General features: G+C 44.7%; 5 protein-coding genes and 1 long non-coding RNA gene across 15 annotated transcripts; 4 read left to right on the top strand and 2 right to left on the bottom strand.

The window, feature by feature from the left end:
- Nucleotides 1–2,363: 2,363 nt before the first annotated feature.
- On the bottom strand, nt 2,364–12,854 carry LOC123102365 (histone deacetylase 15). Of its 4 annotated transcripts, XM_044523694.1 has the most exons (18): nt 12,662–12,836; nt 11,812–11,856; nt 10,463–10,990; nt 10,253–10,346; nt 8,906–8,964; nt 8,313–8,388; nt 7,882–7,946; nt 7,703–7,758; nt 7,384–7,507; nt 7,124–7,249; nt 6,919–6,969; nt 6,677–6,745; nt 5,565–5,673; nt 5,104–5,183; nt 4,435–4,517; nt 3,643–3,688; nt 3,018–3,186; nt 2,364–2,812 (listed from the first exon to the last, which is right to left on the bottom strand). In XM_044523694.1, exons 3-18 carry the CDS (start codon nt 10,955–10,957, stop codon nt 2,670–2,672), a joined length of 1,845 nt encoding a protein of 614 aa, XP_044379629.1. In that variant the 5' UTR covers nt 10,958–10,990; nt 11,812–11,856; nt 12,662–12,836; the 3' UTR covers nt 2,364–2,669. The 4 variants fall into 4 exon arrangements, with proteins under 4 accessions (XP_044379629.1, XP_044379628.1, XP_044379630.1 ...); XM_044523693.1 differs by lacking the exon at nt 11,812–11,856 and having other exon boundaries at nt 12,662–12,854; XM_044523695.1 differs by lacking the exons at nt 10,463–10,990; nt 11,812–11,856; nt 12,662–12,836 and adding an exon at nt 9,099–9,159.
- Nucleotides 12,855–17,634: 4,780 nt separating this feature from the next.
- On the top strand, nt 17,635–18,999 carry LOC123106615 (probable carboxylesterase 13). Its single transcript, XM_044528716.1, has one exon. The coding sequence runs from the start codon at nt 17,751–17,753 to the stop codon at nt 18,804–18,806; it is 1,056 nt and encodes a 351-aa protein (XP_044384651.1). The 5' UTR covers nt 17,635–17,750; the 3' UTR covers nt 18,807–18,999.
- Nucleotides 19,000–37,327: 18,328 nt separating this feature from the next.
- On the top strand, nt 37,328–39,728 carry LOC123102363 (B3 domain-containing protein Os12g0592300). 2 transcript variants are annotated; one of them, XM_044523691.1, is made up of 5 exons: nt 37,328–37,475; nt 37,625–37,761; nt 37,965–38,385; nt 38,654–38,892; nt 39,252–39,728. In XM_044523691.1, the coding sequence occupies exons 2-5, from the start codon at nt 37,630–37,632 to the stop codon at nt 39,525–39,527; spliced, it is 1,068 nt and encodes a 355-aa protein (XP_044379626.1). In that variant the 5' UTR covers nt 37,328–37,475; nt 37,625–37,629; the 3' UTR covers nt 39,528–39,728. The 2 variants fall into 2 exon arrangements, with proteins under 2 accessions (XP_044379626.1, XP_044379627.1); XM_044523692.1 differs by having other exon boundaries at nt 37,360–37,493; nt 37,622–37,761.
- A 1,477-nt stretch (nt 39,729–41,205) lies between these two features.
- LOC123102362 (B3 domain-containing protein Os12g0592300) lies at nt 41,206–43,456 on the top strand. Of its 3 annotated transcripts, none has more exons than XM_044523689.1 (5): nt 41,206–41,356; nt 41,475–41,611; nt 41,794–42,214; nt 42,387–42,628; nt 43,023–43,456. In XM_044523689.1, the coding sequence occupies exons 2-5, from the start codon at nt 41,483–41,485 to the stop codon at nt 43,296–43,298; spliced, it is 1,068 nt and encodes a 355-aa protein (XP_044379624.1). In that variant the 5' UTR covers nt 41,206–41,356; nt 41,475–41,482; the 3' UTR covers nt 43,299–43,456. The 3 variants fall into 3 exon arrangements, with proteins under 3 accessions (XP_044379624.1, XP_044379625.1, XP_044379623.1); XM_044523690.1 differs by having other exon boundaries at nt 41,222–41,379; XM_044523688.1 differs by lacking the exon at nt 41,206–41,356 and having other exon boundaries at nt 41,447–41,611.
- Nucleotides 43,457–44,560: 1,104 nt separating this feature from the next.
- On the bottom strand, nt 44,561–46,845 carry LOC123102361 (uncharacterized). 4 transcript variants are annotated; one of them, XR_006448927.1, is made up of 4 exons: nt 46,543–46,845; nt 46,332–46,438; nt 45,413–45,884; nt 44,561–44,946 (listed from the first exon to the last, which is right to left on the bottom strand). XR_006448927.1 is itself a non-coding variant. In XM_044523686.1 (4 exons), exons 1-3 carry the CDS (start codon nt 46,710–46,712, stop codon nt 45,865–45,867), a joined length of 297 nt encoding a protein of 98 aa, XP_044379621.1. In that variant the 5' UTR covers nt 46,713–46,845; the 3' UTR covers nt 44,561–44,946; nt 45,818–45,864. The 4 variants fall into 4 exon arrangements, 3 of the variants coding, with proteins under 3 accessions (XP_044379621.1, XP_044379620.1, XP_044379622.1); XM_044523686.1 differs by having other exon boundaries at nt 45,818–45,884; XM_044523685.1 differs by having other exon boundaries at nt 45,413–45,464.
- Nucleotides 46,846–47,146: 301 nt separating this feature from the next.
- Nucleotides 47,147–48,451, top strand: LOC123106614 (uncharacterized). The gene is made up of 2 exons (XR_006451416.1): nt 47,147–47,542; nt 48,233–48,451. It is a non-coding gene; the product is annotated as an uncharacterized lncRNA (long non-coding RNA).
- Nucleotides 48,452–70,662: the final 22,211 nt, after the last annotated feature.

Genomic DNA, 70,662 nt, shown 5'->3' with positions numbered 1-70,662 from the left:
TATATTACGGAACGAGTAAAGAGACTTGTCAGTAACGAGATTGAACTAGGTATTGAGATACCGACGATCGAATCTCGGGAAAGTAACATACCGATGACAAAGGGAACAACGTATGTTGTTATGCGGTTTGACCGATAAAGATCTTCGTAGAATATGTAGGAGCCAATATGAGCATCCAGGTTCCGCTATTGGTTATTGACCGGAGACGTGTCTCGGTCATGTCTACATAGTTCTCGAACCCGTAGGGTCCGCACGCTTAAAGTTAGATGACGGTTATATTATGAGTTTATATGTTTTGATGTACCGAAGGTAGTTCGGAGTCCCGGATGTGATCACGGACATGACGAGGAGTCTCGAAATGGTCGAGACATAAAGATCGATATATTGGACGACTATGTTTGGACACCGGAAAGGTTTCACATTTATCGGAGTAGCTGGGGTTACCGGACCCCCCCCCCCCGCCCGGGAATAATGGGCCTTGTTGAGCCTTAGTGGAGAGAGAGAGAGAGGGGCCGGCCAGGACAAGAGGCGCGCCCCCTCCCCTTGAGTCCAAATAGGACAAGGAAAGGGGGGGCGCCCCCCTTGCCTTTCCCCTCTCCCACTCCTTCCCCCTCCTTCTTGGATTAGGAGAGGGAGGGGCAAACCTACTTGGAGTAGGTTTCCCCCTCCTAGGGCGCGCCACCCCCTTGGCCGGCCCTCTCCTCCTCCCCCCTTTATATACGGAGGAGGGGGCACCCCATAGACACAACAATTGATCTCTTGATCTCTTAGCCGTCTCGGTGCCCCCCTCCACTATAATCCACGTCGATCATATCGTAGCGGTACTTAGGCGAAGCCCTGCGTTGGTAGAACATCATCATCGTCACCACGCCGTTGCGCTGACGAAACTCTCCCTCAACACTCGGCTGGATCGGAGTTCGAGGGATGTCATCGAGTTGAACGTGTGCAGAACTCGGAGGTGCCGTGCGTTCGGTATTTGATCGGTCGGATCGTGAAGACGTACGACTACATCAACCGCGTTGTGCTAACACTTTCGCTTTCAGTCTACGAGGATACGTGGACACACTCTCCCCTCTTGTTGCTATGCATCACCATGATCTCGCGTGTGCGTACGGAATTTTTTAAAATTACTACGTTCCCCAACAAATACATATTCAGGAATTCAGAGACTATTCATATAAAGATTAGAGATCGACAGCGCACGCAGCCTCATGTAGGGACGGAGCTGGCATGTAGGCATTGGGGTCAATTGACCCTAATGAAATTACTAAATCCTTCATTAACTTGGTACTAATCACTGTTGATTTATAGAAGATGACCCCATTGCCATGGATATGACCCCATCAAGCTTTTTTTCTAGCTTCGTCCCGACGCCCATGTGATTCAGGTTGCGTGCGCGTCGCGTTCCCGCTAGTGACGTGGCTACAAAAAGGTGTGAGCTGAGTAGCTGTTTGGTTCAGAAAAGGAAACGTAAACGTAAACGCAATCAGGTGGCACTATTGGTGTAAACGGTATCGACAAAAAACGAGAACTGTTTTGTTGCTCAAATGTGTCGGTAATCAATACAGGGACCTGGTAAGTTGTGCTTCACATAGAGGTCATGTCAAGGTAGCTGAGGGTCCGATCATGTTGCTGGCTGCGGGAGGCGGCTTGCTGGTATTGGTGGTGGTCACCAGAGGGGGGGGCTCGGGGACGGTGGCGACGGGACAGGTCGATCTGATGATGGGCAATGTAGCGTCGGCGACCGGGTTGTCCAGTCCGGGCTGCTGACACTTACGAGGGGCTCGATGAGTTTCCTGCGAAGGAGCGTCCAAGGTCGATGTGAGAGCAGAGAGAGATGGCTGTATCGTATGATTACGCCGGAGATTGAGCGGAATCAGTTTTGACTAGGATCGGATCAGATTACGGCGTTGTATAATTACAGAGCAATCTTAAACAAACACGATTCAACGCTATCTATTACCGTTGTTATCAAGTGCCATTATTACAAAAGGGGTATGTCTAGGACACATCACATCTAACCTGATGTCAACTATGTTTGTGGTCTATTTTTTTTGTCCCAGTTTTTTTTTTTTTGGTTTCTTGTTGTGTATTTGTGAGAGCTTAGATGTGACATCCTTAGAAAACATCTAGATGTGAATTAGGCAAACTGTTACAAAAGCATGAACCAAACGCAATGTTTGTAGATTCTAAACAAGCAACTCATGTGCATCCTCTCTCGTGTATGCTCTGCACTAGGCACCACTGCTCTTGTTCCTAAAGTCTGAAATGGTGCATCCTATTCCAATCAGGCTACCTCGCCAATGTCAGAGATCCAGATTGCTAGATGCTAGCATTTGCTATGAACCCAAAACTCAAGCTGCTACAGGATCATCATACCATGGACGGCTGATGGCAAATTTCATGCATTGCTACAACACCAAAAACATGTCTACACAACAGGATTGCTGCCTGTGAAACTCTGTCGGCAATCAACAATGACAACGGCCACAGTTCAGTTGTTCAGTCAAAAAATCGGCTCGGTGTACGCAAGCTAAGGTAATCTTCTTTCCGAACACCAAACAGCCAGCTACACTATCCATGTCAACTATACTGACCAGAAAGTCAGTTAGGCGGCTTCAGCATCACTAACTTAAACAACCTAGGGTTTTGTTTCATCAGCCAGAGCTTCATTTTCCTTTCGCACTGCTCTTTCTTGGACGGCGGCCCTCAAACAGTACTTCGTACAAAAGCCTCTTGCTTCCCCATTTCCACCACACGGGCCCTGGTCCTCCGGTGAGCATCCTTCTCTTCAGCTTGTTTTCAGCGTTAACTAGACAAAAGCAAGGTGGTCTATTAATCCTCAGATAGCTTCTATGCCATGTAATAAACTAATCTGGTAGTTGAAATCACAAACATCTGGTTATCAAGACCAAAACAACATGCCCCACGATTCTAGAAGACTGGCTAGAAATCAATACTAGACTAGTGTTGGGAGAGTAAAAATGTAAATTCATTGTTGGTTGTATTGTCCTTACCATATTTGGAAGAAGTCGGCCCCTGCTGCGCTTGAAGTGATGCAAAGATTGGAACTAAAACTGGCCAATATTTTTGCTGGATGTCCAGAACTTGTAAGACAGTCTGCATGCCCTCCTTTGATGGTGCTGCTGCATCTGTGCCATAACTTGGACCGTCCCCGAGTAGGACCTAAATACGTCAAAGTATCATCAGGTTACACTAACAGTGTAATCAATCTCTCTCAGCTGTAATGGTTCTAGCAGTTGTTTGTATTTTTTTATGCATGCACTCCACAACAAAATGAAGGATGGCAATACGAAAACGATGGGAGTATCTACGACCATAATCTTTGTAGCAAGTATTCACATAGTTCATCATACAAATCCCATTTCTTTCTCTGCATTCTACTCAGGCTCTTCAACTATTGATGTCTATGTATACATAAAGATTTTGTTTGTTGATGAACTACGACGATAATGGATGATGCTGAAGCAGCTGACTCCAATCAAACATGTTTCTGTTATTTATACATCCCAATCCCACCTTACAAAAAATATTACCTCTGTTCGGAAATACTAATTGAACTAAAACCACGTCAAGTATTTCCGAACGGAGGGAGTAGTTTTTATTGCGAAGAATACATACCTTGACAACTTCAGTTGCAGACGAGGATATAGACCGAAGATTGTATCTGTACATTAATGACGGGACAAAGAAAACAATGGATAAGTGTTGATGTGTGCTTCAATAACAAATAATAGCAGATTTTACTTATTTGATAAAAATGAATATATATATAGCTTGCCACAGAACTAGTTAAGTGTCCCTAAACTTTTAACGGTTCAAAAGTTATCAAAAAATATGAAATAAATATGGGAGCATCTCTCTAATGTAATAAGATGATCCAACGGAGGGATTGTCAAAATATGCATATATATATAAAAGAACACTGGCTCAAAAGTTCAAATATAAGCATCATGGTATGCATCTTAGTTTCCACAACAGACAGGGAATCATCTCTTGTTATGTCAAAAGTTCAAATACAAGCATCATGGTATGTATCTAAGTTTCCACAACAGACAGGCAATCATCTCTTGTGATGTTATATTAGTGTCCACAACAGCACAAAATTATAAGAACATTGGCTGCACAAATTATAAGAACATTTGGATCCATTGCAGATCCAGGAAAAGAAGTACATCTGACCGCACTAGAATTAGATGAACATATATACACATTCTGGTGATGTTAGAAATTTCGCATGTCATATACAAAGCGTGAATGCGACAAAAAACAATGAGCACGATGAAGACACAGGGTTTGGTGTCCAGCTTACAGTGTACAAGTTACATATCACAAATCCTGCTTAAATTTCAAATTCTAGGTCCTGTCTTCTTTTGTTATCTCCGTGAGTTCAGATAAGAATAGGGTACCTACCCTCCCTCAAGTATAACCAACAACTTTCCTTCTGAGCAAGCAGTTAACATGGACGTCATCTGAGAGTATCCGGCAGGAGTGACCTAAAAATAATCAAGTTCAATAATCATTACCATGGATTTACATGATTTAGCCTGCATTGGCATATCAACCAGAAAAATGAAGCACCTAAAACTTTGCGGGACCCAAGTAGCACACAAGTATGAAATGGATAATACCAAAGTTTGATTGAATGTTAAAGCTGATATCTCAATCAACTTTATCATTTTCTAATTTGAGCAAGCACTAGTACTAACTACCAGATATGATAAAACAAACTGAATAAATCTCACATCCATGCCAGTTAACTCTTCCTTAAATAAGCAACAACGGTATATAAGCCTAAGATTTATTGATGAAGTTTGGTGGATCGATGTGCTCCCAAAATAAGTACAAAAATGACCAATGTGGTTAAAAGTCTAGCTTCTCCAAGTGAGGAAACCAAAGCAACACACAATTTTCCTACATAATGTGAATATAGTAGGTCAAGCCTATGCTCTAAGAGAAGTCTTCTGCATAAGTCTAAAGTCTTAGCCCAGAATCATCTCAGTTGTCTAATAGAAGACACACAAAATAGGGAATGGCATGTATGTTTTAGAATTCAATAACTAAAATTAGGAGAAATCTTACATCACAACAACCCAGAGGATCACCCCTTGCTGCATCAAATCCTGCAGATATAATGGTGATGTCTGGGGCAAATTCTGTAGCTGCACTCGCACAGGAAAAACACCAATTGAGAATGTGCAGTGCAGACTTAAACATCAATAAAAAACAATGGGGTAATATCAGTATATCACATAAAGAGGTGCCCATGGAAAATATGAAATGAAATTTAGTGTTGCATCCTTAAAAAAAGGTGTTGTAGACAGACTTTTTTTTCAAACAAAAAAAGCACCATGACATATTTTACAAACAAGTCTTTATTCCATCTTGGTGAATACACATCTTACCAATCATTTCTATTAAGGATCTAGAATGTCATGTTAAGACAAAGAAATTACTAGCTAAAAAATGAGAATGTCATGGGATGTGAAATGTCTACTATTAGAAACCCAAGCAGACTAAATATTTACTCTTTTAATCATTACCTATTGGAAGCACCACGTGCTGAAAAGCAAAGATGTAGTCATTGTCTCCAACACCACCACAGCTCCAAGGTATATTTACCGAGAATCCTTTACCATCCAAAACTCCCACCTGCAATGATATCGTGCAAGAAATGAGATACAACTTTTCACAGCTTGGATCAAACTTTATTGCAAAGGAACTATGTCATTGTCAATTGAAACTTGGTTACAGTGGATGGTTGGGTCCAATTGGATGCAGTACAGTTGAACAGTATCAAAAATTTACTATAACATATGCTAGATATGTATTGTCCTAAATAGTAGGCTAATGTATGAAATAGTATACAGACTCAGGTCCTAATAACCTGTTGTCCAAAGCTCTTGGGTTCATTGAATCTTGTCAGGCCATCTCATACAAACAGAGATGAAAAGTTGGATTCCACTGGTAATTAGTTTTCAAGACCCATGTGGTGCTGATGTAAAAGGCGGGGGGGGGGGGGGGGGGGGGGGGGGGAGATCTCACATTAGGTGAGATCGTGAGATCAACCCCAAAAATTCATATTTAGACATTTCGTAAAAATCTGAAATTATTTGATAACATCCATGTGGGGTATGTCTACAACTTCAGGAAAAAATCAGCTGAAAACTCAATGTGCATTTAGAGATTCAAAAAATACAAATTCAAATGTGAATAGTGACAGCTTTGGGTGAATAGTACTTTGACACTATTCAGATCCGATTTTATCTATTTTGTTTCTTTTAATATAGTGGTCGGACCCTGCGCAAGCGGGAGCTACATGCACCGGGCTGCCCTTTTTGTTTCTTTTAATATAAGTTGAATTGGGGGTTGAAACTTTTTGAGGTTGTACATCAAACGTTGATGTGTCTACAAAAAATTTGAGAATGTTTGGACATGTATTTTTTTTCCAAAAAAATCGATCACATTGATCTCACCTAATGTGAGATCTCACACAAGTCCCCCCTGAAAAAGGCTGTCTATGGCATGTACCAAGGGATATGATGAGTTACATGTGCATCCTTCCTTATACATATTTTCAGCTCAGGCATTAGTTTCATTCAGTTGTTCTTTTGGTGAATTATGCCAAAACTACAAACACTTTAAAGATAGCCACCTCGTCTGCTGCTCCAGTTCCAGGGTAGAAGCTTCCATCCTCATGGCGATGTAATGATATGTATAAAACCTGAAGAATAAAAAGTTATCCATATAAGAATTGCAAATTTGGAAACTGGTAAGCTCATAGTAGTAGCAACACATGCAAACGGAAATACAGTAATTAAAATCAATAACAGATGCACTCAAAAAGGAAGAACATAGAGCAATTAAAAATGTAACTAAATAAAGATGAGAACTCACTGATTTGTTCCCTTCAAATATCTCCTGTGTGCCATTGCCATGGTGCACATCCTGCAATAACAGTTAGCAATGCTACTGATGAGAATGGTAAACGTACTTTTGTATCTATTTACAATAAAATAGATATACTACAAGAAAAAGAATAGGTGCACGCCAACAAAATTTAATGGTGCATATTTAAATGCAAAGTTGTGACTAGCATTACCCAGTCAACTATCAAGACTTTCTTAGCGCCTGCTTTTTGTGCAGCTAATGCAGCCACTGCTGCATTGTTGTGAAGACAAAAGCCCATGGCTTGCTTTACCCCAGCATGATGCCCAGGAGGTCTCACCTGTTCTCAGGTAGACAAGAACACAAGGTCAGCATCATGTACAACAAAAATGCAAAGCGGATTGATAAATAATAACCAAGTGCATTATAATGAATGAGATGAAAAACTGAATACATGAGATCATCAGACAGTACCAGCGCAAAGCCATTCCGGACACGGCCAGACACTATCAAACTAGCAAGATCAGCGCATAGGCCTGCTGCAAGTTTGGCAGCACATGCCGAGTGTCCATTCGCGTAAGTATCCGAAGTGAAGTAACTACAGATTGATCCCCAGAATTATGTTATAACAATGAAAACCTTTCCAAAAATGCTAGGACATAAAAATGACAATAAATGTTGATGCCAATACATGCTGAACATGTATCCATTATAATCAAAACAAAAGGTAAAATACTAAACTAAAGACCATACTCACAATGACAGTTCTAATCACAAACTAAACAAGTAATACCTGTAAAGCATGTTCTTTGTCTGCTCTACGCTTTCGACGTGATCTGAAGTATGGACCTAAATTACCAGAGTTTAAACATATGAGGACTATCAAGAAGACTCTGAAATGAACAATGCATACAGGGGTAACACATGGCAGCAAAACTAATGGATCTTTCAAACCACTTGTTGGACTCTTACCATTACGAGTTCCTCCTTAGTGATTTCTCGAGGAGGTACCAAGGCACACTTTGAGGGAAATATTCCTGAAATTGGAAATAATAGTAATTGTTTACTTGATAAGCAGTAGAATAGAAAGGTTGGTTCATCAACCAAGTTTAATTAATATGACTGGCAGGATAATCATGTTATTTGTTATCCTGCTGCAGTACAACATCAACAATCAATAATTATGTTGTGCTTAGAATTATATGATTGATATCTTTAGTTTATATTCAATAATATGCTGAGAACAGTTCAACAGAGCATCATCAAATCATAAAGATCTTGATTGAATATTTGCATAAGAATAATCACAGAACTTGTAGGCAAGAGTTTCTCTGCAGCTTTTTTCTGAAATACACAAAGCTGAAACACTGTAGTAAATAATTACACTAATCTCTAGTGTGCACCTGCAGCAGCCAGACTGGCAGCAATTGCACGAAGACGGTTGGGTCTTTCTGGATGTGGATTTGGTTTAATTTCCATCTGTTAGGATATAGAAATATGAGATGTCAGTTATAAAAAAAATACAGACAGTACATTCTGACAGAAAATAGGAGGCCAAAAAGACAAGACCTCACAGAGACTATCTTCTGAACTGCAGCTAGTTTTGTGAAATAATTACAAGTACATATGTTTTAAGAAAATAAATCGTCATTTGGTCAAAGTGCGCGGAAATACAGTAACTGACATCCCATCTTGAAATATTTCCATACTATTTTAGCCTCGCTTCGAATGAAAATGAAACAAGTTGTATAATTGCAAAATTAATAATTATAAGTTTCTGTCGTCTTTCTTTAACATGCTGCAGAAGAAGCATCTCACAGACACAAGAAGCAATCAAATGAAAAGTTTCACTGACACCACAATTAGGAGCACTTAAAGATTTATGACAATCATCCATGCTATTCACAGCAATAAAGAGTGGTCACCCTTGACGTGGGAACACTATATCATGCAGTATGCTAGCTCAAATTACATAAATCACAAGTTCATAGCTTGCCTCACTGTGGAGCAACATTCTTTCATCAAAACCAATCGCTGTAGATACCAGTACCGATGCTGCATAAACAGTGTGACCAAAAGAAGACGTTAATACACAGGCGCATGAAAAGTTGATGCAGTGGCATACAGTCAGTTGCTCTAAACTACTGTGCTAAGCTTGAATACACTCTGTCAAGGTATAAGCATCACACCTTTCCAACTCCTTCTCTATCATCATTCCAATGTTTCTGAATCTCCTCCAAGATAGTTTTACTACATTGAAGAGGAGGCTTCAGACTCTGAGGTAAATTTTTACAGCATGGGGAGGAGGATTCAGCTGGCCAGTCAACCACATATTGGGAAAGACAGGATAGGGATAAGGAGTATGTTCTGTTTGCATTGAACCAAACAGCTGTTCTTTAGTGTAAGCGGGTCATTAATCGGATCCATGAATCAAAGGATACTAACTTGAAAAGCCGTTGTGACAGAGGACTATTATTAGTATGTTGCTAATTTAATCAGTATAACATTGGATGTCACCGTATGTCCACAAAAAGAACTAAATCATAAAATGTGTCTTACTGTTATTTGCTTTGTATACTCAGAGGAGTATAGTTGTGTCTAGGGATGCTACTTCATAGTTGTCATTGGTCTTGGTAAATCAGGTTTAGTAGGGACCTTTTGCTTTGTTAGATTTTGCTTTCTTGGTCTGATTATGTATTAAGGTGTCAAAACTCAAAAGTCTTCCATGGTAGATTTTTTAAAGCTATTCCGGTAAGACTTAGCTAGCCTTATAATTCTAAGTATGAGGAAGGTGAATTTCCTAGGCAATGAAAATAAGCCTAGGGTATGCTTGGATTGCACCTGAATCTACCTGGGCCGGGATTGGATAGCTGGCAAGTTTTGGCATGGCCACTCCCAATCTATTTTCTTGCCGATGTTGGCCACTACATGGGGAACTATAGCCTCAGCCAATATTTGGGCTAGCCAAAAAAATTATAAGGTAGGCTTGGGCTCAAACCAAGACACCCCTTGTCCATCCTAGTTCTTATTTTTGTATCTTCTGGAGTGTTTTCAGCTGCATTAAAATGTTCCAAATGGCATTATTAATCAATGATGTTTCTATTAAATAAGTTAATAATGATCCGGACAGGGAGATTTTGGAAGTCGATTGTAGACTTTGGTGTGGGAAGCAGATCGTCCATGATCTAGTAGCAAAGACAGTTACAAATTCTATTAAGATGCCATTGGTGTACTCAGGTAAGTTTGTGAAAGGGAATACTGAATTGAGTAATATTCATAACAGATATTTGATACTTGATGATAGGAAGTAACGGAAAAACATAGCTACTAGTGGAAACGGCACCTGTGTCAGCAGATACCAAAGCTGCCCGCGCAATGTGAGTTTTGAAAACATCATATCCAGCAGCTACTTCAGATCCCTTAAGCTCATGGCAATTCTATTGTATGAGAGAAGAACCAACAAAGAACATGTCAAACATGTGACCGGATATACTCGGATAAAGTTTGTAATGAGCTATATGGCCCGACTAATCACAGAACAAAAGGATCTTACCAGGCAATGTTTAACCTCATCCAAGTTTGGCATTGTACAGTTCAAGCAAAACCATCTGTTTTCAGCCAGGCGAGCAGAAGGTTCCCAGTCAATATCATCATCCTCTTCATCGTTAAAGAAAAACAGATCATCCAGGGTATCTCCAGCTTGTTCTCTATCAGACTCTTGCTGCAGATCATTGCAAGGCATGCAACTTTCATTCTTGGCATGCAGACAACCATGCTGAGCACAAACTGCGCTGTCAATATGTCCTGGCCTTGCTGGCGAACCTTTGGGCCCATCTACTAATAAAGCATTAGCATGATCACAACTAAAATTGCATGTTCCACTTTCTTTCAGGGAAACGCCATTCGCTCTAGGATAAGATGGTTTTCCAACACCATCGCAGCTTTGACATTTGCCATGAAAAGCTTGGTCAGAAACTCCACAGTTCTCACGACCATGGGAAGGGACCTCACCCTTTTTGCTGTTAAGCGGTCTCATGTTGGATGTCATCAGTAGGCACCCAATGTGACCTCAAGTCTGTAACTGCAAGTACAACAAAGACAAGCAGACAAATAAGTATAGCTCAGAACTCCAGGAATTTTTATCTACTCACTTTCAAGTATTACAGGCTGACAATAAAACAAACAGACCTAAGAGCATCCTACCTTAACTATGACTCATAATGAACATCACCAACAGAGAACTGTTTACACATCAAAAATTATGAGCTGCCAATTCAACATCACCACAAAAATGCACCGACAGCCCACGACATACTTCTCAAAGCGCATAATAGCATCTACTAACATCACACAGAATCTCCTTAAAACCCTTGCAGAACCTCACATCTCTGGCATGTGGCATCTATCTACACCATTAACATGGGGGTTCAATTAAACCCAACAAAAAATGGAAAAACAAGCTGCTAACGTATTTCGCCAAGTAGCAACAAATCCACAAGGCTGAATGGATTGAAGTACCCATCCCAGAAACAAACGTTTGGATTAGATTGTTCACAAAAATAGAAAGACCAGGAGAAAATTCTGTGAACAATCCAAGCAAGTCAGGGTTCGTCGCTGACAAAAGAGATCAATACACACCAGTCCACTAGGGTGGACAACACCTCAACCTGCAAGATGTGTGCTTCGGTGAAAGGTGGACTACGAATATTCTCCATAGAGTATTTGATGACCACATGGCAAGGGCTTGGGCAAAAGTAAGTTTCAATGTTTGACCTTGGGATGAGCTAAGAACTTCAGCGGCCCTAGGGACCGACCAAGTACATATTTACTTCACATTAAATATTTACAATGTTTGGTGGTTGCCCTTATTATGTTTTTGTTAACATCATCTAGCCACTAAACCTGTTGCAGCCGGCACAATGTCTGGTCACGAGTCACGGCACCAAGCTGGCAGTTCCAACAAAAGAAGAAGATAGTGAGACCCCAATCATTACAGGATGTAATGTAGCAACAGCAAACAGATACATACGGGCATCCTACGTGAACCATGCACCGCCATGACGCAAGGCAATGAGCGCGAACCAGGGAAACGCATCAATCAAATGTACTAACTGCCAATTCACAGCCGCCACGCGGCGCAGCGACAAGCCTGCCGCCGTACAGCCGCAAAACATACTTGTAAAAAGGATAGGGTGGTTAGCTGGTTACTTGTCATGAAATAAATCGTGCATAATCGCATCTACGGAGATTGCCGCGCAACCTTAAGACCCTTCCAAAACCTTGCCTCCCTCACGCCCTCAAGTGACAATCCCCAATCCACACAAACCCCTTCCGAAACCTCGCATCTCGGTCCGGTTCTCACAAGTGTTCGACATTATCTTAAAAATAATCTCCGTCTACGCAGCTTCCTCAACAACCAAATCCAGAGCCCAACACCGAACACCCACCCAAGCACCCAGCACCCACCCCCATCCTTCCCCCCATCCCATCCCCCAACCTCCGGCCCCAGAGGAAAAGGCGGCCTCGCATCTAGGAAGTAAAGACCGGCGAGACTACCAGGCACACGAATCGGCCATACCCGAAACCAAGGAAAACCCTAATCCCCCGCGCACAGCAAAACTCGAAACTACCACGGGGTGCTAGTTCTCGGGCGAAATCCGCGAAACCGCATCGGGGGTGGAAGAAGTCCGCACGAAACCGGCGGAGGAACATGCTGGAGAGGGAGAAGGGAGGGATTAGCGGGCGGGCGAACCTGGGGACGAGCCGCCGGCCGTCGCTCCCGCTCCGGGGTGGGTGCTGCTCACGCGGGACTTGGGGTTTTGGGGATGGATGGCTCCCCTCCTCTGCTCTCCTTGTGCTCGTGCTGCCAGTCGGGTCGAACCAACTGCTGCTGACTTGCTGCTGTCTGCGTTCAACCCCAGCCTTCTGGGTCCACCGGTCATGCTTCTGGTTAGGTGCTTTGTGACCAAAAACGGGACAGGGACAGTCGCAAACTCGTGTGGCTGACAGGGAAAATGCAGGAGCTAGAGCTACGCGCACCAGTCGTCTTCTGTCGGCTCCCTGAACGGAATTCGGATCAATTTAAGTACCGGCCTGCAAATCCGTTCACGAAAAGGGAACAATCCATAAACATGAATACGGGAGCACGCTCATCCAACATTATTCGCATACATCCAAAAATAAAAAAGGTCGCATCTAGCGGGCGCACGGCCGCCCGGGATGCTTAGCCAGCGGCCCGTCATTTTAGGTAATTTTTTGTCTCTTTTTTTAATTAAAATAGACATCTAGTAGTCATTTTTCCTGCTATGTATTAAATGCTAGCATATGCATCTTCTCCTGTGCATGCATATGCATGTGCATGTGTTTGTTTGCATTTATTTTATGATTTTAAAATTTTAAAAAGGCATAACTTTCAATTCGTGTGTCGAAATTCAAATCTGTTTTCACCGTTGAAGCCTTCACGATGTGCTTTTCAAAAGTAGATCCCACATGGGAATGTTTCGATGAACTAATCTTCCTGCCAACTAAACATCAATATATGTGCAACTAGACTACATGCTGCGCCAACTGAGCATATGTGTATGCCAATAGTTCTTATACCAACTAAACAATAATGTGTGTGCAATTAGACTACATTGCCGCGCCAACTGAGCATATGTGTGTGTCAATAATCCTGCCAACTAAACATTAATGTGTGTGCGACTAGACTACATTGCCACGTCAATTGCGCATATGTCTGTGCAACTAATGTCCTGCCAACTAAACATCAATATATGTGCAACTAGACTAAATTACAAGCCAACTGAGTATATGTGTGTGCAATTAGTCCTTCTACCAACTAAATATCAATGTGTGTGCAACTACACTACATTAAAAGTAGGGACAAGGCTTGTAATCCACTACTATATAGTTGGTCGGGGTAGTAGACTAGTTGCACATCAAGTTGTTATGGTTGGTAGGTTGCAATCTCATATGAAGTTAGATCATTTAGCTCCAAAGTTGGTTTAAAAAAAATTGCACCATGTAGTACTAAAGTTGCACAATGCAGTACTTCAATTGCACCATATAGCACCAAAGTTGGCATCAAAAAAATTTCATCAAAACATACCCATACGGGATCTAGTTTTGAAGATCCCGTCGCGATGAATCCAACGGTGAAAACGGATCTGAATTCCGACGTGTGGTTTAAAAGATATGACTTTTTAAAAATTTAAGAGGCCAAAATAAATGTGCGTGAATCTGTTTCCCAGACCAGTCTGTACACATTTAATGCTAACAATAATATCCACTAGCTGACAAAAAAGACACACATATGAGCCGGCCGCCCGTTCCTACGAAATAGTGCGCGTGCACTTTGAAAATTTTAGGAATAAAAAAACATTATTTGCATACATTTTAAATCAGTTTTAAACAAACTGGGCGAATTACATATAAACCGAATGCAGACTAAGGCATAGCCTAGTGGTGGGAAGGGGCTGATGCCTTCCCACCCACCCAGGTTCAAGGCTTGGTACTTGCAATTTGGGTTTGTTGCACCAATTATGCTGTAGGGGGTTCCCTTACAGTCTTTCTATCAAAAAAACACATAAACCGAATGAGTTTTGGGCGGGAGAATAGCCTCCCTCTGCTTCTGTGAAGCACGGGTCAGGGTTGGTTTTTTGGCGAGGGGAGATGAACACCAGCTATGTAACCTGACGATCTGGTGGCGGTGGCCTTCGTGGGATCCAAGCGGCAGCAGTCTTCCCATGATCTACTTTTCCTCGCTGTCAGCGGTGGCTGCGGACATGCCGGCCTTTGCCGACATGGCGTCTTCCCCCGCCTGCCTGACGCGTTGCCGCCATTGCTCGCGATGGGTTTGCCAAAGACGGCGTTATCCAATCTGGACAGGCGAGGAAGGTGTGGCGATGGCAATGGTGGCGGCGTCGGATCCGGAGGGTTTGCCAGCAAGCCAACCTTTACCGGGCTGGCTCGCCCGGCAACCCAGGCAACTGCAATGCCAGATAACTCATATTTTGCCGGAGGCCATGACATGGGTTGTGCAAGGAGGAGATGGAGAGAACGGAAGTGAGTTGTGGTTCTTGCCTGGCATCTGGACACGTTTATATGGCGGGCGGATGCGAGGAGCTAGCCGGAGAGGTGTTTAATGCTCCCTGACGCATGAACAGGTTCATGTGTGTGGCGCTCGTGGAGTCAAATAGGTCCTCAGTACATGCGCCAGTTTAATGGAGGTAGGCAGGCAGACAGATGTCGTTTCAATGCGAAGAGAAGGCGTGCGCAGCAGGTGGCGCTCTTGGTCGGCGAGCCACTTCAATGTCGGCTCCAGTGAGCGGTCACGTCCACTCTAGGTCGTCATGAATGCGGGCTGCTGGCTTCGGGCAGGAATGCGCGCAGGTGCGGGAAAGAGGTTTTTGGTGGGCCAGGTCACTCAGACGCAGGTGTGGCAGTGGTTCATACACACGCAAAGCCCTCCTCCCTCGAAAATAAATTTATGTATGATTTATGAGGAAAAGTGTCGTCTGGGCCGCCGAACGGACAGACGCGGAACCGCGTTGGATGGTAAAACATGTCTAGACCAAGCGGTCCGAATAGTTGCGGATGGTTTGAGGGTCAGTGTTGGAGATACCCTAAGAGCTATATCATCAAAAAGTGATTGGAGTAAAATTTACATCATCAAAATGTCCAACTCCAACGGATAATGTAAAATAGAGCAACACAAATTTATTCTTCACAATTACATATCCGTTGAACAAAACTTGACATATAATGTTCCTGGAGGCCCGGTGGATCCCAATTCTAGCCAGTGGAAGGGTTCCGTTTTTAGGTAAAAATATAGTTTTGATAGAATTTATGTCCTACTTAAAAAGGCGAGGCGGCGACGACTTACTAGGGATGGGATAATATTCTTCCTGTCTAGCCTTTGTCTCGGTAGTGCTTCTAATGTCGTTGAAGAGCATGTGAAGGTTTGTCTCTGACGATCTCGCAAGATTTGGTCGGCTTTTGTCTTTTTTCTCTGTGGGAAACCATCTAATCTATTCATTTTCAATTATGATAATAAGCCGAACACCGAAAAAAATAAAAATTACATCCAGATTCATAGACCACATATGCGACCACACAAGCACTGAGGCGAGCCAAAGGCGCACCGCCATCATCGTCCCTACCTCACCGGAGTCGGACAAAACTTGTTGTAATAGACAGTCAGGAAGTCATTGTGCTGAGACCCCATAGAACTAGCGCACTAGAACAGCACACGAACATAGAGGAACGACGACCAGATCCACCAAAGGCAGATGCTTCGGAGACACACCTCCACTTGCCCATAAATGATGCTAGATGCACTACCGGGACGGGGGCTAGATGGAGGAACCTTATTTCATCTTCAGGGAGCCGTTGCCGCCTCGCTTTGCTAAGCAAGACACAAACCCTAGCAGAACTCAAAGAAACATATAAAGTCGGAGTTATCCCACCGGCAAAGACCGGGATCCATCGCGTCTCCATGGTCCTAAGGATAGAGGAGACGAGGCGGACCGGCGGCAATGCCTATGGGAGGTAGAAGAAACCTAGTCTTTTCTAGGAGGAGGCAAGAGGCTTGATGGATCCGTTTGGATCTGTTTTTCGTTCGTCAATGTTCGTGTGTCTGCAGTTGGATCCTTCCAATCTACGCTCCTCTACATAGACGACAGTTGCTGTTGTGATGCATTGGTCCTTGGGGGCTTAGCACGGTAACTTAAGAATTGTTTACTACAACATTTGTTGCCCAACTCTGATGATGGGCGCAATGACGACATCACATTTTGGGTCCGCTTCAGTGTTTGTAATCATCGTTAGTCTACAGACTAGGATATTATTTTTATATCTAGTGTTCTTTCGCATTAATTTTAGTGATGATGGATAGATCGACGAAGTTTTTTAAACAAAAAGGATACCCCCTCCATCCATATATATACGGCTTAATGCGTTTTTCGAGATTGCTTTTGGCTATTGACAGAATTAATAATATATGTGATGCATAACGTGAAAACTATATCATTAGAAGCTTCTTTCACGTACAAATTTAATGGTGTGCTTTGTGCATGATGCATGTCATATATTAATTCTAATATATGGTCAAAGTTAACCTCAAAAAATGCATTAGGCCTATATAGATGGATAGAGGGAGTAACACGTTGTAAAATGTTGACGTCATCGCACAGGTCACTGTTTAAGGCAGGTTTTTTTTTCAAACACAATCTAGACGCAAGCGCTCATATACACACACGTATACACTCATCACTATAAACGCACACCCTATCCCTATGAGCATCTTCGAAAGACTGAACCGACATATCATCTTGAAATTTACGAAGTCACTGTAGGCATCGCGTCGTCGACGGAAACGTCTCCTCCCACTGAATATGCATCGTCAGAAATCCTGAAACAAATCCAGATAAATACGAACATCGGGACTTGAACCCTGATTTTTTTTAAGAAAAGGAGAATGATCTCCGGCCTCTGCATCAGGACTTGAACCCTGATATGCTAGAGATACCACGTTCCGTCTAACCATCTAAGCACAAACTGACTCGCCTGTTTAAGACAGGTTGAGGGTGCAAAGGGAAATGATTGTCTACGTTAATCTGAATTGTTTATGTTAATTCGTGTGGAAATGGCCGGGCTGGAGTACTTTTTTTGGCATCGATTCCAATTGTTCAGCGTGCGGCCAATTTGAGCATATACGATTACGCGGACTGCCCGACCATGGCTCCTGTTTCCACCTCGATTCCAAAGTGGATAGAATTGTTAATTCAATCCACGAAATGGTCGCCGATGCCCACCAGTGATACGATTTTGCTCCGGGAGCCATGCCCGAGGCGTGCTGCAACACTGCAATCGTGCACACACTTCGCTTCCGCTCGTCGGAAACTCGACCGCGCGCGACCGCGGCCATGGATCCGGACACCGAGGTCGACTTCGACTTCTCGCCGTTCCTCATCCGCTACAAGAGCGGCCGCGTCCACCGTCTCATGGGCGCGTCCAGAGTCGACGCCGGCACGGACGCCGCCACGGGCGTCACCTGCAAGGACGTCGTCATCGACGCCGACGCCGGCCTGGCCGCGCGGCTCTACCTGCCCAAGGACGTCCCGCGGTCCGAGAAGCTCCCCGTCCTCGTCTACTTCCACGGGGGCGCCTTCGCCGTCCACTCGGCCTTCTCCGGCACGCACCACCGCTTCCTCAACGCCCTCGTGGCTGCGGCCGGCGTCGTGGCCGTGTCCGTCGACTACCGCCTCGCGCCCGAGCACCCGCTCCCGGCCGCCTACGACGACGCGTGGGCGGCGCTCCGCTGGGCCCTGGCGAGCTGCGCGCCGGCCGCCGGGCGGGAGCCGTGGCTGGCCGAGCACGGCGACGCTGCGCGCGTCTTCGTCGCGGGCGACAGCGCCGGCGCCAACATCGCGCACCACATGGCGACAAGGGCCGGCGGCGGAGAGAACGGGCTGCCGGCGGGCGCGCGGATCGAAGGGCTGGTGCTCCTGCACCCGTACTTCCGCGGCAAGGATCTGGTGCCGTCGGAGGGCGCGGACCCCAGGTTCCTGCAGAGGGTGGAGAGGTCGTGGGGCTTCGTGTGCGCGGGGAGGTACGGGGCCGACCACCCGTTCATCAACCCGCTGGCGATGCCGGCGGAGGAGTGGGCGGCGCTCGGCTGCCGGCGAGCACTTGTCACCGTGGCGGAGCTGGACACGATGCGGGACAGGGGCCGGAGGTACGTGGAGGCGCTGAGGGGGAGCGCGTGGACAGGGGAGGAGGCGGTGCTGTACCAGACCGGCGGCGAGGGGCACGTCTACTTCCTGGAGAAGTCCGGCTGGGGCGACAAGGCGGAGAGGGAGATGGACGCCGTCGTCTCGTTCATCAAGCGGAGCTAGGAAACGAAACGATCGATGTTGGGTTCATCTGTGATCTGTCACCGCCGATGGTGGAATTAACGCATGATTTGTTGGACCTTTTGCTCAGATTGTTCCCGGGTTTTCCAAATCATTGTTCCTTTCTGCTCTTGTGCTTGAGCTAGGAGCCACTGCTTCTGTTGTTGGCTTCAATGATTACTTCCTTTTTATTTCAGGCTCAGCAATTTCTTTTTAACACATATACACTCGTCTCTATAAATACACACACGCATACCTTATCTATAAAAGCATATCCGACAGACCAGGTCGGTATATCATCTTAAGATTGATGAAGTCGTCACAGGCGTTTTTCGTAAGTCGACGAAAACGTCTCCTCGCACTCAACACACATCAACACACATTGCTTGAAGGTCTGAAATACATCTAAAAAAATACGACCCCCAATGTCAAGGTTAGAACTTGAATCCTAATGAATTGGTTTCACGATTCCGGTTCTACCACAAAAAATCTGACCATCTAAGCTATGCTCAATTTGCTTCCGAGCTTAGTTGTTGATGGGTGGAGATGGCTAAGGGCAAATCTTTGTAAACTTGGCTGCTGCATATTTCTTTAATCTTTCTTTCTTGATGATAACGACATGGCCCCATGCGATTTTATGTTAGAATTGTGTCGAATGCACTGTATAAAATACTTCCTCCACTTCATAATATAGTGGGTCTACACTTTTTGAGATTCAACATTGATTATAAATTAGACCAATAATATATAAATTATTTTATTGAAAATTTATACCTTTGAAAACTTCTTTCGAATACGAATTCAAGGTATCCGTCGCGCTCCCGCCGCAGTCATCCATGTTGATTAAAATTATGATTAAAGTTAAATCTCGAAAAGCATGAACGTGCTACATTATGAAATGGAGGGAGTATGTTATAATTGGAGTTGCATTCGTAGAGCGTGTAGACAGGATACGAAGTCGTGCTCGGATAAATAGTGATTGACACACGATTAAAATATGTCAATGTCGTCTGACACATGCGCACAAGGAATCCGATGATATGTGTCAACACCACGGCAATTCCTTTAACACCACTATTCCCAAGTGTCATTTTGCTCTCTACCCAGGTGAAAATCCATCCAGGTAGACGATAAATTTCAAAAAATAGTATAATGAATTATGATAGTTTTAGACAAACATTCTTGCAGTAATGAATTATGATAGTTTTAGGGGGGACACTAGGCGTCGGCTGGCGGATCTTTTAAAAAGATCCGCTGCCTTCGCATCCATTTGGTCAGGGCAATCCAGTGGCGCGGTTCCTTCCTCAGCGTTGCAACAGACCTCTTGTTGCAGAAAGATTTGCAACAGAGGTGTTGTTGCAGAGTTTTTTTTGTCTGAACTCTTTTTGAAATATGAGTGCCGTTGCGGAAGAAATTTGCAACACAGATGATGTTGTAGAACTTTCTTTTTCTTAAATTTTTGCCAACATGGGTATTGTTGTGAAAAGACTTCTGCAACACAAATGATGTTGCAGAATTTTTTTCGTCTTAACCTTTTTGCAACATGAGTGTTGTTTCGGAAGGACTTCTGCAACGTGGGTGTTGTTGCGGAAGGACTTTTGCGTCTAATGGTGAAGGTCCTGGCCGGTTGTGTGTCGGCTGCTCAAGCTCGTATCTGACGGTTGCGCATGCGACGGAAGCTCGTATCTGACGGTTGCGCATGCGAGACGTGGATCTGACGAATTGAGTGGCCGAGCATTATCCTCTACCATTGCAACAAATGTCGTGTTGCGGTAATTTTCTGCAACACGGGTCATGTTGCGGAAAATTTTGCAAAATATAGGTAAAGTTGTAGATTTTTTTTGTAACAGAGGCATTGTTAAAAAAATTGCAACGGAGTTCATGTTGCAATTTTTGTTTTTGCAATGGAGGTCATGTTGCTCCGTGTGAACACTTCTAGCGTGGCGTGAAATCACGATGAAACGATCGAACGGTGCAGCGCCCGGCGGATGCGCAAGCTATAATCAGCCGGCTGATTAACAACGTTTCCCTAGTTTTAGACGATGGAATTAACGCATGATTTGTTGGACCTTTTGCTCAGATTGTTCCCGGGTTTTCCAAATTATTGTTCCTTTCTGCTCTTGTGCTTGAGCTAGGAGCAAGTGCTTCTGTTGTTGGCTTCAATGACTACTTTTTTTTTTCTTTTTATTCCATGCTCAGCTATATTTTTTAACACATATACACCTTATCTCTATGAGTATATCCTAGAGACCAAGTCGGTATATCATTTTGAGATTGACGAAGTCGTCACAAACGTCTTTGTAAGTCGACGAGAACGTCTTTTCCCACTGAACGCGCATTGCCAGAAGGTCTGAGATAAATCCAAGAAAATACGATCACTAATGTTAAGGCTAGGACTTGACCCTAATGAGTTGGTTTCACCACAAAGAAAATCTGACCATCTGAACTACGCTCGATTTGCTTCCGAGCTCAGCTGTTGACTGGTGGAGATTGCTAAGTGCAAGTCTTTGTAAACTTGGATGCTACATATTTTATAATCTTTCTTCTCGATGATAACAACATGGCCCCGTGCATACTTTATGTTAGAATTGTGTCGTATTTTGATGTTAGAATTGTGTCGAATGCACTATACAAGCTATGTTATAATTGGATTTGTATTCGTAGAACGTGTAGATAGGGTAAAGAGTCGTGTTCGGATAAATAGTGATTGACACACGATTAAAATATGTCAACATCGTCCAAAAGAAAAAAAACATATGTTAACATAATAACACATGCGTGCAGAGAAGCCGATGACACGTGCCATCACCTAAATAGCCAGTTTGTGGTATTGTAGCGGTGTCATTAGAGAGGAGCGCCCAAAAAAGGTTAGGTATGACAGCAATCCCTTTGACACCATTATTTCCAAGTGTCATTCTGCTCTCAACCCAGGTGAAAATCCACCCAGATAGACGGTAAATTAAAAAAATAGTATAATGAATTATGATACTTTTAGACAAACATTCTTGCGTGTTCTCTCTATGTATAAATTTTCGTGAAAAGATTGCATTTGTGATGCTTTGGGTAAAGAATAAGCACCCCAAAATTATTGAAAGATGAGCTTTTTCGGAGTATTGGTTATATTTTTTCCCTGATCACATCGAATACTTTTTCTTCATAAAATCCTGCACGGAAGTGAAACATTCAAACACGTGTCCTGTAAAAAAAGAGTTTAGTATTTTCTTTTGGGTTTTAACTATTATTTTGGATTTTACTGTTAAGACGAGAGCATGTGCTCCGGGAGCAAAAACTCCATGCCGGACATAGAGTTTCCGAGTTTTTACTCCAAGCTCAAATGCACCCTCGTGAATGTGAAAAATATGGAACTCTACAATATTTGTTGTTGTATTGATGTGGTCCCATGTGTATATTTAGAGTACAAACTAGAAAATGCTTAAGGTACAAGGCAAGATATTATGTGTTTAAATTAATTCTATCTCTATCTCCTTATTTCTTTCTTCATCATGTTTATACTTCTAACATTTTCCCCAGTCGTAGCGGGAGTGAAGCGGACGATTGCGACTGAATTTGAAGTCTTGTGCTTTTGTCGTCTTCTTCCCTATGCCATCATCACTGCGCCTCTAATGGCTGGTAGGTCAGCACCCAGGGCGGTGACCGCGGCCCCTTCTGACAGTTGTAGGTGTGGCCATGCATATCTATGTCGAGGTAGCCAATCATGTAGTAGCAGTGGTCGGTGATGTAGTCGTCGTGGATGATGACGCCACACAAAACCAGATGCGTAAGAAAGATGTGTTATGTTGTAGATGACGGAGTTGCAGTCGTGGACGATGCACTTTTGCAAATGTCAGAGGTTGTCGTCGGCGATGAGTCCACTGATTTTGCCAGGACTGGAGGAAACCCATCAAGCACACATCTGTTTTGTTAGGACCATGTGTCCGTATAGGGTCGTAATTGTAGTGACGACATGTCAATGCAGTCGTCTCATCATAGATGACGCGGTCACCGCCCAAGGTGCTAACCTATTAGCCATTAGAAATGCAGTGAGGATGGCATACCGGAGAGAAGAGGACAAGCGCAAGCCTTCAAATACAGCTACAATCGGCCGCTTGGAGAAACATTAGAAGTATATTATGATGAGCTAGAGATATAAGAGCAATTTCAATGGGGCGACCCAAACGGACGGCGATTTCATCCTTTTTTGTCCGTTTGGGTCGGCCGGCCGCCCGGCGTTCGCCCTGTTTTAGATATGAGTCAGCAGTGCGCCCAACGCGCCGACCCATATGTGCCGGCGTAACCGGCTGGCCGCATTATTTCAAAAAATTGCTCATTTTTGCATTGATGAATCTACATTTAAACATATAGTCAAATAGCGTATAGTCAAACATATAGTCAAATAACATAGTTTGAACCGAATGAAATAGCATAGCTTTATAAGCCGAATAAAAATAAAAATGTCTCACATAGTTTTGCAAGCCGAATAAAAGAAGATACATCTATTGGTTGCCAACATGAGCCCACATATGCTTAACCTGTTGGGGAACGTAGCAGAAATTCAAAATTTTCTACGCATCACCAAGATCAATCTATGGAGTAATCTAGCAACGAGGGAAGGAGAGTGCATCTACATACCCTTGTAGATCGCTAAGCAGAAGCGTTCAAGTAAACGGGGTTGATGGAGTCATACTCGTCGTGATTCAAATCACCGATGATCCTAGTGCCGAACGGACGGCACCTCCGCGTTCAACACACGTACAGCCCGGTGACGTCTCCTACGCCTTGATCCAGCAAGGGGAGAAGGAAAGGTTGGGGAAGACTCCATCCAGCAGCAGCACGACGGCGTGGTGGTGGTGGAGGAGCGCGGGACTCCAGGAGGGCTTCGCCAAGCACTATGAGAGACGAGGAGGAAGAGGGATAGGGCTGCGCCAACAGGGAGATTGAATCGTGTGTTGGGCTGCCCCTTTGCTCAAGTATATATAGGGGGAGGGGAGGGGCTGCGCCCCCACCTAGGGTTCCCTCCCTAGGGGTGGCGGCAGCCCCCAGATCCCATCTGGGAGGCGGCCAAGGGGGAGAGAGAGGGGGGCGCACCTAGGGTGGGCCTTAGGGCCCATCTGCGCCTAGGGTTTGCCCCCTCTCCCCTTGAGGACGCCTTGGGCCTTGGTGGGAGGCGCCCCAGCCCACCTAGGGGCTGGTCCCTTCCCACTATTGGCCCATGTAAGCCTCCGGGGCTGGTGGCCCCACCTGGTGGACCCCCGGACCCCTCCGGTGGTCCCGGTACACTACCGGTGATGCCCGGAACACTTCCGGTGGCCAAAACCATATTTTCTATATATTAATCTTTACCTCCGGACCATTCCGAAACTCCTCGTGACGTCCGGGATCTCATCCGGAACTCCGAACAACATTCGGTAACCGTGTACATACTTTCCCTATAACCCTAGCGTCATTGAACCTTAAGTGTGTAGACCCTACGGGTTCGGGAGTCATGCAGACATGGCCGAGACAACTCTCCGGTCAATAACCAACAGCGGGATCTGGATACCCATGTTGGCTCCCACATGTTCCACGATGATCTCATCGGATGAACCACAATGTCAAGGACTTAATCAATCCCGTATTCAATTCCCTTTGTCTAGCGGTATTATACTTGCCCAAGATTCGATCGTCGGTATCCCGATACCTTGTTCAATCTCGTTACCGGCAAGTCTCTTTACTCGTTCTGTAACACATCATCCCGTGATCAACTCCTTGATCACATTGTGCACATTATGATGTCCTACCGAGTGGGCCCAGAGGTACCTCTCCGTTTACACGGAGTGACAAATCCCAGTCTCGATTCGTGCCAACCCAACAGACACTTTCGGAGATACATGTAGTGAATCTTTATAGCCACCCAGTTACGTTGTGACGTTTGACACACCCAAAGCACTCCTACGGTATCCGGGAGTTGCACAATCTCATGGTCTAAGGAAATGATACTTGACATTAGAAAAGCTTTAGCATACGAACTACACGATCTTTGTGCTAGGCTTAGGATTGGGTCTTGTCCATCACATCATTCTCCTAACGATGTGATCCCGTTATCAACGACATCCAATGTCCATGGTCAGGAAACCGTAACCGTCTATTGATTAACGAGCTAGTCAACTAGAGGCTTACTAGGGACACGGTGTTGTCTATGTATCCAGACATGTATCTGAGTTTCCTATCAATACAATTCTAGCATGGATAATAAACGATTATCATGAACAAGGAAATATAATAATAACCAATTTATTATTGCCTCTAGGGCATATTTCCAACAGTCTCCCACTTGCACTAGAGTCAATAATCTAGTTCACATCGCCATGTGATTAACACTCACAGGTCACATCGCCATGTGATCAACATCCAAGAGTCTAATAGACTCAATGATCTAGTTCACATCACTATGTGATAAACACTCAAAGAGTTCTGGGTTTGATCATGTTATGCTTGTGAGAGAGGTTGTAGTCAACGGGTCTTGCCATATTCAGATCCCTATGTATTTCACAAAACTTTATATCGTAGATGCTGCTACCACGTTCCACTTGGAGCTATTCCAAATTACTGCTCCATTATACGTATTTGGTATCTCTACTCAGAGCTATCCGGATAGGTGTTAAGCTTGCATCGATGTAACTCTTTACGTCGAACTCTTTATCACCTCCATAACCGAGAAACATTTCCTTATTCCTCTAAGGATAATTTTGACCGCTATCTAGTGATCTACTCCTAGATCACCTTTGTACCCTCTTGCCAGACATGTGGCAAGGCACACATCAGGTGCGGTACTCAGCATGGCATACCATATAGAGCCTATGACAAGAGCATAGGGGACGACCTTCGTCCTTCCTCTTTCTTCTGCCGTGGTCAATCTTTGAGTCTTACTCAACTTCACACCTTACAACTCAGGTGAGAACCCCTTCTTTGACTGATCTATTTTGAACTCTTTCAAAAACATGTCAAGGTGTGCGTTCTTTGAAAGTATCATCAGGCGTCTTGATCTATTTCTATAGATCTTGATGCCCAATATGTAAGCAGCTTTATCCAGGTCTTCCTTTGAAAATCACTCTTCAAACAACCGTTTATGCTTTCCAGAAATTCTACATTATTTCAGATCAACAATATGTCATACACATATACTTATCAGAAATATTGTAGTGCTCCCACTCACTTTCTTGTAAATACAAGTTTCTAGCAAACATTGTATAAACCTAAAAGCTTTGATCACTCCATCAAAGCATATATTCCGATTCCGAGATGCTTGCTCTAGTCCATAGAAGGATCGCTGGAGCCAGCATACCTTTTAGCATCCTTAAGATCGACAAAACCTTTTATTGTATCACATACAACTTTTCTTACGAAAACTGGTAAGAAAACTTGTTTTGACATCGATCTGTAAGATTTCATAATCGAAAAATACAGCTAATGCTAACATGATTCCGACGGACTTAAGCACACCTACGGGTGAGAAATTCTCATCGTAGTCAACTCCTTGAACTTGTGAAAAGACTCTTTCTCACAAGTCGAGCTTCATAGACGGCAACATTACCGCCCACGTCCGTCTTCTTCTTAAAGATCCATTTATCTCAATGGCTTGCCGATCATCGGGCAAGTCCACCAAAGTCCATACTTTGTTCTAATACATGGATCATATCTCGGATTTCATGGCTTCTAACCATTTGTCGGAATATGGGCCCACCATCGCTTCTCCATAGCTCGTAGGTTCATTGTTGTCTAACAACATGATATCTAAGACAGGATTACCGTACCACTTAGGAGTAGTACATATCCTTGTCGACCTACGAGGTTCGATAGCAACTTGATCCAAAGCTTCATGATCACTATCATTAACTTCCTATTCAACAGACGTAGGCTCCACAGAAAACATCTTTCTATGTTGCATCACTCTCTGGTTGAAGTAAAGGTTTGACAACCTCATCAAGTTCTATCTTCCTCCCACTCATTTCTTTCGAGAGAAACTCCTTCTCGAGAAAGGACCCATTCTTAGCAACAAACAATTTGCCCTCGGATCTGAGATAGAAGGTATACCCAACTGTCACCTTTGGGTATCCTATGAAGATGTGTTTGTTCGCTTTGGGTTCGAGCTTCTCCGGTTGAAGCCTTAACCATCGCATCCCCATACGTTAAGAAACGACAACTTTGGTTTCTTGCCAAACCAATGTTCTTATGACGTCGTCTCAACGGACTTAGATGGTGTCCTATCTAAAGTGAATGCAGTTGTCTCTAACGCATAACCTCAAAATGAAAACGGTAGATTGATAAGAGACATCATAGATCGCACCATATCTCATAAGGTTCGATTACGATGTCTGGACACACCATAACCCAGTGGTGTTCCAGGTGGCTTCAACTGTGAAACAATTCCACAATGTCTTAAGTGTTTGCCAAACTCATAACTCAGATATTCTCATTGATCAGATCGTAGGAATTTTATCTTCTTGTTATGATGATTCTTAACTTCACTCTGAAATCGCTTGAACTTTTCAAACATTTCAGACTTGTGCTTCATTAAGTAAATATACCTATATCTACTCAAATTATCAGTGAAGATGAGAAAATAGCGATATCCACCGCATGCTCCAATTCTCATTGGATCACACACATCTGCATGTATGATTTCCAACAAGTCACTTGCCCGTTTCATTGTACCTGAAAACGGGGTCTTAGTCATCCTGCCCATGAGGCATGGCTCGCATGTGTCAAGCGATTCAAAATCAAGTGACTCCAAACATCCATCGACATGGAGTTTCTTCATGCATCTTACGCCAATATGACCTAAGCGGTAGTGCCACGAGAAAGTGGTACTATCATTATTAACTCTACATCTTTTGGCGTGAACATGTGTATTACCATGACCGAGATTCAATGAACCATTCACATAGGGTGCATGACCATGAAAGGTATCATTCATGTAAACAGAATAACCATTATTCTCTAACTTAAATGAATGAATGTATTGCAATGAGCATGATCTAATCATATTCATGCTCAACGTAGACACCTGATAACATTTATCTAGGTCCAATACTAATCCCGAAGGCAGATGGAGCGTGCGATGGTGATCTCATCAACTTTGGAAACACTTCCAACACACATCGTCACCTCGCCCTTAGCCAGTCTCCGTTTAGTCCGTAGCTTTTGCTTCAAGTCACCAATAATAGTAACTGAACCGGTATCCAATACCCAAGTGCTACCAGGAGTACTAGTGAGGTACACATTAATGACACGTATAAACTTTGAAGTTGCCAGCCTTATTATCTACCATGCATTTGGGGTAATTCCGCTACCAGTGACCGTTCCCCTTACAATAGAAGCATTTAGTCTCGGGTTTGGGTTCAACCTTGGGTTCCTTCACTGGAGCGGCAACTGGTTTGCCATCCATGAAGTTTCCCTTCTAGCCCTTGCCCTTCTTGAAACCAGTGGTCTTGTTAAACCATCAACACTTGATGCTCCTTCTTGATTTCTACCTATTGCGGTCTTAAGCACCGCGAACAGCTCCGGGATCAACTCCATCCCTTGCATGTCATAGTTCATCACGAAGATCTAGTAGCTTAGTGATAGTGGCTAGAGAACTCTATCAATCACTATCTTATCTAGAAGTTTAACTCCCACTTGATTTAAGTGATTGTAGCACCCAGACATTCTGAGCACATGCTCACTAGCTGAGCAATTCTCCTCCATCTTGTTGGCAAAAGAACTTGCCAGAGGTCTCACACCTCTCAACACGGGCATGAGCTTGAAATCCCAATTTCAGCTCTTGGAACATCTCATATGTTCTATGGCGTTCAAAACGTCATTGGAATCCCGATTCTAAGCCGTAAAGTATGGTGCACTAAACTATCAAGTAGTCATCAGGATGTGTCTGCCAGGTGTTCACAACATCCACAGACGATGTTGTAGGGGTTTGCACATCGAGCGGTGCATCAAAGACGTAAGCCTTCTGTGTAGCAGTGAGGACACTCCTCGGACTACGGACCTAGTCCGCATTAGTGCTTACAATATCTTTCAACTTGGTCTCTCTCTAGGAACGTATTGAAACAGGGAGCTACAACGTGAGCTATTTATCTACAACATATTTGCAAAGACAATTTAGACTATGTTCATGATAATTGAGTTCATTTAATGAACTCACACTCAGATATACATCCCTCTAGTCATCTAAGTGAAACATGATCCGAGTCAACTAGGCCGTGTCCGATCATCACGTGAGACGGACTAGTCAATATCGGTGAACATCTTCATGTTGATCGTATCTTCTATACGACTCATGCTCGACCTTTCGGTCTTCCGTGTTCCGAGGCCATGTCTGTACATGCTAGGCTCGTCAAGTCAACCTAAGTGTTTTTGCTGTGTAAATCTGGCTTACACCCGTTGTATTCGAACGTTAGAATCTATCACACCCGATCATCACGTGGTGCTTCGAAACGACGAACCTTCGCAACGGTGCACAGTTAGGGGGAACACTTTCTTGAAATTTTAGTGAGGGATCATCTTATTTAAGCTACCGTCGTTCTAAGCAAATAAGATGTAAAACATGATAAACATCACATGCAATCAAATAGTGACATGATATGGCCAATATCATTTTGCTCCTCTCGATCTCCATCTTCGGGGCTCCACGATCATCGTTGTCACCGGCATGACACCATGATCTCCATCATCATGATCTCCATCATCGTGTCTTCTTGAAGTTGTCTCGTCATCTATTACTTCTACTACTATGGCTAACGCTTTAGCAATAAAGTAAAGTAATTACATGATGTTTATGTTGACACGCAGGTCATAAATAAATAAAGACAACTCCTATGGCTCCTGCCGGTTGTCATACTCATCGACATGCAAGTCGTGATTCCTATTACAAGAACATGATCAATCTCATACATCACATATATCATTCATCACATCCTTTTGGCCATATCACATCACAAGGCATATGCTGCAAAAACAAGTTAGACGTCCTCCAATTATTGTTGCAAGTTTTTACGTGGCTATAGGTTTCTAGCAAGAACGTTTCTTACCTACGCCAAAACCACAACGTGATATGCCAATTTCTATTTACCCTTCATAAGGACCCTTTTCATCGAATCCGATCCGATTAAAGTGGGAGAGACACACACCCGCTAGCCACCTTATGCAACTAGTGCATGTCAGTCGGTGGAACCAGTCTCACGTAAGAGTACGTGTAAGGTCGGTCCGGGCCGCTTCATCCCACGATGCCGCCGAATCAAGATAAGACTAGTAACGGCAAGTAAATTGACAAAATCAACGCCCACAACTGCTTTGTGTTCTACTCGTGCATATAAACTACGCATAGACCTAGCTCATGATGCCACTGTTGGGGAACGTAGCAGAAATTCAAAATTTTCTACGCATCATCAAGATCAATCTATGGAGTAATCTAGCAACGAGGGAAGGAGAGTGCATCTACATATTATTGTAGATCGCTAAGCGGAAGCGTTCAAGTAAACGGGGTTGATGGAGTCGTACTCGTCGTGATCCAAATCACCGATGATCCTAGTGTCGAACGGACGGCACCTCCGCGTTCAACACACGTACAGCCCGGTGACGTCTCCTACGCCTTGATCCAGCAAGGGGAGAAGGAAAGGTTGGGGAAGACTCCATCCAGCAGCAGCACGACGGCGTGGTGGTGGTGGAGGAGCGCGGGACTCCAGGAGGGCTTCGCCAAGCACTATGAGAGACGAGGAGGAAGAGGGGTAGGGCTGCGCCAACAGGGAGATTGAATCGTGTGTTGGGCTGCCCCTTTGCTCAAGTATATATAGGGGGAGGGGAGGGGCTGCGCCCCCACCTAGGGTTCCCTCCATAGGGGTGGCGGCAGCCCCTAGATCCCATCTGGGAGGCGGCCAAGGGGGAAAGAGAGGGGGGCGCACCTAGGGTGGGCCTTAGGGCCCATCTGCGCCTAGGGTTTGCCCCCTCTCCCCTTGAGGACGCCTTGGGCCTTGGTGGGAGGCGCCCCAACCCACCTAGGGGCTGGTCCCTTCCCACTATTGGCCCATGTAAGCCTCCGGGGCTGGTGGCCCCACCTGGTGGACCCCCGGACCCCTCCGGTGGTCCCGGTACACTATCGGTGATGCCCGGAACACTTCCGGTGGCCAAAACCATACTTCCTATATATTAATATTTACCTCCGGACCATTCTTAAACTCCTCGTGACGTCCGGGATCTCATCTGGGACTCCGAAAAACATTCGGTAACCGCGTACATACTTTCCCTATAACCCTATCGTCATCGAACCTTAAGTGTGTAGACCCTACGGGTTCGGGAGTCATGCAGACATGGTCGAGACAACTCTCCGGTCAATAACCAACAGCGGGGTCTGGATACCCATGTTGGCTCCCACATGTTCCACGATGATCTCATCGGATGAACCACGATGTCAAGGACTTAATCAATCCCGTATTCAATTCCCTTTGTCTAGCGGTATTATACTTGCCCGAGATTCGATCGTCGGTATCCCGATACCTTGTTCAATCTCATTACCGGCAAGTCTCTTTACTCGTTCCGTAACACATCATCTCGTGATCAACTCCTTGATCACATTGTGCACATTATGATGATGTCCTACCGAGTGGGCCCAGAGGTACCTCTCCGTTTACACGGAGTGACAAATCCCAGTCTCGATTCGTGCCAACCCAACAAACACTTTCGGAGATACCTGTAGTGAACCTTTATAGCCACCCAGTTACGTTGTGACGTTTGGCACACCCAAAGCACTCCTACGGTATCCGGGAGTTGCACAATCTCATGGTCTAAGGAAATGATACTTGACATTAGAAAAGCTTTAGCATACGAACTACACGATCTTTGTGCTAGGCTTAGGATTGGGTCTTGTCCATCACATCATTCTCCTAATGATGTGATCCCGTTATCAACGACATCCAATGTCCATGGTCAGGAAACTGTAACCATCTATTGATTAACGAGCTAGTCAACTAGAGGCTTACTAGGGACACGGTGTTGTCTATGTATCCACACATGTATCTGAGTTTCCTATCAATACAATTCTAGCATGGATAATAAACGATTATCATGAACAAGGAAATATAATAATAACCAATTTATTATTGCCTCTAGGGCATATTTCCAACATAACCAAATCATTTTACAGCTGTACGTGGGTTTCCCAATCACGCATGTCATGATGAAATTGGTGAACGGTTCAAACGTTGCCGCTCCTCCATGCTCAGGCATAACATTCTCACACTGAAACTGAAACCCTTGATCGTACAGACGTTTCGGGCGCTCGTTTTCTACGATCATATTGTGCATGATCGCACAAGCAGTCATCGCCTCTCACAGCTTCCGCGTGCTCCAGGTATTAGCAGGATACCGAACGATGCCCCATCGAGATTGCAAAACACCAAAGGCACGCTCGACATCCTTCCTAGCACTCTCTTGCTCTTGGGCAAATCTTTTCCTCTTCTCTCCGACAGGGTTGGGGATTGTCTTGACAATAGTAGTCCACTGATGATAGATACCGTCACCCAGATAGTATCCTTTGTCGTAGTTGTGGCTGTTGATAGTAAAGTTCACCGGTGGGCTGTTGCCTTTGGCAAGCCTAGCAAACACCAGCGAGCGCTGAAGCATGTTGATATTATTGTGTGATCTAGCCATGCCAAAGAAAGAGAACCAGATCCAAAGATCTTGAGACGCCACGACCTCTAGTATGACAGTGCAAGCCGTGACATGGCCCTTATACTGCCCTTGCCAAGCAGAAGGGCAGTTCTTCCACTCTCAGTGCATGCAGTCTATCCTGCCAAGCATCCCTGGGAAGCCCCTGCTGGCATTCATCACCAACAAACGGGTTGTATCTTCAGGAGTTGGCTCTCTCAAGTACTCAGCGCCAAACACATCAATAACAGCCTTGCAGAACTTATACAGGGACTCTAGGCATGTAGACTCGCTCATATGGATGTACTCGTCAATAAGATCATCGGGCACTTCGGATGGGGGCAGTGCTTTTCTGATAAGAGAAAAAACCAATCTTGCCAACGACATCCTCTTTGCACTCGAAATAGTCATCATAGCCGACCACCCCCTCTCTAATACGGTTGAAAAGATGTCTACTCATACGGAAACGGTGGCGAAATTTTTGATGTTTGAACAATGGGTTTGTTGTATCAAAGTAGTCCTTCCAAAGAAAGGAAATGCCCGCTCTCTCGGTTGCGATTCAACGCCGGAAGGTGGCCCGGAATGGAGCCACGGAACAACGGCCGCTGGCTGCTAAGGTGGTGATGGACAAATACGGCAGCCAATATCTCCTCCTCGCCATCGGACGACGAATCGTCGAAGTCGCAAAGGAAATTGTGAAAAAAGAACTCGTCGACGGAGTCTATTTTGTACCTTGGGCAAACTGTTGAACAACTTGCGGGCATCGACGAAGGAGACGGCCGACGAAGGGAGTCGCGGCGCGCACGGACCAGCTAGCTACCCTGCCGGCGTCCGACGAGTGGGCCGACGTCCGACGAGCCTGCCGGTGAGGATCTGGCCGGGGCGGCGAGGCGGCTTCTTGCTCGCGGTCGCGACTGTGTGGTGGGGGGAGTGGGAGTGGGAGTGGGAAGCAGTCGGCTCCCCGGTGGCAAGACGGCGGTGGCTGGCGACGTGGGAGTTGGCGGCGTTGCTGGGTGGACGTGGAGGCGCCGGCAGCTGGCAGAGTCGCCGAAAAAATGGGCGGTGGCGTCAGCGACGAAGGAGGCGGGCGAGGGTTGCAGTTGGATGGGCGAGGCCAATGTGCCACCGACCAGCGGACCCGAGAGAGGAGAAGGCGAGCGCGCGCGTCCGTCTCGTGACCATGTCGATGCAAATCTAGCTCAAAAATCTGTTCGTCTGTTTGGGTCGGCGCGTTGGTCCGCCTTTTGTGTCAGCGCCAACCCAAACGAACGACGACGGACGAAATGAGTTGCTCTATTAAAGTTACTCTAATAAATTCAAAACACGTGTAACTTATCCTCTACTTCAAATCTCTCCCTTACAATTATACTTTATATATATCAAATATGAGTATTAGATCAATACAATAGCACAACGGAAATATTATCTTGAATGTTTACATACGTGCAAACTTTCATGAACCTAATATTCTGGGTAAAAAAAAGGAAAATCACTGCTCCAAAAAGACTAATTTTTTGAAAGCATTTCGGAGTGTTGACTCCACGAATGCAGGAAGAAAATTAAATAGTTGTTATACAATTTTGAATTTTTCTATAATATGCACAAGCATGCGTATTATATATTGATAGAAAAAAAGAAGAGGTCCCCTCTGCGGGTTAGTTTAGTTTTATTTTACTGTGCATAGAGAAGCATTTGAGGTCGAGAGTAGAAGGGCACTTTCGCTCCATGTCACACTAGTTTCTTTATCTTTATTTGCTGCTTTATTGTGCCACTAAGACAGGACAGGGACCCCATTGTCAGCTAGAGACCAGATAGAGTTCCAATGCGTATAAGGAACTTACGCAATTCACTGAAGCAACGTGGCTACTAGAAGCTGCGAGCTGTGTACTGAAATAGTACATAAATTGTCGAAAGTGCATATCTGTGCCCGAGCACATATGTGCTCTTTATCTCCATCGCTAGTTTTTCTATAGATTCGCATCAACAGTTGTATAAAGACCTGTATGTGGTCGTGTATATCCAATTTTCCCCTGCACATTGGCCCACCACTGTCAGCTATTAAATGGCATGACTTATCTTAAGCTGCCGCCCGCACAGACGAAATTGACGGCATGGGCCACGGCTCATGTCCTGTTGGGTACCAACACCGGCTGTATACTGACGCCAATTTAATTCCATGTTCTCCACCACCTTTCAGTCTGCAGGATTCACCTTTCTCTTCAAACACTCCTATCCTTACCCTCAACCAATGATTTTTAATGCAAAACAATTAACAGTCTTTTAACTCTTTCGAAATGTTATTCGGAACAGCGCACACTAACCCTCTGCAATCGTTATATGTACATCAAAGCTCACATAAATAACAGCACGTAACACAACAGCAGTCTTCTCATTCCATGGCTTAATCCATACTTCATTTTTCTGACATTCTTTTAACATCATCAATTCTCCTGGAACAATCATTTCTAACAGTAACAACTTGCCAGTCTTAACTGTTTCCAAATATCGTTGAACACACCCCACACTAGCCTAAGTGTTTCAACATTAACACTGCAGCCGTTATACAAGCATGCAAGCTCACAAAAGTAACAACACATGAAACAATAGCAGTCTTCTCATTCCACAGTTTAATCCTTAATTCAGTTCTCTAACAACATCCACCTGCACAAAAAAATAAAATCTCTACGTATTTTAAACCATACTTTTTTTTACCAGTAACACTTATTTCTAACATTTGAAACTTCCCACAGCCGTCTGCTCACTACATAAATTTTTCCCTGGCAACATGTACCGAAAAAGAAGGCTAACAAGTTTAATCGTTATTTCAGTTCTCTCTGCAAACATTTCCCATGCATTGCCTTGCTTGACTTCCTATGCAATGAATAAAATACATCTATTGCCTTGCTTGACTTCCTAGGTTTATCTTATACGTGGTATCAAATGTTATGACATCTCCAAGAAATGTGTACTGAAGCCTACTGTTGCCGCTAGCCCACATGAGGTTGTCAATCCTGCCATCGTTATCAACTTGAACTCTGTATATAATGTGGGATCCTTCGCTCCAATCTCTTCAAACACATGCATCGTCTTCCTCATATCATTGTTTGCCTGCTCCCAGTTTATCTTCCCACACTGATTACGCAAAGACCTTTTCATGAATGGAACATTCCCTGATGTAAACATGAATATGCTTGTGTGATGGCCATTGGCCAGTGGATCGTCTCCCCAAAATTAGGTGAAGGTGAATGGTTATGACTTTCTCTATGCTCTGCAATGTACCAACATTTTTCCTCAGCCCACAAAAATCTTATCAGAGCTGGACATTGACACTGGCAGGACCTTGTGTTCTTTACACCAGCCTTCCCCTGGACCATGAATACAATTTACCATCAATGCACGAAACAAAAGCAGAGGCGGGAATGGATGCATCATAATGCTGAACAAATAGCATTCAAGAAAAGACCAGTAACCAAGCACCCACAAACTATTTCCTACACGCATTTCATCCTCTTGACATTAAGTCGGCTATTTTTCCATATCTTATGCCAAATCCCTTCTCCCAGGAATATAGATTGCAAAAATTATAAGCCTCACCCAACGATTCAAATGAAGTCCCCAGAACTGGAGAGATCACAGTTTCAGATGGATAATCGTAAAACATCTGACAGCCTTATCGAATGCAGTAATACGATTCGGGTGTGGTGTCCTGCTGGGTGCAGCGGCACCAATCCTCAACCTGCACACACCAACATATCTCTAATCAAATTTGTAAAAAGAATAAGCCCGCAACACTCAAAGAATTTAGCTCCATATGAATGATTTGGTCAGACATGTCTAAAATCAACACTGCATCTACCCACCCCACCATCAAAATTCTGAATTTCCTAATGCAAACACCAAGTTTTCACACTCACAACTTATTCCACCCAGACTTCTGCGGCTGTTGCGAAACCATCAGATGTACCCGCATATCGCCATTGGCAGACACAGGGCCCGTCGCCAAGCCTACGGCCGCAGTCACAGGGGGGCGGCACCAAGCTCTCCCCCACATCCTCAATGAAACAAGATCTGAAAAATTGGAAGCTCCTCTGTCAGCCACGAAAGCAATCCACCTACAAACCAAGGAGAGACCGCAGGGAAAAGTACGGATGCGCGTACCTGCCGATTGGTTGCATCGAAAAATCCATTGTCGCTCGCCGCCATAGCTCCGCGTCTCTATCTCGCAGGGACCCTCGATCTGTGTAGGGGAGGCGCTCGCGCCTGCATCGAATTCCTTGACAGCGCACGGAAAGGAAACAACCTGAGCCATGGATCAGATGTCACTCCGGTTCCGAGCCACGGCTCACCTCGTCGACGGTGGACGGGCGTCCAACCCCGCCTTATCTCAGGTTGTATTGCGCCTTCTGCTTGGCCCACGACCCACACCCGTTGGGTACGTATTTCCATCGCGTAATGATTTCTTGAAAGCCCATTTGGATGCGTATAAGAAAAAGTCCCAGATCCCAATGGAGTTACGAACGACCTGGATATCGAGAGCATCTGTGCTCGCGCTCAATTACTCCTCGTCCATAGATTGTTTTCTTTTTAGAGGTAGTGTGAATTGTTTCGTGTTTGCTTACTTCTTTGCAACTTATTGTCTCTAGTCGCTAAAATGTTGGTCCGAACCCGTCTGTCTGTTCACAGTTCACACATCTTGGTCTGCTCACTCAATACAGTTCCTTCCCTTTTTTTATTTGCGCATCACTGTTCTCTCCACCGAGCACCAACTTCAGCTCGCCTTACCAACACGTGTCCCACCATGACCCCACATGTCAGTGTCAAGGTCTGCCAATTTACCCTCGCCCGGTGGTAACACCTGTCAAACTTCACTCACTCGTAACCACCCCTCCCAGGCTCCCACCCTCATCGAAGCAGCCTCTTCTCGTTAACATCAAGGAGGAAAGTTACAACAGCCTCGTCGGAGAAGCCAAGAACTCATCTCCTCTTCTCCTCCTTCCTCAGGTCAGCTGCATCCTGCATGTACGCACATACTCTGCTTTCCTTGCACTGCATCCATGGATTTGGGGCCTTGGCAACTGACGAAGCTTCATGTGGATTTGGGGTTTTGGCAACTGACGAAGCTTCATGCATGTCTGCAATGGTGGTAGCAGGTGAGATGATGGTGGATGAGAAGGGAAGGTGTGGGAGGTGCAGGGAGTGGCAGGAGCACTACTACTGGGAGCACATGGAGGATGTGAGCAAGATCAGCTTCTCCAAGCTCATGACAGGAGATTTTCAGCAGCGCATTGTAAGTATGAAGCGGCACCATGGATGTACACGTAGTAACTTTTTTTCAAGAACATTTTTTCCCTTTCTGTCATCGATTGGTTTGTTGCATTAGTTAGTTTCCTCTCCTGTCGTCTAAATGGAGTTTTTACTGCATTATTATCATGAACTCCCACTTGAGGTAAACTAATTATATGAGATGCCTGTTTAATGTGTTCATCTCAGAGCATACCGGAGAAGATTGCCAACAATTTCATCGGGAAGATCGCCAATGGAGGATTCACCCTCAAAGCACCAAGCGGTGAGGAATGGCGCGTTGGTGTCGAAAAGATTGCCGATAAGCGGTTCTTCATGCCAGGATGGGAGGAATTTGCCATGGCTCACGAACTGCAGGAGAACGAGCTCCTGCTCTTCAAATGCAGTGGCAATTGTTCCTTTGATGTACTCATCTTTGACGCGAGCGGCTGCGAGAAGGTTTCATGTTTCTTTGCCAATAAAAAGGGTATCAATATGCGCAAACAGTTTGATAACATTGTGAGTCAACACGGACAAGAGCACTGCATTTTGAGTGATTCTGACGATACTAGCATGCCACTATCGCAGCTGGTTCGGTCTACTCACAAGGCCTCCACTTCAAAGAAACCAAGTAAGTAAAACTAATATTCCCTCCGTCCCAAAATAAGTGTCGCAGGGAGTACAAGTTTGCAGCCAGTGGCGGTGCCAGGTGCCAGAACTGCAATCAAATATATGAATTTGTATTACTTTTAGGCAAACTGTTTGCAGTGCGTCCTCGCAACTTGTACTTATGTACCATTGATGTGGTCAGCTAATGCATAAGCCTGAAACCATATATAAACAAGAGTGACTGTGTTGTACTTCATCATTTTTTCGACATAATGTGTAATTTTCCACAGGGAAAGAGAATGGATCTCCAAACAGCAGCAACTATTATCTTAAGAACGAGGTGGAGCAAGAAGAGGAAAGTGATGACGACCACACTGAATCCAACAACTACTACTACTCAAGGATTGCCAATTGCCTGAGCGAAGATGAACGAGAGGAAATATTCAGGCAGATATCAATTCAGTCAGGCAACCCTGTATATGTGGTTGTCCTGCAGAAGGCTCACGTTCGCCCTGCAAACAACTTACTGGTTAGTTTAATTATTCTGCTATTAGGTTGAAAAGTACATACATAGAACTTCCACCTTTGTTTTGCTTTTGCTTAAAACCGCAGGATACTTGCTTCCACTATGTATGGGAAAAAATATAGAACTTCTCTCTGTTGTAGATTGGGCTTCTAGGCAAAAGCTTTCATGTACTTCATCTTTCTGTTTCCTAGGTACCTGAATATATAATCTAAAAAAAGGTACCTAAACATATAGTGATATACTACAAGAATGACAGCAGTTAAGACCATTTCAATTTTCAACAGCTAGTCCAATTCCATGCTGCTTCTGAACTACTACCGCAATTTGTGAACCAGTTAATGACCACCTCCCGTAATTCGCAGATCATCTCCAGCAAATTTGCAGCTGATCATCTTCAGGGGAGATCATATGAGATGCTGCTTCTCAGGCCAAACAGGAAAGAGAAATGGTGTCTGAAGTACTACCACAGCAGGGTCACCCGAGGCTTCAACAGCCGGCGCTGGAACAAGTTTGTTCGTGATAATATGCTGCGCGAGGGCTACGTCTGCATCTTCGAGCTGATGAAAGGCGCGAGGAAGGCGACGATGACGGTCCACGTCCTTCGGAAGGTGGACGACAAGTTTGTTCTACTGGGCTAAGTTCCAGCATCCTCTTATGTGCCTGAGGTTCAGTGTGTGTAAATGTGTCACGGAGAACTGAACTAGTAGCACAGAAGTACCTTGCAGTGCCACGCAGCCATATGATGCAAGTGCACCAGTTTGTCACCTAAAGCTAACTTCTTGGTGGATACGGTTCCAATGGAACCAGGTGTGAGCATTGTGAATGTTCACTGACCTCCAGTGCCCGGTTCACCATATCAGAGCATCTACAGCCGTGGACACCAAATCCGGCCCCTCAAACGACCACGGTCACGACCGGACGTGTCCATGGATAGTGAACCGTCACACCTCATATTTTCTGCTATGCATCCGAGTACCTCATATTTTATCCCTTAGATCCATAGAAAGCATGAAAAAATCTACATACTATGCAAATCACACTAGCCTAAACTAGGCTTCTTCGTCGTCGGAGATGTCCAAGATCTCCATGCCGGGCGCCAGGTAGACGGGCGCGTAGGAGGGCTCCGGCTCCTCCTTCTCATCCATATAGGCAAGCATCTCATCGACGTCCGCTTCCTGCTTCGCCTGGAGGATACGGCTGTTGGCCTCCGCCTCCACCTCCGACTTGAGTCTCCCACGTCCTCTTCCTTCTCTGCGTCCTGCTCCTCCTCGAACTCCTCTTCCAGATCCACCGTGTTCAGCGGTAGCACCGCGATGATCCAGGCTTCGCGCCTTGCCCATATCTGCTTAAGGAGTTGCAGCTGACGCTCCAGCGTTAGATAAGGATAGCTCTTGATCCGTCGGCGTGATGGCATGGCTACTTGATTGTTAGATAAGGGTAGGTCCTGAGCAGACGGCGATTGAAATGTGGTGGCGGACATCGAGCGGCCGGAGAGGCCGTCCCACGGGGGTTTGGAGCTCGAGACCATGATGCTGGTGTGGTCCATAGAGGAGAGGGAGGTGTGATGCGGCTGTTGCCGGGCCTAGCCACGTATAAATAGCGGGCGTCGGCTAGGCCAAGCGGCGGGGTGAGTAATGCCGGCCGATAGGCGGATGGATGGGTGGCGTTCACATGTTGAAATTGAAGTGGGTTTCTTGGTAACTGCAAATGTTCAATAAAGAAAGGCGAACAAACGAGTGACTTTGAATGCAGCGTGTACACGGAACGTGGCATAGGCAGGGCGCTGCTTGAATGCTAACTGGCGCTCCGAAGCGGCGCTGACCGGCATAAGTACGCGGCAACTGCTTCGTGCGAAAAAGGCGCGAGAGAGGGTTTCAAACGTGTACTGGCAGCGATCCAGACACCCGCAAAGCCTTCCTTTCTACTTATTTTCGATTTGCAAAGAAACAAACGACCGAACCGGTCCGAGGATGGGGTACGGGCTTTTGGGCAGTTCACTGAAGAAATGTGGCTACTTGAAGCTGTGAGCTGTGTAGTGAATTAGTACAAGGATTGTTTTTTAGAGGTGGTGTGAATTGTTTCATGTTTACTTCTTTGCAACTTATTGTCTCTAGTCGCTAAAATATTGGTCCGAACCCGCCTGGCTGTTCACACATCTTGTGTGTTCACTCAGTTCAGTTCCTTCCCCTTTTTTTACGCATCACTGTTCTCTCCACCGAGCATCAATTTTATTCACCATACTAACACGTGTCCAACCCTGACCCTACTTGCCAGTGTCAAGGTCTGCCAGTTTACCTCTCCCGGTGATAACACCTATCAAATTTTACTCACTAGGAACCACTCCTCCCACCCTCACTCATCAAAGCAGCCTCTTATCGTTAACATCAAGGAGAAAAGTTACAACAGCCTCGTCGGAGAAGCCAAGAACTCATCTCCTCCCTCATCTCCTCCTCTCCTCCTTCCTCAGGTCAGGGTCAGCTGCATTCAGATGTACGCACATACTCTGCTTTCCTTGCATCGCATCCATGGATTTGGGGCCTTGGCAACTGACGAAGCTTCATGCACATCTGCAATGGTGGTGGCAGGTGAGTTGATGGTGGATGGGAAGGGAAGGTGTGGGAGGTGCAGGGAGTGGCAGGAGCACTACTACTGGGAGCACATGGAGGATGTGAGCAAGATCAGCTTCTTCAAGTTCATGACAGGAGATTTTCAGCAGCGCATTGTGAGTATGAAGTGGAGTATCCACTATGGATATATACTAGTGCTACCTTTTTATTTTCAAGAACATTTTTTCCCTTTCTGAATGACAGTCGTTTCATGTCATCTAAATGGAGTTTTTGCTGCATTATCATCCACTGTGGAAAACTAATTGTATGAGATGCCTGATTACTGTGTTCATCTCAGAGCATACCAGAGAAGATTGCCAACAATTTCATCGGGAAGATCACCAATGGAGGATTCACACTCAAAGCACCAAGCGGCGAGGAATGGCGCGTTGGTGTCGAAAAGATTGCCGATGAGCTGTTCTTCATGCCAGGATGGGTGGAATTTGCCAGGGCTCACGAACTGCAGGAGAATGACCTCTTGTTCTTCAAATGCAGTGGCAATGGCTCCTTTGATGTACTCATCTTTGACGCAGGTGGCTGCGAGAAGGTTTCATGTTTCTTTGCCAGTAAAAAGGGTACCAACATGCGCAAACAGTTTGATAACATTGTGTGTCAACACGGTGAAGAGCACTGCATTTTGAGTGATTCTAATGATACTAGCATGCCACTATCTCAGCTGATTCGGTCTACTCACAAGGCCTCTACTTCAAAGAAACCAAGTAAGCAAAGTCAATACAAGTTTGCAGCATCTCCTCACAGCTTGCTCTTGTGTGGCACTGATGCTGTCAGCTAATGCATAAGCCTAAAACCATATATAATCAAGAGTGACTGTGTTGTACTTGATCATTTTGACATAAATACTTTGGTGAACATAATGCGCATTTTCCACAGGGAAAGAGACTGAATCTCCAAAGAACAACAACTATTTTCTTAAGAATGAGGCAGTAGAGGAAGAAGAGGAAAGTGATGACCACCACACTGAATCCGACTACTACTACTACTCAAGGTTTGCAAATTGCCTGAGTGAAGATGATCGAGAGGAAATATTCGGGCTGGCATCAATTCAATTAGGCAACCCTGTGTATGTGGCTGTCCTGCAGAAGACTCATGTTCGCCGCACGAACAACTTCTTGGTTAGTTTAATTTTTTTTGCTATTAGGAAGAAAAGTACATACATAGAACTTCTGCTTTTGTTTTGTTTTTGCTGAAAACCGCTGGATACTTGTTCCAATTTTAGCTGATAATGGAACCCAAAACAAAATGCTTGCTTTGTATGGGGAAACAGCAGTTCTCTCTGTTAGATTGGGATTTTGGGCAGAACTTTCATATAGTCATCTTTTTGTTTTCCTTTCCCTAGATGATGTCTTTTTGTTTCCTAGGTTCCTGAATATATAATCTAAGAAATGGTACCTTAAAATATAGTGATTTTCTTACTGATATATTCAAGATTGCAGTTAAGACTATCCATGATGCTGCTGAGCTTGTGGTATCTAATCAATACTGAACCTGATAATGCTCTGCCTGCAGATCGTCCCAAGCAAATTTGCAGCTGATCATCTCGAGGGGAGATCACATGAGATGCTGCTTCTCAGGCCAAACAGAAAAGAGAAATGGTATCTGAAGTACTACCACGGGAGTGTCACCCGAGGCTTCAACTGCCGGCGCTGGAGCAAGTTTGTTCGTGACAATAGGCTGCGCGAGGGCTACGTGTGCGTCTTCGAGCTGATGAAAGGCGCGAGGAAGGCGACGATGACCGTTCACGTCCTTCGGAAGGTGGACGACAAGTTTGTTCTACTGGGCTAAGTTCCAGCATCCTCCTCTGTGCCTGTGCCTGCGGTTCAGTATGTGTACATTTGCCAGGGAGAACTGAACTAGTAGTATGGAAGTAGCTTGCGGTGTATGATGCAAGTGGACCACTTTTGTAACCTAAAGCACTTCTTAGTGTGGTAGTATGTTTCCAATGGAGCCAGGTATGAGCATTGTGAATGTTCCCTGACCTCCACTGCCCGGCTCACCATATTGGAGGATGGATGATTGGTCGTGGCTTGGGCTTGGCGCCGGCCGTGGCGCCAAGAATGGCTCTCGGCTGGGGTAACAGCGACGAGGAGTGAACAGGGGGTGAGCAAGCAGACGGATCTCTTGTTTGCCTTGCCTTGTTCATCAAGGTGACCAGGCTTTTATTTGTAAACACCACGCTAACAAACTGAATTATAGCCGGCTAGCACATGAGAAACAAACCACTGTTGAATCTTTATAGCCGGCCAATACTTGGAAACAAAGCACTAACTGAACCATTATTGCTGGCTAACACTTGGGAAACAAGCCACTGAAAAACTGAATTTTTGTGGCGGGCTGGCACTTGGGAAATAAACCACCAACAAACTGAATCACCTGGGGAACACACCACTAACAAACTAAATCTTTATAGCTAATTTATGGGCCCTTTGGAGTACCGCGCATCGGCTGCGGTGTTGACTGATGATTGCCGTAAGTTGTTGAGTTCTTTCGGCAGGGCGACGAGTAAGTTGTTGAGTTCTTTCGGCAGGGCGACGAGACGATCAGTAATGCGGCAGCGCATTGGCTAGCCGGTGCTAGTTATATAGGGAAGCGTACTGGTGTCTGGCGTGAGCACCCCCCTGATTTCTTAATACCTTCCCTTGTAACTGATATGATCATTATGTAATAAAGGTCGCCGAAGTTCAAAAAAAAACAAAAAAATCTTTATAGCTAATAATAGCACGTTAACAATTGGGAAACAACCCGCTAACAAACTGGGAACCGAATCTGTAGCTAACAACTTAGCCCAAACAACTTTTTTTGACAGCAGTAAGACTACCTACTTTGGGTGATTAACTTGCTAAGAAAATAACATGATAACTTGATTATAGGAGATCTTATATCCGCTAGCTGCGGCAAAGCCTGAGCCTCAGGTTGGCTGGCTGGGTGCAGTTCGTCAAGGCCGTCACCCACCTCCACACGTGACACCATCAACGAGCAATTTTGACATTACTAAGTCAGACTACATTTTAGAGATAGAAACATAGCAATTCAGAAGACAGGAAGGATTGGAAATCAGACACACACATCTCAAGCATCATTGCTCAACTGGAAACTAAAATGACAGTGTGACCACAGTTGTTGCTCGTGGAACAGAGATACCTTCCAATCTAAGAAATCATATAAAATGTGCCACCAAATCCTCTTAGCAGGCAACACAAAGGTATTTCGCTACAAAAGTAGAAGCTAAATCCATGACATAAACCATGTCACATGACAGGAAGATTATTTTCAGTCTAGGCTAGTAATTTGGAGAGAAGCTATTTTGTTGGAGACATGCTTCTAATAACTCAAGGATTAAAAGGACGGCCCCAGAATAGCTTTCCAAAAGACGAATCCAAGATTTGTATCCTCTTTAAAAAGGATGGTGAATCAACATGGCAAATTCAAGTACCTGCAAAAATAATAACACTAAGCTTGAATAATTTGCTAAATGCAATGAAAATTTCAACGGCAAAATTTGTAAGAAAGGTACCAAACCCTACAAAGAGCAGTTATTATGGAAAATGTATGCTACTGCCCTGCTGCTATGGAATTCACATATTTAACATTATTTCAGCCTACATAATTCAATTCTAGACATTTCCGGTAGAAAAAGGGTCCAGCTGGATAATCAGCACACATCACATACAACGCGTCTTTGGTTACATAGTTCATTTCTTGCAAAGACTGGGAGTACTGTAGGATCTGTAATGTGTTCAATGTGCCAAATTTAATTCCTAAACTCTGTGATTATGAGAATTAACTAGACCACATTAATTGTTTTACTACCCATACCATGAAACCTCATCAAGCTTCCATTCAAATGATGATGATTAAAAAACAACATCGCCAAAAGAGTGCATGTTCAAAATCAGCACCTTAGCTATGCTCTACCCTTGCCTCTCCCGCATCACCCATCTTTTCCATTCCCTAAGAAAGCCCAACCATACATATCCTCAATCAATTGAAGTTTCAATATTGAAGTGCACAATATAGCTATTCAAATTTGTAAAAACTTACTAACAGTGAAGCATGTGTGCTCTTAGCATTAGGAAGAGAAGGTATAGCAACAAAGGGCTAACTGGGAAGAGATAAATGGGCTAAAAAGGAGAAGACATTTTGAACATTTGAGACACAACAGTGTAATACGATTCTACAAAGCCAACACTCAACAGTTACCTATGTTCTTGCTTTTTTACTTTTTCAATGCAATTACTATCTTGCAGTTTGTTAAATTACTAGTCGCAAAAGAAATACAGAACTGGGAAGAGGAGGGGACCTACATCATTCTAGGAGATAAAGTCCCCGTCATGCTGGCCAGCCTCCAACATCAACCATCGTCCCCATTTCCTATCAAATCCCAATTTTAATCTCCTTACATCAATTTTGGTGTCACTTACAGAAGTAGAAAATAAGCATGCATTGCATATAACCCCCTTATATTGCTTCGATTTTCACCATTGCAATATTAGCCCATTCTACAGAAAATGCAGTTTTTGTTCATGCTGTTTCAAGTATTGATCCTACTAGAGTTACAGAACCAATTAACTTGGCCTCACTGAAAACACACCCATCCATTTCCAGACAGAAAACAAGTTGGATCTATGACCCCGAGAGAAATGACCACCTTCAACATATTGCTAGGCAACTCACAAAAACTAGCGCAGAAGTCGACACTAGTAACAAAGTACACAATTCACCATCTATCTAGATAGATTAAAATCTTGAAAATGGGATCACGACACTAACTTCGATTAGATTAGCGATCCTGACAAGTACGGCAGAAAAAGAGGGTACCCTGGGAGAGCTCGCAGCAGGCCCGGGCGCTGGCAGACGGGTGCGCCGTCATCCGCCCTAGCACCACCGCCGCCGTCAGCGGCGACCCCATCATGGCCGCCAGGGGCCTGCACACACACACGCGCGCGCGCGCGCACAACAACATCATGAGGACATCAGATCGCCATCTCAACGCAGTGCGAATGCCTAATTGGGCATCGGGTTGACTTACCGTGCGGCCCCGAGCGGGGAGGTGGAGTGGGAGGGGGCGAAGGGGGAAGGGATCCGGCGGCGCGGGGCCGCGAAGGGAGGAGGGGCGCGGAGGCCGCCGAGCGCGGCGGAGGGTGCCGGGCGGCGGACCGCGGCGAGGACGGTGCGGGACGCAGCGCCGCGCCACGCCATGGCTAGGGTTCAGGCGGAGGAGCGGGTGGAGGAGGCGGCGGCGGCGGCGGCGGCGGCGGTGATTGGAAGGGGCGTTGGCGGCCGGTGGTTTTAGGTTTTAATAGAGGAAGGGTGAAAAAAAAAGCGTAGCGGGCCGGGCTCATGCGCGATGTACTCGGCGCTTATTTCTGTTATCCTGTTCAGCTTTTTTTTCTATATCTATATCTATATCTATACTACTATTAAAAGAGCAAACATGAATTCCCCTAAAACCACCCAAGCAAATGTACACAGGATAATTAGAGCCCTTAGATCTAATCCAATTACTCAAATCAAAGAGTCCATAGTAATTTCGTGGTCTGCCAGCCAATCGAATGGTTCAGATTCGATGTTCTGCCCGGTCAGATCGACCGGATGGAGCACATCAACAAACCGCTAATCCCGCCAGACAATCCTTCGTCCACGCCCCACGCACGCCGCATCTTCCTCGCTAACTCCTCCGGTTATGTGGGCGAGAATGAGGCCCTCAGATCCCGTCACCGCCCCCACGCCATTGGCACAGACCCCCCATCCCGTCGCTAGGTGGAGGATGCCGCGGAGGCAGCCGTGCCAACGACGAGCGTAGGACGCGGGTGGACTTCCCCTCGCCCTGCTCTGCCGCCCCTCCAGCCCTCATCATCCTCGCGCTTCTCCCGAACCAGCGTCTCCCGTCCGCCTCGGCGCCTTCCGTAGCAGGCCAGGGCCGGAGCCGAGAATGAAGCGTTCGCACGCGTCCATCTCTCCCTTCGAGCCCCTTCGATGCGCCCCCGACTGTCGCCGCCATCTTCACTGGAAGCTCTACGATGATCAAGGTAATCCCCAAACAAACCATTGCCTGCTCACGATTTCAGAAGAGAAGCGGGGGAGTGTATTCATGCGATGAGTAAGAAGATAAATTTGTGTGGTTCAGACACCGGATCAATTGTTAGCTGCCCCGGTGGTACTGTGAGTGTGTTACTACGTCTGAAATTACATCTAAGCTAGCAGCTTCCTTCACAGTCCTGCCGACCTCACCGAGCTGCAATTTCTGAGTAGTTTCCATACACTAACTATCGGAGTTAGAGATGCCTTCAAGCACAAACTCGGCGACCCCCAGCAAGGCGACCGAGCACGGGCAGCCTCTGGCCAGCGAGCAGGAGAAGCTCACCACGGAGGCTAAGTTCAGAACTACATGTAGGTAGGTAGATGGATGAGAATGAGATACCTTTTTCCTTTTTCTTCAGTTTATCTAGATCGGCCGATCGCCAAGGCATGTAGCTGTTTGTGATTAGTATTGGAAGTGCAAGCATTCTCACATAGATAAAAGAAAATGGTTGTAATCCGCGCAGGGAGTGGTTCTCTCTAATTCATGGGAGCGCTCACAAGGCTGTAATCGCCGTGAAGATTCAGCAGTTAGCTCTCACTAATTCAGGTCGAGCACCTGCACCACGATGGCGGCAGTCACTATACGGATATCAGGCCAGTTGCATATTTCTGCCTAATATTTTTATTTATTGTTGCAGACTGGGGAAGGATGCCGAAGATGTAGAGGTTGTTGCCCCAGTGACGCTGGAGCCCATTCAAAGGAACAGAAGATGCGCGTTTTTCCTCCTGACCATTTGAGTGGTGTTCTGTGCAATTTATGCTTGTTTTGAAAATTTGATTATAGACGTCGAATTTATCTCCAATCATCTGTTGTACTATTGTTGGGGAACGTCGCAGAAAACAAAAATTTTCCTACTCGTTTCACCAAGATCATCTAGGAGTTCATCTAGCAACGAGTGATTAGATGCATCTACATACCTTTGTAGATCGCGCACGGAAGCGTTCAAAAGAACGGTGATGATGTAGTCGTACTCGACGTGATCCAAATCACCGATGACCAGCGCCGAACGGACGACACCTCCGCGTTCAACACACGTACGGGACGGGAGACGTCTCCTCCTTCTTGATCCAGCAAGGGGAAGGAGAGGTTGATGAAGATCCAGCAGCACGACGGCGTGGTGGTGGATGCAGGGCGTCACAGCAGCAGGGCTTCGCCGAGACTACGAGGGAGAGACGTAACGGGGGAAGATGGAGGCGCCAGGGGCTGGTGTATTAGGTCCCTCCTCTCCCCCACTATATATAGGGGTGCCAGGGGGGGTGCGCAGCCTAGGAGATCCAATCTCCTATGGCCGGCGGCCAAGGGGAGGTTTCCCTCCCCCCCCAAGGCACCTAGGGGTGCCTTCCACCACTAGGACTCCTCCTAGGGGGAAACCCTAGGCGCATGGGCCTATAGGGGCTGGTGCCCTTGGCCCATCTAGGCCAAGGCGCACCCCCTACAGCCCATGTGGCCCCCCGGGACAGGTGGCCCCACCCGGTGGACTCCCGGGACCCTTCCGGTGGTCCCGGTACAATACCGATAACCCCGAAACTTGTCCCGATGCCCGAAATAGCACTTCCTATATATAATTCTTTACCTCCGGACCATTCCGGAACTCCTCGTGACGTCCGGGATCTCATCCGGGACTCCGAACAACATTCTGGTTTCTGCATATACATATCTTCATAACCCTAGCGTCACCGAACCTTAAGTGTGTAGACCCTACGGGTTCGGGAGACAAGCAGACATGACCGAGATGACTCTCCGGTCAATAACCAACAGCGGGATCTGGATACCCATGTTGGCTCCCACACGCTCCACGATGATCTCATCGGATGAACCACGATGTCGAGGATTTAATCAATCCCGTACGCTATTCCCTTTGTCTATCGATATGTTACTTGCCCGAGATTCGATCGTCGGTATCCCAATACCTCGTTCAATCTCGTTACCAGCAAGTCACTTTACTCGTACCGTAATGCATGATCCCGTGACCAGACACTTGGTCACTCTGAGCTCATTATGATGATGCATTACCGAGTGGGCCCAGTGATACCTCTCCGTCATACGGAGTGACAAATCCCAGTCTTGATCCATGTCACCCAACAGACACTTTCGGAGATGCCCGTAGTCTACCTTTATAGTCACCCAGTTACGTTGTGACGTTTGGCATACCCAAAGCACTCCTACGGTATCCAGGAGTTACACGATCTCATGGTCTAAGGAAAAGATACTTTGACATTGGAAAACTCTAGCAAACGAACTATAAGATCTTGTGCTATGTTTAGGATTGGGTCTTGTCCATCACATCATTCTCCCAATGATGTGATCTCGTTATCAATGACATCCAGTGTCCATAGTCAGGAAACCATGACTATCTGTTGATCAACGAGCTAGTCAACTAGAGGCTCACTAGGGACATGTTGGTGTTTGTTATTCACACATGTATTACGATTTCCGGATAACACAATTATAGCATGAATAAAGACAATTATCATGAACAAGGAAATATAATAATAATGCTTTTATTATTACCTCTAGGGCATATTTCCAACAGTCTCCCACTTGCACTAGAGTCAATAATCTAGTTACATTGTGATGAATCGAACACCCATGGAATTCTGGTGTTGATCATGTTTTGCTCTAGGGAGAGATTTAGTCAACGGATCTGCTATATTCAGGTCCGTATGTACTTTACAAATCTCTATGTCTCCATCTTGAACATTTTCACGAATGGAGTTGAAGCGGCGCTTGATGTGCCTTGTCTTCTTGTGAAACCTGGGCTCCTTGGCAAGTGCAATAGCTCCAGTGTTGTCACAGAAGAGCTTGATCGGCCCCGACGCATTGGGTATGACTCCTAGGTCGGTGATGAACTCCTTCACCCATATTGCTTCATGTGCTGCCTCCGAGGCTGCCATGTACTCCGCTTCACATGTAGATCCCGCCACGACGCTTTGCTTGCAACTGCACCAGCTTACTGCCCCACCATTCAAAATATACACGTATCCGGTTTGTGACTTAGAGTCATCCAGATCTGTGTCGAAGCTAGCGTCGACGTAACCCTTTACGACGAGCTCTTCGTCACCTCCATAAACGAGAAACATTTCCTTAGTCCTTTTCAGGTACTTCAGGATATTCTTGACCGCTGTCCAGTGTTCCTTGCCGGGATTACTTTGGTACCTTCCTACCAAACTGACGGCAAGGTTAACATCAGGTCTGGTACACAGCATGGCATACATAATAGAACCTATGGCTGAGGCATAGGGGATGACGCTCATCTCTTCTATATCTTCTGCCGTGGTCGGACATTGAGCTGAGCTCAATTTCACACCTTGTAACACAGGCAAGAACCCCTTCTTGGATTGATCCATATTGAACTTCTTCAATATCTTATCAAGGTATGTGCTTTGTGAAAGACCTATGAGGCGTCTCGATCTATCTCTATAGATTTTGATGCCTAATATATAAGCAGCTTCTCCAAGGTCCTTCATTGAAAAACTTTTATTCAAGTAGGCCTTGATGCTGTCCAAGAGTTCTATATCATTTCCCATCAACAATATGTCATCTACATATAGTATGAGAAATGCTATAGAGCTCCCACTCACTTTCTTGTAAACACAGGCTTCTCCATAAGTCTGTGTGAACCCAAACGCTTTGATCATCTCATCAAAATGAATGTTCCAACTCCGAGATGCTTGCACCAGCCCATAAATCGAGCGTTGGAGCTTGCACACCTTGTCAGCATTCTTAAGATCGACAAAACCTTCCGGCTGCATCATATACAATTCTTCCTTAAGGAAACCATTAAGGAATGCCGTTTTGACGTCCATTTGCCAAATTTCATAATCATAAAATGCGGCAATTGCTAACATGATTCGGACGGACGTCAGCTTCGCTACCGGTGAGAAAGTCTCATCGTAGTCAACCCCTTGAACTTGTCGATAACCCTTAGCGACAAGCCGAGCTTTATAGATGGTCACATTACCATCCGCGTCTGTCTTCTTCTTAAAGATCCATTTATTTTCTATGGCTCGCCGCTCAACGGGCAAGTCAGTCAAAGTCCATACTTTGTTTTCATACATGGATCCTATCTCGGATTTCATGGCTTCTAGCCATTTGTTGGAATCCGGGCCCGCCATCACTTCTTCATAGTTCGAAGGTTCACCGTTGTCTAACAGCATGATTTCTAAGACAGGGTTGCCGTACCACTCTGGTGCGGAACGTGTCCTTGTGGACCTTCGAATTTCAGTAGGGGCTTGATCAGAAGTATCTTGATCATTGTCATTAACTTCCTCTCTAGTCGGTGTAGGCACCTCAGGAACATTTTCTTGAGTTGCACCATTTTCCAGTTCAAGAGGTAATACTTCATCAAGCTCTACTTTCCTCCCACTTACTTCTTTCGAGAGAAACTCTTTCTCCAGAAAGGACCCATTCTTGGCAACAAAGATCTTGCCTTCGGATCTGAGGTAGAAGGTGTACCCAATAGTTTCTTTTGGGTATCCTATGAAGACGCATTTTTCCGACTTGGGTTCGAGCTTTTCAGGTTGAAGTTTCTTGACATAAGCATCGCATCCCCAAACTTTTAGAAACGACAGCTTAGGTTTCTTCCCAAACCATAATTCATACGGTGTCGTCTCAACGGATTTCGACGGAGCCCTATTTAAAGTGAATGCGGCAGTCTCTAAAGCATAGCCCCCAAAAAAAGCGGTAAACCGGTAAGAGACATCATAGATCGCACCATATCTAACAGAGTGCGATTACGACGTTCGGACACACCATTACGCTGAGGTGTTCCAGGCGGCGTGAGTTGTGAAACTATTCCACATTTTCTTAAGTGTGCCCCAAACTCGTGACTCAAGTATTCTCCTCCACGATCTGATCGTAGAAACTTGATTTTCCTGTCACGTTGATTTTCAACCTCACTCTGAAATTCCTTGAACTTTTCAAAGGTTTCAGACTTGTGTTTCATTAAATAGATATACCCATACCTACTTAAATCATCAGTGAGGGTGAGAACATAACGATAGCCACCGCGAGCCTCAACACTCATCGGACTGCACACATCAGTATGTATGATTTCCAATAAGTCGGTTGCTCGCTCCATTGTTCCTGAGAACGAAGTCTTGGTCATTTTACCCATAAGGCATGGTTCGCACGTGTCAAATGATTCATAATCAAGAGACTCTAAAAGTCCATCAGCATGGAGCTTCTTCATGCGTTTGACACCTATGTGACCAAGGCGGCAGTGCCACAAGTATGTGGGACTATCATTATCAACCTTACTTCTTTTGGTACTCACATTATGAACATGTGTAGCATCACGTTCGAGATTCATAAAGAATAAACCATTCACCATAGGAGCATGACCATAAAACATATCTCTCATAAAAATGGAACAACCATTATTCTCAGATTTAAAAGAGTAGCCATCTCGAATTAAACGAGATCCCGATACAATGTTCATGCTCAAAGCTGGCACTAAATAACAATTATTAAGGTTTAAAACTAATCCCGAAGGGAGATGCAGAGGCAGCGTGCCGACGGCGATCACATTGACCTTGGAACCATTCCCGACGCGCATCGTCACCTCGTCCTTTGCCAGTTTCCGCTTATTCCGCAGCCCCTGCTTTGAGTTACAAATGTGAGCAACTGCACCGGTATCAAATACCCAGGAGCCACTACGGGCACTAGTAAGGTACACATCAATTACATGTATATCACATATACCTTTTGTTTTGCCGGCCTTCTTATCCGCTAAGTACTTAGGGCAGTTCCGCTTCCAGTGACCGCTTCCCTTGAAATAAAAGCACTCAGTCTCGGGCTTGGGTCCATTCTTTGGCTTCTTCCCGGCAGCTTGCTTGCCGAGCGCGGCAACCTCCTTGCCGTCCTTCTTGAAGTTCTTTTTACCCTTGCCTTTCTTGAACTTAGTGGTTTTATTGACCATCAACACTTGATGTTCCTTCCTGACTTCTACCTCTGCTGATTTCAGCATAGAAAATACTTCAGGAATGGTCTTTTCCATCCCCTGCATATTGAAGTTCATCACAAAGCTCTTGTAGCTTGGTGGAAGCGACTGGAGGATTCTGTCAATGACCGCATCATCCGGGAGATTAACTCCCAGCTGAGTCAAGCGGTTATGCAACCCAGACATAGTGAGTATGTGCTCACTGACAGAACTGTTTTCCTCCATCTTACAGCTGAAGAATTTGTCAGAGACTTCATATCTCTCGACCCGGGCATGAGCTTGGAAAACCATTTTCAGCTCTTCGAACATCTCATATGCTCCGTGTCTCTCAAAACGCTTTTGGAGCCCCGACTCTAGGCTGTAAAGCATGCCGCACTGAACGAGGGAGTAGTCATCGAAACGTGCCTGCCAAGCGTTCATAACATCTTGTTCTGCAGGGAGAATGGGTGCGTCACCAAGCGGTGCTTGTAGGACATAATCTTTCTTGGCAGCTATGAGGATGATCCTCAGGTTCCGGACCCAGTCCGTATAGTTGCTGCCATCGTCTTTCAGCTTGGTTTTCTCTAGGAACGCGTTGAAGTTGAGGACTACGTTGGCCATTTGATCTACAAGACATATTGCAAAGGTTTTAGACTAAGTTCATGATAATTAAGTTCAACTAATCAAATTATTAGTGAACTCCCACTTAGATTAGACATCCCTCTAGTCATCTAAGTATTACATGATCCGAGTTAAACTAGACCGTGTCCGATCATCACGTGAGACGGACTAGTCAACATCGGTGAACATCTTCATGTTGATCGTATCTTCTATACGACTCATGCTCGACCTTTCGGTCTTCTGTGTTCCGAGGCCATGTCTGTACATGCTAGGCTCGTCAAGTCAACCTAAGTGTTTGCATGTGTAAATCTGTCTTACACCCGTTGTATGTGAACGTCTGAATAAAACACCCGATCATCACGTGGTGTTTTGAAACAGCGAACTGTCGCAACGGTGCACAGTTAGGGGGAACACTTCTTGAATTTATTGTGAGGGATCATCTTATTTACTACCGTCGTTCTAAGTAAACAAGATGCAAAACATGATAAACATCACATGCAATCAAATAATAAACGTGACATGATATGGCCAATATCACATAGCTCCTTTGATCTCCATCTTGGGGCTCCATGATCATCTTGTCACCGGCTTGACACCATGATCTCCATCATCATGATCTCCATCATCGTGTCTCCATGAAGTTGCTCGCCAACTATTACTTCTACTACTATGGCTAACGCGTTTAGCAATAAAGTAAAGTAATTTACATGGCGTTTCTTGATGACACGCAGGTCATATAAAAGAATAAAGACAACTCCTATGGCTCCTGCCGGTTGTCATACTCATCGACATGCAAGTCGTGATTCCTATTACAATAGCATGAACATCTCATACATCACATATAGATCATTCATCATTCATCACAACTTTGGCCATATCATATCACAAACCACTTGCTGCAAAAACAAGTTAGACGTCCTCTAATTGTTGTTGCAAGTTTTACGTGGCTGAATTAGGGTTCTAGCAAGAACGTTTTCTTACCTACGTTAAAGCCACAACGTGATTTGTCAACTTCTATTTACCCTTCATAAGGACCCTGTTCATCGATTCCGCTCCAACTAAAGTAGGAGAGACAGACACCCGCCAGCCACCTTATGCAACTAGTGCATGTTAGTCGGTGGAACCGGTCTCACGTAAGCGTACGTGTAAGGTTGGTCCGGGCCGCTTCATCCCACAATACCGCTGAAGCAAGAAAGGACTAGTAACGGCAAGAAAGTTGACAAATCTACGCCCACAACAAATTGTGTTCTACTCGCGCAAGAAGAACTACGCATAGACCTAGCTCATGATGCCACTGTTGGGGAACGTTGCAGAAAACAAAAATTTTCCTACTCGTTTCACCAAGATCATCTAGGAGTTCATCTAGCAACGAGTGATTAGATGCATCTACATACCTTTGTAGATCGCGCACGGAAGCGTTCAAAAGAACGGTGATGATGTAGTCGTACTCGACGTGATCCAAATCACCGATGACCAACGCCGAACGGACGGCACCTCCGCGTTCAACACACGTACGGGACGGGAGACGTCTCCTCCTTCTTGATCCAGCAAGGGGAAGGAGAGGTTGATGAAGATCCAGCAGCACGATGGCGTGGTGGTGGATGCAGGGCGTCACAGCAGCAGGGCTTCGCCGAGACTACGAGGGAGAGACGTAACGGGGGAAGATGGAGGCGCCAGGGGCTGGTGTATTAGGTCCCTCCTCTCCCCACTATATATAGGGGTGCCAAGGGGGGGTGGTGCGCAGCCTAGGAGATCCAATCTCCTATGGCCGGCGGCCAAGGGGAGGTTTCCCTCCCCCCCCCAAGGCACCTAGGGGTGCCTTCCACCACTAGGACTCCTCCTAGGGGGAAACCCTAGGCGCATGGGCCTATAGGGGCTGGTGCCCTTGGCCCATCTAGTCCAAGGCGCACCCCCTACAGCCCATGTGGCCCCCCGGGACAGGTGGCCCCACCCGGTAGACCCCCGGGACCCTTCCGGTGGTCCCGGTACAATACCGATAACCCCGAAACTTGTCCCGATGCCCGAAATAGCACTTCCTATATATAATTCTTTACCTCCGGACCATTCCGGAACTCCTCGTGACGTCCGGGATCTCATCCGGGACTCCGAACAACATTCGGGTTTCTGCATATACATATCTTCATAACCCTAGCGTCACCGAACCTTAAGTGTGTAGACCCTACGGGTTCGGGAGACAAGCAGACATGACCGAGACGACTCTCCGGTCAATAACCAACAGCGGGATCTGGATACCCATGTTGGCTCCCACATGCTCCACGATGATCTCATCGGATGAACCACGATGTCGAGGATTTAATCAATCCCGTACGCTATTCCCTTTGTCTATCGATATGTTACTTGCCCGAGATTCGATCGTCGGTATCCCAATACCTCGTTCAATCTCGTTACCGGCAAGTCACTTTACTCGTACCGTAATGCATGATCCCGTGACCAGACACTTGGTCACTCTGAGCTCATTATGATGATGCATTACCGAGTGGGCCCAGTGATACCTCTCCGTCATACGGAGTGACAAATCCCAGTCTTGATCCATATCACCCAATAGACACTTTCGGAGATGCCCGTAGTCTACCTTTATGGTCACCCAGTTACGTTGTGACGTTTGGCATACCCAAAGCACTCCTACGGTATCCGGGAGTTACACGATCTCATGGTCTAAGGAAAAGATACTTTGACATTGGAAAACTCTAGCAAACGAACTATACGATCTTGTGCTATGTTTAGGATTGGGTCTTGTCCATCACATCATTCTCCCAATGATGTGATCTCGTTATCAATGACATCCAGTGTCCATAGTCAGGAAACCATGACTATCTGTTGATCAACGAGCTAGTCAACTAGAGGCTCACTAGGGACATGTTGGTGTCTGTTATTCACACATGTATTACGATTTCCGGATAACACAATTATAGCATGAATAAAGACAATTATCATGAACAAGGAAATATAATAATAATGCTTTTATTATTGCCTCTAGGGCATATTTCCAACAACTATATCTTCTACAATCTTTCATATTTTAGCATGAATTTTTTAAAATTTGTGGTAGGAAGCTTGTATGTCATTCATGGATCGGACAACATACATGTGCTATTTTCTTTTGATTATCTCCTTCCAGACTGTTCGGGGTTTCTAGATCAGAATAGTTTGTCCAATATACCTCTTTGGGTCTCAGAGAATTCAGAATAAGTTCTTACAACAATCCTTACTAGATAAATCATGTATGATACCATGCTTGCACCCTTATTTGCAGCTGTATTTCAGGTTATTGCTCAATCAGGTTAGTTTGTTTTTTCTGCTTTTCGGTTCACATCTGTTGGCATGAATTGACCTGTGCACTTGGTACTAGCACTGATGATAATTTGAACCTGTCAGACGGGGAAAGATATGCCCATTACGAGTGCATCTTGATTCAGTTTGAGGAGAAAGAGTAGTTAATTCAGCTTGTGGCATGCACCCACACTTGGTAACCAATTAAGCCTTTTTCATTTGTGTCTTAAAAGTACTTTTGTTAACATTTGCAAGCTAACAGAGGATCTACTTTTGTTAATAGTGGTCAAATAAAAGAGGATCCAGAGTTCCAGACTCTGTGTTGTAGAGAATTATTCTTTGCCAACAATAGTTTTGCTAAGTTGCTCTTGCCTCTCAGTGTTATTAGTCTGAATATTCTATGCAGCTGAACTCATTACTACAGAGATTTATAGAAACACAAGGAATGATTGCTGATGAAAGAACCACAGATAGATCTGGGATTTCTCCATTGGCCAATAATTCAACTGCATGTTTTAGGAACCACAAATAGCTTTGGGTATTTTCTTTGTACGCATTAATAATTTAATATTATCTTGAGAACTGAAATAAGTATTTTGTCATATTTATTTAAAACTTTTCGCATTAATAGTGCCATAGACATGCAATGCATAGATTTATTTTTCTATGTTTTTATGTTTATCTCCACCAGACTGAAAATATAAGCTCCTTTTTCGTGAAAATTGTTATTCCCTTATGGTAACCATTTCCATACGAACTGCTATTGTTTGCTTGCCGTTTTTCTGTTGCGTCATGTCCACTCCACAACCTTTATATGGAATCCCGAAGGTAGTTGAATTCATCCTATTTCATTTTGATTTTAATGCTTTAGTACTATGCAGTGGCGGAGCTAGGGTAAAATCCTTGGGCGGGCCAAACATGCCAGATTAAAGCAAACCTTACTAATTTTCCTATTAAGAGTCTCTCAATCTTCACTATTTGGTGCTACACTGGGCAGGCCATGGCCGGGTTTTGCCCCAACGTAGCTCCGTCACTGGTACTATGCATTTCATCTTCTGATGGCAGAATTTTTTTGCGCTTCAACATTTTAATAAGTTGTTCAAGCCTTCTGAATTTACTTCATTTGCATCCTACCTTAGCTATAATTGTTGTATGTGGCGATTTAACTGTCTATGCCCTAGATCGCTTTAGTGAAAGGGCGGAGGTTATTAGAATAGAGATCGTGCATTATTGCACGTGCAAGTTTGATAGAGACGTGCATTTCACGTGCACGTTTACTAGTGTACACTAACGCAAGAACCACTGGGCCAAACACATTCTGTTGTTTTTCTAATCTACTGCCAGTATAAAAGAAAGAGAGGGGCAGATCCAAACAATCTGGTCCATCCATCAGCTAAATCCAATGGCCCTTAATCCTCCGGTGTTTAACACTGCAAACCACGCATTAAGCCACTAACAAGCCATCGATCGATAACCCAGCCCCGCCGTAAAAAAAGAAGACAAAACCGGTCGCACGACTCTCGCCCCTGCCCGCACAACCTCCCTCTTCGCACGACTCTCGCCCCTACGCGCACGACCTCCCCCTCCTCCTCCCGCACCGTTCGCCGCCCCGCAAACTCCGGCAGAACTCCGGCAGCCATTAGCCGCGCTTCGCCGTGGGAGCCTCCGTAGGAGCCGCTCGCCGCTGGAGCCGCCGCCCGCGGAAGCCGCCGCGGGAGCCGCTCGCCGCTCGCTGCGTGAGCCGCCGCGGGTCGCCGCTATAGCCGGAGCCGCCGTTGGTCGCCCTTCGCCGCAGGTCGCCGCCGGAGCCGCCCCGCCCCTGGATCCGCTCGCCGCCGGAGCCGCCCGTCGCGCTCCCACTCAGCTTGGCCTCCGCCCCGCCGCCCCCGGTCCTCAAGCAAGTAAGTTTGCCTTGCGTTCTGAAGCTCAACTATTCCTAATCTGCAAACTAGCTACCTTGGAGTCTGATGAACCGTCAATTGGATGGACTGATGAAGCACGAGGGAGAAAGATGTGATTGTGTCCAGACTCCAAAGAGGGCAAAATAGTAGTTCAATAATTTCCGAAATTGATGGTTTTGCCTGAGATATGATGCTTGCACACAAGAGAAGTTCATGCTTGTGATTGCAAAATCGGTGTATATGTAAAGATCTTGTCCTGGTTTCATGAATTGGCTGGGATTTTTGGAAAGTCTCACTTGGGCAGGACAACTATGGTCTTGATTATATGTATGTTGACTTTCCCACTTTTCTTTTGAGCAGGCTACTTCAATTTTAGGTGAGCTGGCAAGGATCACAAGCATCGGTGTTGCATTCCTGAATCTCACATACACAAGTAAGTAATATTCTCCCTCACATAAAGTCCTTTTAGTGCATGTATAGAGTTTTGCTCACTTTCTTTCTAGCTAGCTGCTGCATTCATTTCTTTCCGTGGCACCGTATAGTTTATACCTCAGAGAGGTCATTTTAGTGCATGATGTTCTGGTGTAGCTACCATTAGCTTTACTGGAGCAGAGCAACATTTAATAGGAATTCCACCATAAATATTTACCTAGATACAACATTCTTCTCTAGAATTTGAGTTTTTTTCAGAAGGTTTAGGATCTAAGGATGAGCTATCAGTGGTACTGATTATACAACGAGTTTGTACAAAATGTTCGCTGGTGTTGGGTGTTTACCTTTTATCACTTCTATATCCCCTTATTGTGTTTCTCTGTTTCTAGAAAGTAGGCCATTTGTTCCAGCCTTTCAAGTTTGTGCTATAACCTGAAGGAGTTCATTATTGACCAGCAGTTAAAAGCAGGTTCAGTTTTTTACCTCATTTTCCATCCCCACGGTAGCACTTTCTGTTAGTTCGAACAATATATCAATGCATTATTTACACACCTAGCTTGTGCTCTGTGACCAGAATTGGTAAACTGTAGCCGTGATAGTACTACACTGTATTCAGAAATAGCAGGAGGAGATAAAGCTAGGTGTTGCATATAGGCCGGTGGTGGACCCTTTTAGAGCTGACCTTCCTTCAAAGTTGGATATCATCTACAGTAACCTCACCGCATCCATAGATCAACTGAACAAACAAAAGGCACTTAAGATCTTTACTGGTATCCAGGATGTGTTGTCTGACCATCTAAGCGAACTGGCCCACTATGCTAAGGAATTAGGACAGTTCAGTTACTTGATTGGACTGTTTAGCATGCAAAAATTGGAAGCAGGCTTAGAAAAACACCACCAAGCTTGAAAGCAGAAAAAGATGCACACACTCACCATTATTATCTTCTTGTGATAATTTTAGGCTTGTACCAGGAAACTTGAAGAGGCAATTTTAGTTGGTGGTGTGCTTTAAAATTTCATATTGCTGTTCGGTGTTTCTCCATAATCGTGTCTTCTAATTTTTTAGAATTTTCTAGCATATGAACTATCACATGAATTTTCCTAGCTTTGGTGGTCGCACCGCCCAGGACGCCGACGGCAGAGACGAAGGCAATTTGTACTGGGACATCGTGGCCGAGCCACAGGACCTCCGCCTTGACGAGCTGCTGGACCTAGGCCTCGACAAGAGGCCGGACCTCGGCCTCCCTCTGGTTTTCATGGTACGGTACCTTCCCCTCTCCACCAAATCTTGACTTGTGTGTTGTTCTGCTCTGCACTGATTGTATTGCCATTGTTATAACTCTTCTAAATCCATTTTTGATATGGTGGCCCGCTCTAGCTGGAACAGTTTTGTAGAGACAAATTGGAAGAGTGCAGCTGCCCTGGCTCATGGAATTGGAAGAATTTATGTTTTTTTCTACTCAGAAAGGAAGCTATTTTTTTTCTGGATCATAGATAGAAAGGATGCAACTTTGTCACGGGTAGTAGATACAAAGTACAAAGTTCAGTGTCTACAGCATATAAACCGGAAGCCGTGCTTCCGGTTTCAACATATAAACATTTTGGTCATACAATCTGAAATTTTAGCATTTCACATAGACAACCTATCATTTGTGGTTCACCACATTTACATGCTCTGATTCCCATGCTCATGTGAATAAGTATATGACAGAAATTTCAAAGTATCATGTCAGTTAGAATTATCACATGGGTACCCATTTTTCTCCGTGAAAATACCTCATGTAATGCTACATTCCATATTTTCTACATTATGATAAGTTCATAGTTTATATATTGTTTCAACATTATATTTTGCACTAAGACATGCAGCCATATATTCTATTTCTGCTTCAATATATTCTCCCATGTGCATTCTAATAGACAACTGGCCCTCTTTTTTTGTGATAATGAACTGCGTGATTAATGATAGTCCTTGATGAAATGCCACTAAGTTAGTCTACTATCTCAAGTCAGATTTGATAATAATTTATTTTACATTGCCATCTTTCTTGATTATGTACCGTGTCGTTCCCGATGATCTAAGGTAATCAGATCCAACACCAAAATTCAATTTGAGTTGCTTTTCAATGCTTCTGGGAGGCAGATGATGTTGATATGCTACATTGTAGTTTATGTTTGGTAGGCTATGATATTTTTGCCCTAAAATGTCACACTTCTTAATTCCAAAATTTAATTGTTGTAGGCTGAACACGAGCATGTCTGTTTGTGGTGTTGAGGTAAAGCTTAGTTTGTTACACAGCAGAGCCAAGGGCATGTCGTGGACCAAGTATAGCAAGCTGGGCAGCGTGTGCAGGTTGACATGCTACAATAATATGCTTTTTAAACTGCTACAACGCATGGCCATTCGGCCATTCTCTAAATTAATGCTTATATTGTTAGCATAGACCTTTCAGCTAAACATGGTTATGGTTAGAAAGAAAAAGAGTACTATTAAATCTTACTGATTTATTTCATATAACCGTTTATTTTAGCGAGGACAATACTTTTGTAAAGTCTACACTGCTCATTTGCATATTTTCAACTATATACGACAAACTAAAGTTCAGATTATGTTTGGGTAACCTAATCTGAGGTTTAGATTATACGTGTCATGATATAGACTGCATTGCTCATCCTTCTACTTTTCTCTATGTTTTCTTATTCTGCAGCTAGCTTTGAGAGTGAAATGAGATAATACAGAGCATGACATGTGCCGATAGCATGTAAGTTGTTTTCTTATTTGTTACCTAACTTCCAGTCTCATTTCCTATTCCAAGATATGTTTTACTTCTCGCCACTTCCAGTATGCAAGTACTGTTAATCAGCTATTGCTCTGTCTTATTTTGATCAGTTTATCTCATAGCATTGGTCGCAAATGACTTCTAACTAATTTAATAGCACGTTGTCAGTTCGTAAGGTTCCCATGACCAATTGTAATGAGCGGGCCCCATTAGCATCTGCAGGTACGAGAACCATGTAACAATAATAACATGCACTTGGGTGCTCATACAGTACACACGCAGCAACAAAGGCTCCTTGAAACACACACTCAACTGCCTGCAAATTAGTTTTTTTTGAAGAAATCAGCTTTCTGGTTTGAGTAAGCGTGAACGGCATTCCTAGCTAGGGCCAACAACAATAAGGTGAGAGCTATCACAGTGATGGATATAATGCTAGAGGAGCTAAATTGCTTACCTTATGATATTCAGGGATCCGTAGTTTGTTTCTAGCAATCTTTGTATCATTTCCTTAACTCCATGGTTATGTAGTTATAACTACTCTCTTGTATTCCATATACGTTCGTCTAGGAAATTGGAGGAGCTGGATTCTATATTGGTTCCTTGTTGACGTCTGACCCTGTTGATGTAGTTCTGTATTTTACAGGTATAAATTCCGAATCTCAAACTTCCAACAATATTTAAATTCTTTAGTAATAACTCTGCATTAGTGTCATCTTTAAGGCTCAGAAACCGGTACTAAAAAGATTGCTTGGTCATACAATCTGAATTTTATCCATTTCACACACACAACCTATCATTTGTGGTTCTGTCAATATCACATATAATCCAATAATTGGACAATATATACTTCTACAAGACAGTGCCTTTTAGTTGGGCTGAATTATACGATATTTACATATCAATGTTATTGCTCATAGTCATTTGCCAACATTGTGCAAATGGTTTCCACCAAAGAACATGTAGTATTATTTTTAAATTTGTGATAGGTTATGTTCTTCTTTTTTACTCGCTTCCTCGTCTCATTCTTGATAACCGAAGGGCCATTGCTTTCCTTTCAAGTAATGTATGTTGGCAAAAAGAAGGTTTTATAGCTCTCGAATCCTTGCCAGTTGTGTTCTTCTTTTATGTCTTTAATAGCATGAACAAATATATGTTCAGGTGATTGCACTTGTGGAAGGATTAGCCCACCAGTGCTCAGAGGGAACGTGCATTCTAAGCCAGATTCAGGTGCTCTGCTCCAGCCTTCAACAAGTCAATCTTGTTAGTACTATGGAGTGCAAACTATGCAGATGATGTTTGTGTTTAGAAGTTTCTACTAAAACACATATAACTCTTTGGGTGGGTCAGGTGCCCCCTTTCTCATACAATTGAGCCGTGTTCACTTTGAGTGTAACTTGTAGCCTTGTAAATTAAAGAGAACATGTGTTGATTCCCCAGTTTATAGCTGACCTTGCACGCCAAAGTTGGACAAGATATTATTGAGCTAAAGATATTCAAATCCAAGGCTGAGGCTAATATCGTAGCTATGCCCAAGGCCTTGAATAAAATAATCTGGTGTGTTACTGGGATGGAGACATTGGAGCAATTTAGTGTGAATATACACCCCTTTTTCAATGAGAATGGAACTAGCAGTGATATGTGCTTTTGTTTGTGTGTTTAAGCATAATGCTTTTGTTTTATGTTTTCACATATAAGAATGCGTATAACCATTTTGTGAGAACAAACTTGAATAGATGCTTGCCAGAGAATAATAATATTAGTTAAGACGTGCGTTGCACGTGTATGTTTACTAGTCGAGAGAAATGTTTATCCTGTTCGGCTGATCTTTTAGATCCTTCGGCTGTTTTTTTAGGGACGGTGGTGGCTACTCGATGTTTGGGCCTCAAGGGCTCCGGTAGATTTCATCTAGAAGCTGATGATTAGTCGATCAATTTCTCAATCTATGGGTCTCTTTGATTCAAAGGATCTTCATAGGATTCTTAAAGGATTAGAATTCTTCGAATTTTTTTCTATGTTGGCCGTTTGATTCATAAGATTGAATCTTGCAGGATTTTTTTCTATGGATTTATTTGTACTACATTTCATAGGAATTCTAGCATCCACTCCAACCTCTTGAAATAAATCATTTACTTTCTTCATGACACAATAAAAAAACCTCAAATCCTATGGGGATTCAATGGACATGCCATTCAATCCTACATTTTTCCTATTCCTGTGTTTTTGCAATCCTACGAATCAAAGAGCCCCTAAACTCTCCCACCCTCTAAAAAAGGGTTAGTCAAAAAGAAAATCTGAAAAAGAATAGAGCGGTTGTGTTAAAACGATCTCAAATTTTCTCAACAGCTTGCCTTGAGAAGTGCAGGCCCACAAGAAAACCCTAGCCGGCGCGGGTGTATACATCATTTCAATCATCATCGTTTTTCTTGGCCTCTGATGGCCACTCTAGTTGAGAGGCGAGGGGGGGGGGAGGGGACTCCATGGGTCAATTGTTGGGCAAGTACTTGAACTACCTTCTTTTTGTTAGGTGTGTGTATCTTTGACAATGGAGACACTATTGTACGAAATAAAATTCTCTAGCTTCATCTCTGTTCTGATTGATGCAAAGAGAGCCTTGGCTCAGTGGTTGGGCATGCGGTTGTGCAGCCTAGCGACCCGAGTTTAAATCTTAGAATTGACAAGTGATGCACAGGGGTTTTCCCCCGTTTATTGAGGATAAAGCTTGGTGTGCGGTGGAACCTCTCATCAAAAAATATCTTGATACTCATTTTAAAATTTTTGAGGTCCATGTTTATCTTGGTACTCATACTAAAATGGTTGTATGCATTCCTGGTTGGTGAAGAGGCCGGGAAGTGAAAATATCTCCCGTTTTAAAGATTACGTACGACGCCGTCGGTGATGGGGACGACGGGGATCTAAGCTGCAGCCCCATGGTCTGGAGGGACCAACAGCGCGAGATCGCCCTTCGGTCTTCGTCTTTCCCGACGCTTCAGCGCTGTTCCGGCGGCTTCATGGGGAGGGCGAATCAAGAGGGGATCCTGTCGTGGTACGGTAATCCTGTCATGGAAGTCATGTTACTAGACCATGGCGAACCTATGAAATATGAAGAAGCTATGACGAGCCCAGATTCCGTGTATAAGAACAAAGTGTGGACTTTGGTGGACTTGCCCGATGATCGGCAAACCACTGAGAATAAATGGATCTTCAAGAAGAAGACTGACACTAATAGTAATGTCAGTATCTACAAAGCTCGACTTGTCGCAAAAGTTTTTCGACAAGTTCAAGGAGTTGACTACGATGAGACTTTCTCACCCGTAGCGATGCTTAAGTCTGTCCGAATCATGTTAACAATTGCCACATTTTATGATTATGAAATCTGACAACTGGACGTTGAAACTGCATTCCTTAATGGATAACTTAAAGAAGAGTTGTATATGATGCAACCAGAAGTTTTTGTCGATCCTAAAGGTGCTGACAAAGTGTGCAAGCTCCAGCGATCCATCTATGGATTGGTGCAAGCATCTCGGAGTTGGAATATACGCTTTGATGAGGTGATCACAACATATGATTTTATACAGACTTACAGTGAAGCCTGTATTTACGAGAAAGTGAGTGATAGCTCTGTAGCATTTTTGATATTATATGTGGATGACATATTATGGATTGAAATGATATAGAATTTCTGGATAGAATAAAAGGATACTTGGATAAGAATTTTTCAATGAAAGACCTCGGTGAAGCTACTTGCATATTGAGCATCAAGCTCTATAGGGATAGTTCAAGACGCTTAATAGAACTTTCACAAAACACATACCTTGATAAGATTTGAAGAAGTTTAAAATGGTTCAGTCCAAGAAGGGGTTCCTGCCTGTATTACAAGGTGTGAAGTTGAGTAAGACTCAAAGCCCGACCACGGCAGAAGATAGAGAAAGAATGAAAGTCATTCCCTATGCCTCAGCCATAGGTTCTATACGATATGTCATGCTGTGTACCACACCTGATGTGTGTCTTGCCACTTATCTGGCAAAGAGGGTACAAGAGTGATGTAGGAGTGGACCACTGGACAGCGGCAAAATTATCCTTAGGTTCCTTAAAGAGGACTAAGGAAATATGTCTTAGTTATGGAAGTGATAAAGAGTTCGTCGTAAAGAGTTACGTCGATGCAAGCTCTGACACTAATCTAGATGACTCCAAGTCTCAATCTGGATACATATTGAACGTGGGAGCAATTAGCTAGAGTAGCTCCATGCAGAGCATTGTAGACATAGAAATTTGTAAAATACACACGGATCTGAATGTGACAGACCCATTGACTAAACCTCTCCCACAAGCAAAACATGACCACACCTTAGTACTCTTTGGGTGTTAATCACATGGCGATGTGAACTAGATTATGGACTCTAGTAAACTCTTTGGGTGTTGGTCACATGACGATGTGAACTGTGGGTGTTAAATCACATGCTGATGTGAACTAGATTATTGACTCTAGTGCAAGTGGGAGACCGAAGGAAATATGCCCTAGAGGCAATAATAAAGTTGTTATTTTATATTTGCTTATTCATTATAAAGGTTTAATATCCAGGCTATAATTGTATTGATCAAAAACCTAAATACATGTGTGAATACAACAAATACCGTGTCCCTAGTGAGCCTCTACTTGACTAGTTCGTTGATCAAAGATGGTTAAGGTTTCCTAACCATGGACATGAGTTATCATTTGATAACAAGATCACATTATTAGGAGAATGATGTGATGGACAAGACCCATCCGTTAGCTTAGCATTATGATCGTCCAATTTTATTGCTATTGCTTTCTTCATGTCAAATACATATTCCTTCGACTATGAGATCATGCAACTCCCGGATACCAGAGGAATGCCTTGTGTGCTATCAAACGTCACAGCGTAACTGGGTGATTATAAAGATGCTGTACAGTTATCTCCGAAGGTGTTTGTTGAGTTGGCATAGATCGAGATTAGGATTTGTCACTCCGACTATCGAAGAGGTATCTCTGGGCCCTCTCGGTAATACACATCATAAGCTTGCAAGCAAACGACTAAGGATTTAGTCATGAGGTGATGTACTACGGAACGAGTAAAGAGACTTGCCGGTAACGAGATTGAACTAGGTATGAAGATACCGATGATCGAATCTCGGGCAAGTAACATACTGACAGACAAAGGGAATAACGTATTTTGTCATAACGGTTCGACCGATAAAGATCTTCGTAGAATATGTAGGAGCCAATATGGGCATCCAGGTTCCGCTATTGGTTATTGACCGGAGAGGTGCCTCGGTCATGTCTACATAGATCTCGAACCCGTAGGGTCCGCATGCTAACGTTCGATAACGATATTGCATTATATGAGTTATGTGATTTGGTGACCGAATGTTCTTCGGAGTCCCGGATGAGATCACGGACATGACAAGGAGTCTCTAAATGGTCGAGAGGTAAAGATTGATATATAGTACGATAGTATTCGGACACCGGAAGTGTTCCGGAGGGTACTAGATACATATCGGGTCACCGGAAGGGGTTCCGGGCACCCCCGGCAAAAGATATGGGCCTAATGGGACAGGAGGGGAAACACACCAGCCACCAGGGGATGGTGCATGATACGTCTCCAACGTATCTATAATTTTTTATTGTTCCATGCTATTATATTGTTGGAAATATGCCCTAGAGGCAATAATAAAGTGGTTATTATTATATTTCCTGGTTCATGATAATTGTCTATTGTTCATGCTATAATTGTATTAATAGGAAACCATAATACATGTGTGAATACATAGACCACAACATGTCCCTAGTAAGCCTCTACTTGACTAGCTCGTTGATCAATAGATGATTGTGGTTTCCTGACCATGGACATTGGATGTCGTTGATAACGGGATCACATCATTAGGAGAATGATGTGATGGAAAAGATCCAATCCTAAGCATATCACAAGATCATGTAGTTCTTTTGCTAGAGCTTTTCTAATGTCAAGTATCATTTCCTTAGACCATGAGATTGTGCAACTCCCGGATACCGTAGGAATGCTTTAGGTGTATCAAACGTCACAACGTAACTGGGTGGCTATAAAGGTGCACTACAGGTATCTCCAAAAGTATCTGTTGGGTTGGCACGAACCGAGACTGGGATTTGTCACCCCGTATGACGGAGAGGTGTCTCTGGGCCCACTCGGTAATGCATCATCATAATGAGCTCAATGTGACTAAGGAGTTAGCCACGGGATCATGTGTTACGGAACGAGTAAAGAGACTTGCCGGTAACAAGATTGAACGAGGTATGGGGATACCGACAATCGAATCTCGGGCAAGTAACATACTGATGGACAAAGGAAATTGTATACGAGATTGATTGAATCCCGGACATCATGGTTCATCCGGTGAGATCATCGTGGAACATGTGGGAGCCAACATGGGTATCCAGATCCCATTGTTGGTTATTGGTAGGAGAGATGTCTCCGTCATGTCTGCATGGTTCCTGAACCCGTAGGGTCTACACACTTAAGGTTCGGTGACGCTAGAGTTGTTATGGAAAATTGTATGTGGTTACTGAAGGTTGTTCGGAGTCCTGGATGAGATCCCGGATGTCACGAGGAGTTCCGGAATGGTCCGGAGGTGAAGATGTATATATAGGAAGTCCAGTTTCAGTCGCCGGAATGGTTTCGGGGGTTATCAGTATTGTACCAGGACCACCGAAAGGTGTCCGGGGGTCCACTGGGTGGGGCCACCTGCCCCGGAGGACTTAGTGGGCTGAATATGGGAGGGGACCTGCCCCCTAGTGGGCTGGTGCACCCCCCAAGGGCCCAAGGCGCCTAGGGTTGGAAACCCTAGGGGGAGGTGGCGCCTCCCACTTGCTTGGGGGGCAAGTCTCCCTCTTCTGGCCACCGCCCCCCCATTTAGATGCATCTAGGGGGCAGGCCCCCTCTCCCCTTCACCTGATAAATAGGTGGGGATGGGAGGGCAGCTACATCCCTTCCCCTGGCGCAACCCTCCACCCTCCAACACCTCCTCCTCCTCCTCCTCTGTAGTGCTTGGCGAAGCCCTGCCAGAGAACCGCAAGCTCCACCACCACGCCGTCATGCTGCCGGAGCTCTCCCTCAACTTCTCCTCCTCCTACTGGATCAAGAAGGAGGAGATGTCCCCGGGCTATACGACTGTTGAACGCGGAGGTGCTGTCCGTTCGGCGCTTGGATCGGATCTTCCGCGATTTAAAATCACCACGAGTACGACTCCATCAACCGCGTTCTTGTAACGCTTCCGCTTAGCAATCTTCAAGGGTATGAAGATGCACTCCCTATCTCTCGTTGCTAGTATCTCCTAGATTGGTCTTGGTGACACGTTGGATTTTTTTGAATTATTACTATGTTACCCAATAGTGGCATCATGAGCTAGGTCTATGCGTAGATTCTATGCACGAGTAGAACACAAGTAGTTGTGGGCGATGATTTGTTCAAATTGCTTACCGTTACTAGTCTTATCTTGATTCGGCGGCATTGTGGGATGAAGCGGCCCGGACCGACCTTACACGTAAGCTTACGTGACACAGGTTCCACCGATTGACATGCACTTGTTGCATAAGGTGGCTAGCGGGTGTCTGTCTCTCCCACTTTAGTCGGATAGGATTCGATGAAGAGGTTCCTTATGAAGGGTAAATAGCAATTGTCATATCACCGTTGTGGCTTTTTGCGTATGTAAGAAATGTTCTTGCAAGAAACCCATAGTAGCCACGTAAAACATGCAACAACAATTAGAGGACGTCTAACTTGTTTTTGCAGGGTATGCTATGTGATGTGATATGGCCAGAAGGATGCGATGAATTATATATGTGATGTATGAGATTGATCATGTTCTTTCAATAGGAACCACGACTTGCATGTCGATGAGTATGACAACCGGCATGAGCCATAGGAGTTGTCTTAATTTATTGTATGACCTGCGAGTCAATATAAACGCCATGTAATTACTTTACTTTATTGCTAATTAACCGTTATCCATAGTAGTAGAAGTAATAGTTGGTGAGACAACTTCATGAAGACACGATGATGGAGATCATGGTGTCATGCTGGTGATGATGGTGATCATGCCGCGCCTCCAAAATGGAGATCAAAAGCGC

Source organism: Triticum aestivum, chromosome 5A, assembly GCF_018294505.1.
Source record: "Triticum aestivum cultivar Chinese Spring chromosome 5A, IWGSC CS RefSeq v2.1, whole genome shotgun sequence".
In the NCBI taxonomy this organism is placed as follows: Eukaryota; Viridiplantae; Streptophyta; class Magnoliopsida; order Poales; family Poaceae; genus Triticum; species Triticum aestivum.
Note: the sequence above shows the minus strand (reverse complement) of the source record. Positions and strands in the feature narration are given on the sequence as shown.

Coding starts and splice junctions, on each gene's coding strand:
- LOC123102365 (XM_044523693.1), bottom strand. CDS start 10,957: ATGACATCCAACATGAGACCGCTTAACAGCAAAAAGGGTGAGGTCCCT. Junction 6,746..6,918: donor TATTTGAAGGGAACAAATCA/GTGAGTTCTCAT, acceptor TTTATTCTTCAG/GTTTTATACATATCATTACA. Junction 2,813..3,017: donor GCCGACTTCTTCCAAATATG/GTAAGGACAATA, acceptor GCTTTTGTCTAG/TTAACGCTGAAAACAAGCTG.
- LOC123106615 (XM_044528716.1), top strand. CDS start 17,751: ATGCCCGAGGCGTGCTGCAACACTGCAATCGTGCACACACTTCGCTTC.
- LOC123102361 (XM_044523686.1), bottom strand. CDS start 46,712: ATGGCGTGGCGCGGCGCTGCGTCCCGCACCGTCCTCGCCGCGGTCCGC. Junction 46,439..46,542: donor TCCCCGCTCGGGGCCGCACG/GTAAGTCAACCC, acceptor GTGTGTGTGCAG/GCCCCTGGCGGCCATGATGG. Junction 45,885..46,331: donor CTGCTGCGAGCTCTCCCAGG/GTACCCTCTTTT, acceptor GGGATTTGATAG/GAAATGGGGACGATGGTTGA.
- LOC123102363 (XM_044523691.1), top strand. CDS start 37,630: ATGATGGTGGATGAGAAGGGAAGGTGTGGGAGGTGCAGGGAGTGGCAG. Junction 37,762..37,964: donor GAGATTTTCAGCAGCGCATT/GTAAGTATGAAG, acceptor TGTTCATCTCAG/AGCATACCGGAGAAGATTGC. Junction 38,386..38,653: donor CTCCACTTCAAAGAAACCAA/GTAAGTAAAACT, acceptor AATTTTCCACAG/GGAAAGAGAATGGATCTCCA.
- LOC123102362 (XM_044523688.1), top strand. CDS start 41,462: ATGGTGGTGGCAGGTGAGTTGATGGTGGATGGGAAGGGAAGGTGTGGG. Junction 41,612..41,793: donor GAGATTTTCAGCAGCGCATT/GTGAGTATGAAG, acceptor TGTTCATCTCAG/AGCATACCAGAGAAGATTGC. Junction 42,629..43,022: donor GCCGCACGAACAACTTCTTG/GTTAGTTTAATT, acceptor CTCTGCCTGCAG/ATCGTCCCAAGCAAATTTGC.